The sequence below is a fragment of the Excalfactoria chinensis genome, chromosome 3, assembly GCF_039878825.1.
Source record: "Excalfactoria chinensis isolate bCotChi1 chromosome 3, bCotChi1.hap2, whole genome shotgun sequence".
NCBI lineage: Eukaryota > Metazoa > Chordata > Aves > Galliformes > Phasianidae > Excalfactoria > Excalfactoria chinensis.
The window spans coordinates 61,357,550-61,429,638 of record NC_092827.1 but is presented as its reverse complement, the minus strand read 5'-3'; the positions used below and the strand labels follow the sequence as shown (position 1 = coordinate 61,429,638).

The window sequence follows — 72,089 nt, the reverse complement described above, 5'->3', positions numbered from 1 at the left end:
AAGTCCCGCAGGGTTTCGTATAATCTTTTTGTCCACCCCTGCAGGGACTGGGAGTCTGTCTTCAGGGCAGCCTTAAGAATACCATTGTAGCGTTCAATAAGGCCTGCCCCTGTTGGATTATATGGCAGATGGAATCGCCATTCAATGTTGTTCTCTTCTGCCCAGCGCTGTATCATCGCTCCAGTAAAGTGAGTCCCTTGGTCGCTCTCGATGACTTGAGGTGTCCCATATGCAGACATCAGTTTAGTGAGTGCCTTAATTGTATATGCTTGATTTGCCTTTGGTACGGGATAGGCTTGCAGCAGTCCACTTACAGTATCAACGCAGGTCAGGGCATATCTCGCCCCCTCAGACCGAGGGAGGGGCCCAATGTAATCAACCTGCCATCTCTGAAGAGGACTATATCCTCTAGCAATGTGGGATGTTGTTTCAGGCAACGGTCTTGGTCTCATCTTCGAGCAAGCGTCACAGTCCTGACATGCTTGGACGATATCAGATAGCTGTACAGGCAGCCCCCATGCTTTAGCAGCTGCCCACATTATCTTTTGTCCAGCATGCCGTAGCTTCTGATGTAACCATCGGGCAATATTTTCGGATTGTGAATTCCCAATCCATCGAACTCGGGCCAGTGTGTCCGCTTCATCGTTTCCTGGTGACTGCAGGGGTTGATGACCAGAGACATGGTAGACACATACCGTCCTGTGTTTGACTGTATTCCAAATGTCTACCCACATGTCTTTCCCCCAGATCGGTCGGGCGTGGATAGTCCATTCCTGGGTAGCCCACTGCGTAATCCACAGAGTAAGCCCCCGGTACACGGCCCAACTATCCGTACAGATGTTCAGGATGCCATCACCAGGTTCTTTAGTTATAACCATCCACACGGCTCGTAATTCTGCCCATTGGCTGCTCTGACCATCCCCCTCATCAAACCAGATTGTCTCAGTAGAGGGATGGTATGCTATAGCTCGCCACTTGCTCGGGTTGCCTCTGCTGGACCCATCCGTATACCAGGCATCTTCAGGAATAGGATATCTTCCTTCCTGAACAGGGCTCTTCTCTGGTGGAGCGACCATTGGTTCTTTCGGCGTATCACTGCGATATGTCACTGGGCCTAGGATCTTCTGTAATTCCTCCTTGAGTGGAGACGAAGACAGGCTGCTTCTTTGACTTAGATAGGCGACCCATCGTGCTACCGTCTGTGCTTGGGCCACCCCTGTCTTAGGAAGGTGAGTTAGATCTCTTACCCACCCCTGGATCGGTAATGTAGTTTTAACTATAACCTCTGCTGTTTGCGTTATTGGCTCTACCGCTTGTAACGCTGAATAGGCAGCCAATAACTGTTTTTCAATCATGCTGTATCTTTCTTCTGCTCCGTGCCAAACCTGAGACCAGAATCCAATGGGGGTTCGAACAGAACTCTGGCGTTGCCACAGGCCCCAGCCAAAACCATCCTGGGTAACATGAACGTCTAGTTCAGCTGGGAGGGTCGGATCAAATATACCCAATGCCTGGGCTTGTTTAACTGCCAGCTTTGCCTGTTGGAAAGCATCTTGTTCTACCTTCCCCCAGTTCCACGATTGACCCTTCTTGGTAAGCTTATACAATGGCCTCAACAACTGAGCTAAGTGAGGTATAAAGGAGCGCCAATACCCCAATATACCTAAGAACTCTTGTAGCTGTTTCGATGTTGTAGGGACTGGGAACGCTTGGACTTTATCCACTACTGCACTGGGTAGTACTTTGGTTTTTCCGGACCAAATTACTCCCAGGAATTTTACAGATAGCCCCGGACCTTGCACCTTCTGTGGGTTTATAGCCCACCCTCTCTTCTGCAGATAAGCTATCAATAAATCTGCTGCTTGTCTCACCGCCTCTAATGAATCGGATGTTAACAGGAGGTCATCGATATAATGATATAAATTTACATTATGTGGCTTCTGCCACTTAGCCAGATCACGCGCCACCAAATTATGACAAAAAGTAGGTGAATGCACGTACCCTTGCGGCAGAACCTGAAAAGTCCACTGCCTGCCTTCCCATGTGAATGCAAACTGGTCTTGTGATTCTTCACTAATTGGAATACTGAAGAATGCATTCGCTAAGTCTAGGACACAGTGATACGTTTTAATTTCTCTACTTAGTGTGTCCATTAGGGAGGCAATATTGGGTACGGCTGCATGAACGGGCGGCGTGACCTTATTTAATTCCCTGTAATCCACTGTCATCCTCCATGTTCCATCCGATTTTCGCACTGGCCATATTGGGGAGTTGTACGGGCTATGTGCAGGCCTTATAATACCCACTTTTTCTAATTCCTGCACTGTTTTTGTTATTTCATCCTGCCCACCTGGGAGTCTGTACTGTTTTACATTAGTAATCCGACGTGGCTTGGGCAGACAAATAGGCTCATGTTTTGCATGGCCTCTCAATATTGTCTGAATTGCCCGGATACTAATGCATCTCTGCCGCAACCGGAACTCTCCCACTGTTGTGTGGAGAGCCAGACCCCACAAGATATCAATTCCCAATATGTACTCCGGAATTGGAGCAATAGATACCTTGTACTCTCGTGGTGGGAGGCGCCCGACCCCCAATTTTACCCAAGTTTGGGTGACTGGAACGGTCTGTCCCCCAAAGCCTCCAATCATTACTTTGTTCCCTCTGAATTTTGTTGGGTCTCCATATATTATAGATGTTTCCGCCCCAGTATCAACGAGGGCCATAACCTTCTGCACATTCTCTCGGGACCAATATATTGTTAATTCCACATAGGGCCTCCGGTCCCGTCTAGAGGCCCTAGGGTGACTGACGTCCCTCATCACGCCATAAACTGGGCCAGATTCAAGTCTTTTACCTCCGATGCCTCTGGTACTGTGGCCCGAGGCACCTGAGGTGGCCTCTTTTTCCTATTTGGCACGACAAAGTCTTCTAGATTCCAAACTGTTGTTGGTCGTCGTTCTATAAGCCTTATCCCCGGTCTTTTGGGGCGGTTTTGAAATTTTTGTTCATCCTTCAGCTGTTTCCACAACTGAAGCAGAACGTGATTGGGCTGCCCATCAATTTTGGCAAATTGAACACCTGCTCGGAGTAGATCATTAAACATTTGTTTTCGGGACACCCTAATGGGTCCCGCCCGAGGGGTTCGTGGAGCCGATCTCCTGGCTCGGGTTATTGGAAAAACTTCAGAATCTTCAATTACTCTAATATTGCGCTTGGTTCTCAGGCGTTCAGTTTCCCCCAGGTCCGCTACCAATTGGGCAGCATGCTGGACTGCTGCCTCTGCGGCCACTAAAGGATTCAATATAGAAACCAATGTTCCATACATATGTGAGGGAGCCTGCTGTAAGATTAGGTCCCTCATTCCTGCGGAAAACTTCACCATGTCCGGACTAACAGATACATCTTCATAGACAGCCTCTCGCATGCCTAGTTCCCGGATATAATTTTGTAGGTCTTCCATAGAAGACCACATTCCTGTATGTATTGGCATGTCTGTTTTATTTGACCATACCATACGGCAGGCAGCCATTATCCAATCTACGATTGAATGATTCTCTTCAGGGAACTGGGACCCTGAGTACAATCTCTGCCTCAGGGCAGGATGGACTGTTATTGTTGCTAGTTTAGATACCTCGGAGCCGCTAACTATTACACTTTCTGCTCCCGAGTCCCATAATCGTAGCAGCCAGGCTGGGACACTTTCCCTCGGTCTTTGCCTGAAGCGCTGTACTAGATCCATAAGTTCGGTGGGTGTGTATGGACGTGCTGTTACGTGTAAATAGGAGTCAGCAGGGGTCCATTGATCAGGAGGCACCCCTGCTGGTCGCTCCTGGACTTTTTTTGTTTTTTGAGTTACCATAGGACGGACTTCTAATAAGTCCGTCTTAAGTGGCTCTTCTAGGTCAGATTTAGTGACCTTAGTTTGATCCGATGTTTCAGGATCCCTACTATCATCCATTGTAATATATCTAATTTGGGGGGTGTTTGAAAAAAATGATGAATTTTTCCCCGTTAATAGATTAATTTCGCCCTCCAATTTTTCAATGCGGGCTTTTAATAATTGATTTTCATGTTCAATCTTATTTGATTTAACCTCTGCCTGATTTAAAGCATTCAATAAAGGCCAAGCAGCCATGGATGCAGCCATTTGCCTTTCCTTGGTTGTCAAAATATCCTTTTGCAACCCCTGAAAGTATTCAGTTAGATGGTAAGGGGACATATTGCCCGTTACCCGTAAGGGCCCCCATTGTTCGATAATCGTCGCTAATTGAAAATATGGGGATGCCTCAAACCCTGGTATTTGTCCAGGGAGGATTTTCCCTAAGGGGGTGATCTTCTCCCCCTTGAACCAGCTAAACACATTCCATAGGAAAGACATTTTTTTTTTTCGATATTTGCAGGCTCCTGGCTGGCTCGCCAAATGTATTGGTTTTAAATGTACAGATGGAAACAAAATGTACAGAAGGTATATAAGTGAATAAGTAAAGGGAAAACTCACCAATGGTGGTGCCTTGACTGAAGCAGCTGAGGCAGTCCTCCCTGGTGAGCGATCTCCAAGAGATACTGCTCCAGTGGGAGTCAGCCCTTAAATGAGGTCTCAGAGGGGATGGAGTCAAGCTCCACCCCTCCCGGGAGCACAGCTACATCACTCTCACCTGTGCTCCCACAGCTGACCCCATACTTGCCTCAGCTGATTAATCAGAGGTTCAGGCTGTGATTACCAATCTCCCATACACCTGGAGAGGAAAGCAAAACCTGAGGATAGTTGCACTTTCAAATGAGTATGGGAAGGGAAGAATTGGAAGTAGTCTGCTTTCTAGAAGTAATATCTCTCACACTATGTAAGTGTTTTGTGACCCAGTTTTAGGAAGCATTCCAAATCAAATGTGATAACTTGTAAATGGAAACTATTTGCAAGGAAAAGGGAAAGGGGAAACAGGATCAGGAAACTTCTCCAAAAATGATCCAATCAAATCCATACAACTTTGGTCGTATGGCCTTAGGTGAGCTGTGGAAGGAAAAGAGAACAAAAGACAAGGAGATAAATACAAAGTGGCTACAAAGGGTAATGGCTTAATTTCAGTACAAATGAGCATAGGAGGAAAAGCAGGTAGCCAGTATGTATTTTTTGTCACTTGTTCTGTCACGGGCACTCAAATATATCACAGTTGCTTCCTCTTGATATGCTTATACAGGAAAAAACTTCCTTGTCCTAAGGGATTTCTCTTTTTTTTTTTAATGTCCTGGAACCAAGTACTTCCAGCCATATCTATTTCCCTTCTTCCATCCTTTCCTACTGTTACTCTCATACTGTTCTATTTGATGATGCTTCCCGACTCTGTCAGTGATGCGTTTGTCCTATTTGTGCAAAGATCACTAATGAAAATGAACAGGGTCAGATCCTCTAGGAACCTGCCTCTACTTTATCTTTAAAAGCAGGTTATTTCCCCTGCAGTCAGTTCCTGGCTGTGCTCTGCTTCCCTCTGGTAATCCCAATAGTTCTAACCTGACTGTAATACTGAAATCTAAAATAAACAATGATCAAGACTGGTCTGGAGCCCCTAAACTCTTAGTAAAATTCATTTCCAGCCTCTGTCAGGACTTGCTGGGGGACTGGACCAGGATCCTCTCGTAACGTGTCAAGTCTGAACCATCCTATGGAGCTGTGAGACATTTAGGGGGCCCCGTCACAGCCTTGGGAGACCCAGGTGTGATGCTGTAGAGGGGCTTGAAGCTGCATAAGGAGAGCAGCAGGAGCCACATAGAAAGCAAAGCTGACCTCTGTCAGGCACCTGCTCTCTGTGTGTTGTAAAGTATCCAAGTAGAAGCTGCCCTGAGGCTATTCTGACACCTACAGTCCCCTGGCAGGTAAAAATACACAGGGAGACACATAAAATCAACTTGTATTCACTCTTGCTGCAGAAATCCTTCCATCCTGAGCACAGGAGGGGGGAAGAGCAGCAGTGCACTGGGCCTTTCCTGCCTGAAGCTGCTCTGCCTTCCCTCCTCTGGAAAGCAAGACAAGTGAATAAAGAAATCAAATAAACACAGATCTTCTGACCTCAGGGATGATGTACTGTGAAAGAATAAACCTGATTGTTGCCAAAATGCAGTTCCCTGCCCACTGTTTCCTCAGGCCTGCTGCATGACCTGAAGAGAGGGTGAAGAGGGAGCTCTGTGGTTGTCCATGCAGCTCTGCTCCAGTGAGCAGAGATGCCGGAAGCATCCCCTGACAACCCACAGGTGTACACTGTCTAGACAAATACTGAAAGAAAGCTGAAGAAATATTACAGTAAATACCAAAGGTTCAAAAAATGTATTCTGAAATAGTGAATTTTACATTCTGCCTTAGAGAAAACTTTGGTGTATGTATTCAAAGAGAGTTTTCTTGACCCCATTTGCAGCTCCAAGGCTGCAGAAGACCCAGGGCTGTGTCCAAAGAGGAAAGAAGCAGAGACAAAACCTTCCTGACTCAGAGCGCAATGGCCCCAGCTGAGTGCATGGTGCTGGCACACACCCTGCCATAGCAAGAGTTTGCTTCTCTCCCGGGGATGGACAAGGGCTCAAGTGAGACACATCAGCACAGCAGAGAAGTGTGTAACATGCTCCTTAACTGAACAGGAAAAGAGATTTAAATCCAGCTCTTTTTCCAATGAGACGAGACTTCCACAAAGTTGAAAACTTCCTTAGGAAAAATCAGATTCAGCTTTACTATGTTTTAATTTCTACCAGAAGACCTAAATTAAACAATTGATCTGAATGGCTTTGGCATTAATTTCTTTCTTTTTCATCTGTTCAGTGCTCCGTGGGTGCTGTTGCTAGGTACCTGATGTCTCCATGGTCTCTGGACGTGCTGGCAGAACTGCATACCTCGTGATGTACTAGCTGCATAGCCAGGAGGACTCATTGCTCCAGAAGAGTTCAGTTCATTTCAGAAATATCTCAATGAGAAGCATTTCTATTTCTCCTTTAAAAAAAAAAAAACAACAATACCAAAATGCTGGAATTTGCCTCCAGGTAAAAATCTGTTCTCCTATTATTTCTACCTCTATTTGAATAAACAGAAAATGAAAATGAGCTGCTAAATGCCAGTTACTTTGGTACAAAGACAGGATCAAAGGCGGGCTCATTTTCAGCTTATTTTGATTTCCCACATGAAACCAGCCCAAACCCTGGAGGTCCATTACCTAAAGGGCTTCATCACTGATCTGAGCCAGACCATACCTACAGTCCCCAGGACATCAGGGTAGTCCACGGAGGGCAGCAGCTGGTAAATATCTGAAACAGCATACCAGCTGCTTCTGTAAGAACTATCAAGTGAAAAACCAACAGACTAACAAAAAAATGGTAACAGCAGCTCAGATCTGGCCCCTATCCCTTCTAGTTAAATTGTCAATAGACATTCTCTGAGCACATGGTGGGCTGACACACCACTGTGTTTGTTTATGGCTCAGTGGCATTGGGAGTTTAGATTTCCACAAAATAAAGCAATAACAATAGATGGGACCAAAAGCACAACGCCACCCTTTTGATCAATAGCTCTACAGCTGACATCCTCAAGACCATCTTCACACTTCAGTATTTTCCAAAATTTTATCCAGGAAAGCAAATGTTGTCACTGCTAACAGACTGCAGTAATCCTCCTATGCAAGAATCAACTCGTCCACTAGGAATCTTTTCCCCTCCTCCAGCTTTGGGCTGGAATATTCTACACTGGTGCTGACATTTGCTCTTTCAGGCCTTGGCTTTGATACCCAAGCTGGATGATGCTAAAGAGGTAAAGGTCTGTAGTGTTGTCCAGCATGAGATTTGGCAATGCCAAAAGAGCAGAGTCAAAGGTTATCTCATTTTCTGGCTTGTTTGTTTTTTAAAAAATTAGAAACTGAGATCCTAGAGCACCTGCTGGCTCTGACGATGACCTGAGGATTCAAAGCATGTTCCTGGACATCGAGTTTTTCTGGACATTATTCTTTTTCACTTAGTATTTTGTCAGACATGACATTCAACAGGGAAATGATTCCTTATTACCCTTTTTTGGAAGTTACGCAGCCCAAATTATTGCACTGAATTTACGGAGTAAAGCATCATGAAACAGCTCTGTAAATCAGGAAAAAGGAAAACTCAGCTTTTAAGGTATAGAGAATGCAGCAACAGACATCCTAGAAATTCTATATTAGAATACAAAAGAGAAAACAAATGGAAATTGCAATCCATTTTACTCTGTGAATGCCAAGAATGGGTGAAATGTTAAGGCAGGGTTGTTATAGCAACAAGATAGCTACTTCAAAAAAGCCCCACAGTCTGGTTTCTGCACAGATTTCTCCCACAAGGTAAGGCTAGAGGGGTGAGATGGTGTCTTTCAGTAAAATAACTGATGCAGCGGGGAAAAAAAATATATCAAACGAGCTTTTGGATGTATCAAGCTTCTTGAAGAACAGTTTGTGCTCTTGAACGTTTGTCTCCTTTATCCAGTTATTTCAGTTGCCCTCAGAAGACCTTCACATAAAACACTTCTTACTTATGTCTTTAGTCTGTCTTGGCTACAGCTGTATTCCTATGACAGACTGCCACAATGAGATGCATAGCTGCTTTCAGAAATGCTGTGTGCAGGGACTCTGCATCTAGCTATTAAAAAGCAGCTGGACAAGAAGGACAAAATCTAGTATCAGCCTCCTGTATATAGAGTCCAGCTCAACAGAAATACAGGGACTCTCACAGTACTTTCCATGATCAAAATGTATCTGGAAAAATAAAAATAAGTAATAAAATAAAATGACCACCTACTCTATGCTTTCCCTTAGTTATTTCCCTTAAGATGTGGTGCTCTGCAGCAGCGGCTTTGGGTGGGAAAAGTGCTGTACACTGTAGAGGACAGTACTGAAGAGATAGATCATGAGGGGAAGGAAAAGTAAGACATCATGCAGGAACTAAGGATAAGATGATGACATGAAAAGAACTTAGAAAAATGTTGAAGTCCAACTGGCAAAGTGGAAGGACACTGAGTCACTGTCGGACATGGGCACAAAGTCTAGAGATGTGAACACAGGTAATGCCTCTTTCCTGAACACTGCTGTTCTACCGCTGGAAAGGGTGATACTGCTGCTTTGGAGGTAGTCACCAGATTGGGCCTGGCAAATATACGAGCTGAATTTGACCTGTTTGCCATCTGTACCACACCTATGTATACACTGTTCCACAGATTGAAACTCCAGTTATTTCAGAACCAGATTTAATTTTCAAGCCCTTCAGGATCACCATGCTTAATTCATTTTTTTCCACACAACTCTGCAGGAAAAAACTCAATGATTTTTGTTACATTTTTGTATTACCCTGCTTTAGATATTTGCTGGCCCTTATGCATAAAGGGTCTTCTGCTTGGTTGAGCAAGCACACCAGCGAGTCCCAGACCCCAGATGAATAGAGGAGGAGATGTTTGGCCACCTGTGGGTTGCAAAGGAGAGGCCAGTGTTGCTGGTGTTCCGGCAGCAATGGCAGCTGTGTGGGAGTGAGGGCTGGGAAGAGGGAGCAGCAAGAGTCAGAGCCCTACTGGCTGCTGGAATTAAATTTTCCCTGGAAAGCATTTCAAATGCCCCAGCCATTATGGACTTTGGCAGATTATCTAGCAAAGTCTGTGATAGATGGTGACTGATTAGGAATGATTTGGCTCAGAGTATAACACTGTAGATGAGAGGAGCTCTCTGAAAATCTCAGATGCATTGGAAAGGGGAAAAAATAAAAACACAGGAGAGGTTTTGTGATGAACCAGAGATTGAGGTGAGCATTTGGAGCTGAGGTTGACCTGGAATGCTACACCACACCAGTGCCCAACTGGCATGGGACACCATAAGCAGAATACACAAAGATTTGGGGTTATCAAAGCTCATTGCTGGGTCAGCTCTCCTTGCTCCACATCATGCAGAGCAGCTGTCTTGGCCTGCACACCAGCCAGGATAGGAATTTTTTAGAATCTTTCATGAACAAAATGGTAATGGGCTCATTTTCTTTCAGTGCTTTTTCTGCTTGAAAACAACAGCATTTAAGGCAATGGTACAAAGTCCGTTTAGCAGCAACATGGAAAAGATACGCATTTGTCTTTGCTGTGTCCTGAGCAAAGTACCTTTAATTTTAAAAGACACACTACTTCAATGGATGAAAACTCAGTAAATCATTTGTGCACTCTTCCTTGCCCTGCCAGTGACTTTCTGTGTGACATCTTTAGCTGGTCCAGAGTTTTCTGCACCTGCTGACCTGGGATACATATGAGCAGATTTATCTCATCTAGACTGAACTCTCAATTTTGGTACTTGATAACCTTAAATTAAAGGATGTCTCGCCTTGCACATCAGCTCTCACTTTGTAGGTGCCCCTGGATTAACTGCTACACAGAGTGGATTTAACAGTAGAAAGTGATTCTTGGTATCCATTCTGGAGACAATTGTAATGGAAGGCACTAAAATACAGCACAGCAGCCACACCAGCATCTTTTGACTTCTAAAGGGCCATGACTTGTCAACATCTCTGCAAGGGCTGTCTGTTTAGAGCACACAGAAATTCTGGTGTTAAAGAAACTCTTACCTATTTGGAGACAGCAGCTTCCTGTCCTGATGTTTACAGCAATGAAAACGCTTTCTCCAAGTACTCTGAAAAGGCTTTATGACACGGTGTAGAGCAGACAAATATAATACTGTTGATACCAGTGTAAAACTGAGTGTAACATGAGCAATTGAACCCATAATTGCCCTTCAGCCCCTAGCTTCCTTTTACCGAAGTGGTGCTTTGTACATATTAGGTACAAAAATGAAGGACTGTAGATATTCTGTTTCAATTTTATTTAGTATTAAGTATGTATTTAAGGCAAACCCTTGGGCTTTTAGAACCTCTTCAGATAGAAGTCTTTTAATAACTGAGAACAGATATATGAACAAGCCATTACATGACTGAACTAAAAAGCGAATGATTAAAAGGAAAAAGACATATTTCTAATTTTAATAAAATCACAGTGCTTTTCATGGCTGTTTTTAAGCCTGCAAAAGTAAGCCTTTGCTTCCCGACTGCTTTGTCTGTACCTCCAGACTGCAACCCCCGATTTATATTTATGTGCTGTTTATGCCTGGGCTTCTACCACAGCCGTATCATTATTCACAGTTGTTGTCTTTTATTTCACACTGAGCTTGTGCTGCTTCTGATCAGGACATGGAGCATTTCTATGGATACAGCAGACTCCAACGTGGTGTGACAAGACTTTCTAATAATTCATGGGCTCTATAAAAAACTTATATATGCTCAACTGTACAGTTCAAAGCATCCTTGCATGTATAATTGGGCATTATTCCTAACCAAAATTGAGATATGTATATATTCACATCATAGTGTTTTAAAATCATGAAAACAGAACAATTAAATTATATTTTTGTTGTTGTTGTTGTTTTTATGGTACCTGCACTTTCCATGCAAGATCTTTTCCCTCGAGGAAATGAGATTACAATTTGATTTTATTTTTAGTATGAGTTTCCTTTATCATTTTTCTTTTATTTCTACACCTTCCTGTTACTAATGTCACCTTCACATAAACAGATGCAGCAATTAGCATTACTGACTGTATGTTATACCTGAAAATAAGCAATTAACCAAGGTGTTTTTTCTTAATTAGAAAATAAAAATGATGTGTTTTAAGGTGTGATATTAGTCATCTATGTGACCTTAGAGAAGCAAGATGACAGTCTAATTCTGCATTCCTGTGAAGTCTCCCAACAAAATTAATTTCATGGAGTCCCACAGTCAAAGCTTTTCTGGAAGCATCTACCACTACAAAGATGCCAAGTTCATTCACATCTCCCCTAAAGCTCCCGTGAAAAAAATAAAAAAAAAAAAAAAGCTGACCCAACATACTTCTCTTTTGAGAGTGGATGCAAAACTGGATGGCACATTCTTGGAGTGAAAAACATTTTAGTACTTTAAGCAGCGCTAGGAGATATGACTGCCTGGCCAGCAACCCCGAGGGCAGCTAACAGCCCTGGTGATGCTGCATTACTTCATGCCTGAGGTTGGGTGCTGGTGTTGACTTTGGATGGCTGATCTCAGTCTGCAAAGGGAAATGTAAGCTTTCCTGCTTGGCACCCAGCAGTAAGATGCTGAGCCTCCGAGAGAGGGTACAGCAGCTTCAGTCTGGGCACTGAATACAGCCCAAGGTAGCTACAGGAGATGAGAGGCCTGGAAGTACCCTTCAGCCTTGAACAGCTGCACAATAAAACTGTTGAAAACAATAAAGCTCTACAGCAGCCCTGCTTTGTATTCTTCTCTTGAAGCCACCATTCATGCAATAACCCCTACCCACCTTCTCTGGCTCTTGTTCTCATTCCTTCTGTCTCTTGTTCTCATTCCTTCTGTCTCTTGCCAGTCACTTTCTTCTTGGAAGCAAGAGATCATCATTTCTGATTTGTATGCAAAACTGTTTACCTGCCTGCAGCAGACTTTTAAAAGGAAGAATCACCATATTTATTTTAACTGACTATAAGTCCCCACACTTTGATTATCTGCAGCACTATGAATTTTCACATACACAGTAAAAATGAAAACAGTAGGTCTTTGTCTCAGTTTCATCTGGAATTGAATTGCTTTCTTCAGAACATCTGGTATGATGCTGCTTTGGTTCTAGGAGAAAAACAATGATGCTGACGACACATTGATTTTTATAGATGCTGCTAAGCAGGGCTGTACAGAGCCAAGGCCATTCTCAGCAAAGGGCCCAAGGAGCTGGGAGAGAACAGAATCAAGACATCTGACTTAAACTTGCAAAAGAAATATTCTGTACTACACTGACACTATGCAAGAGGAGTTTTGAAGGAGGTGAGAGTGCAAATCACTCTCTCTTCTGCTGCTTGGGAGTTAGTTGGGCATTGGTCAAGGGATGGTGAACAATTGCTTGCACATCACTTGTTATATATGTTCATATATATATTTCTCACAACTATGACACTTTTCTCAGTCTTAGCAGATATTCATCTCAGCCTACGAGATCCACTTCCTTTCTTGCCCAATCCTCTCTCCCACCATCCCACCAGGAAGGGGCAGGAAGGGGAAAGCAAGCAAATGACCATGTGGTGCTAAGCCACCTGCCAGGCTAAGCCACAACAGTCTTTTTAAAGCCACAGAGGAGGAAAGAAGGTAAAAAAATAAACAAAAAACAACCAAACAGCACAACCAATTGATTACCTTTAGAAGGCCTCACACAGACAGGCATCTCCAGCAAGAAACCCTTGCCTCCACTGCCAACCTTTAAATGAGGTATGGGGTGTATCCTGACTCCACCCCTTCTGGTCACTCAGGGGCACTGCATGCACCTGAGCTCCCATGAGTTAGCTCTGCTTTCCCACCAGGTGCTCAATCACTGCTTCAAGCCATAACTTGGCATTGCTCCTTCAGATACCCAAGAGAATCTTACTGAAAAAGTTAGGAGAGGCTTTCCCCTTCCTTCTAGGAGATATAAGAACAGATGTATATTCAATATAGAGGTTTGTCTTCATCTTCATCCTTCTGGTCATTAGCCATCATTATTCATCAAAAAATCTGTGTCCTGAAGCCTGAGATAGATATTTCCTATTAAACATTAATACAACTGTGCAAGTCTGCAAGGAAGCAAAACTTCTCTTGTTGGTTAAGCACACTGAAGCATATGGCTCTGCCATCACTGCGACAGTACCTTTTTACACTTCTTGTTAGCAGTAGAAGATGTGTCATGGGAATGTAGTAGTTTTGGTAAGTTATTGGAATATCTTTAAAACTTTGGCTGTAAACTAAAGGATACAGATACTGAAACTTTTGCTGAAATACTTTTATTGTGGCCATAAAAAGATGAAAAAGGATTTTGAGTAAAAAGTAGGCATTGACATCCGCAAACATAACAGAAGATCTAGAGTCAGCTTAGGACACCATCTCAATCCCTGCAGTGAACTGTAGGCAGTGCTTAGGCAAAGTGTATGAGAAATAAGGCAAACAATGTGTAGGCCTCCCCTGGCAGCATTTCCAGCCTGCCTTTGCAGATCTTGCAGACACACCTTCATTTAGGACAAAGCTGGTAAAGTAAAACCCCGCAGTTTTACTGCCTTTGAGGAATCATATCCAAACAGCAGTGCAATCTGGCCTTGGAAGACCACTCTTCGCAACTCAGAGCCATTCGATATTCCTTGAAAATGTGCTCAGCTCTGCATGCACAAGCTGGAAATAAATAATGAGATGAGGAGATGAATTTGGGGACCAAGAGAGATCTCTCCTTTTTCCTTTCCCTCCCCCCCTTCACAATTTACAACAGGAGAGCAGGCTCTGAGGCTACATGATCACTGTGCTTATTCAAAGAAGTAAAGCACAGTTCTTCACTTCCTGCTTGATTTATTGCCAGTGAACAGAAGCCTATATACGGGTCTTGATACATGTGTTCAGTGGACAGTATAATATTAATTGACTATTAGAAAATGCACATTTGTTTCACAGCCAGGCTGCAACACAAAACATATTTTCAACTCCTTTATTTATGATTTTTTTCCTTTTTATTAATAAATGAAGCCTGATACTATTACTCTTGTTGAAGTCAGTGGGATCACCCAGGCAAGGGAGCTGTTGTGTATATACGAGGTTATCAAACAGCAGGCTCTGCAACCAGCCTAAATTGAGGAGTGAATGTCCTGCAGCAGCTAGAAAGCGATGCAAGATTTGTGCAATGAGAGCAGAGATGCTGCTGGGATATAGACAGAAGCAGGAAGGGCAGACCAAGTGGGTCTGACTGGAGGTCAGAGGAAACATCATGGAAAGATACAGGTAGAAATAAGTAGGGGAAAAAAAGCCCAAACACAACAGTGAAAATAACTGTGAAAAACTAATTGCTTATGAAAATATATTTTAGCATATTAGGTAGGTATACATTAGCAAATACCTGGAAATGGGGCCTTGGGTGTCTCTCCGTAGGCTTCTAGTCACTTAGGCCTTACTCATCTAATAGCTGTACTGGTTACCTTGACTTTAACTGCTTTCTCTTTGGTACTCCAGAACTAAAACTGAGGCTGTTAACCCCAACCAGTTCTAACCAGCTGACATAACAATAAATATATGATACATTCAAATATGACTGTAAGCAACCCAGAATACCATGAGAAAAATGATAACTGTGTTCAGCCCAGCACTTAAGCAGCATGCAGGGAGCAGCTGAGGGGGCACACTGGCAGAAACTTCCCTTGGAAAACAGAGTCAGGGATCACTGAAGTAAATGAGACATCAAATACAGGGAGAATGTTTTACATACCTGCATTTCTTCAGAGTACCTCTGTTATTATGCCATCGTTCCTTAATTTCATGTCAAGTTCTGGGCAAAACATACATCTCTATTCCCATGGTTTCACAAAGATGTAGAAGTGCTCTGCATGGCTCCAACTGACCTTCAGAGGAGCAGCCACACAAAGGCTTCTGGGAGGGTCTCAACATGTCAGCCCTGGGCTGTTCAGAGCTCAGGAACAAACTGTCATCCTTTGCAGGGAGCAGTTCTAGGGACAATTATGTGATCTAGCTCATCAGAACCACCAAGCACACACTTAAATCATTTTGAAATTAGAGGCACGATGAAGGCAATGAGGACCCTCTAATGGAATAATTGCATTAGCATGGGAAAGTGATGCTGCTGAGCTCTGTGGTGCTTAGACCACAGCAATGAGACCTTGATGTGCTGGTGAATCAGCAAAGCAGCAGAGGCAAAACAGCTGCTGGTCTGTGGAAATCAGGGCCATTAGAGCAGCTGAGCATCCTCACAGCAAATCACCTGCTGCTCAGTTCCTCTGAAGCTGGCAAACCAGGAGTTTTCAAACCTAATGCATTGATGTCTTGTGACCTTTTGTCTCTAAAATATTGATATGAATATTACTTTTAACTTGAAACGTAGTCTGCTCTTTTGTTGACTTCTGGGTGATGTAAATATGTGTCAGAGCAAGCACCAGGTGACACGGGTTAGCCAAAGTGCTGCTGCAGCTCTGGGATCCTGAGGCTGAGAAAAAAGAAACAGAATGGAAATGTGAAAGTGAGAACATATGTAACAAACAAGCCTGTAGCTTTTGTTTCTAAAGGAGATGGGTTTTGTTTCTGGCTGCAGCATTTTTGTGTTCTCTCCTCCTTCATCCAGTAGCAAGATGTAAGCAAAAGAAAAGAAACATAAGAACTGTTTTTGTATGTATACACATATTTATATTAAACGAGGAAATCATTCCATAATTGACAGGGAAATTAAGATACTTTTTCTCCAATCAGAGAACCAAGCTTAAAGCCTACAGGAAGTTGATTTGTGCAGAGCCTGCATGCTGTTAAATGTAATGTGAGTGTGGAAGAACAGTCAAATTTCACAGCAGGGGTCCTATCCAGGAGTTTGATTATTTGTTTGTGTTATAAATCACTATATAAGTCCCTGTAGTTGGAGTATGCAAATGCTGTAAAATTTTTTCCTAGAGTTTTAAATATCTTTCTGAATGAAAATGCGAGAAAAACAGACAACCCATAAAATTGTTAATAAAAGCCATTTCTTGGTGAAGCAGAAGAAAAATGAATACATTTAGGCAGCCCAAGAGAACTGAATGGTGAAACTGAACTCTGGAGATTTACATGGGCCCTAAGTTAGCACAGCAGGAAGAAGGAGGAAATATTGAAATTGCAAGTGGTGATTGATGTGCCTGAAGCATTGCTTTGCTGCATACTTAACTGACACAGCAGCCACTGTGGCCAGCCAGAAACAGTGAGGGATGCTGTCTTTCTCCAGCATTGCTAGGGCAAGGGGCAGGGTGGTGCTTTGTGAAGCCCTTTTCTTATTTTCTCTTGTAAAGAGCATCATCTGATCTTTTACCGCTTCTGAGAAAGGGACAGGTTCTCTCTTTCTAGGTGCTTTCTTCTGCTCCAGCCATACATTCTTACTTATGACAATTTGTAATAGTGTTTTACACTACGTAGCTTCAGTTCAGTGAAACGGTAAAGTGTTTAACTGCTTTCCCACACAGCAAAACCCTAATATGCTAATGGCCAAGCACTCGGATAGTTGTTCCCTCAGTGAACACTCTATAAGCCAAACTAACCAACCCTGAAAAGTAATTTGTGCATACTTCTGCTATAAAGCCTGTTTCACTGTGTTGTTAAAATACAGTTAAACATCAGTAGTAGAAGAATCATAACCAAATTACATTTCCTACAGTATTTCTTGACTGCTACAAATTCACAAAAATAGTTGGTGTCATGAAAGATATTTTTGTACAACAGGAGATTGTGTATTAATTTTAGAAATAGAATAGGTAGATCGCTCTGAAAGTAATGCCTCCTATTTATTTCCAAGGAAACCACAACAAAGAGCACAATAAAACTTTCTGATAGAGAGAATTCTTAGCTACAAAACACTTCTTTTCAACAGAGTCACCACCATTAGCTATGCATTTTCACCAGCCATGAACAAGAGCCTGCATGCCATGCTCATCAGAATCAGCACCAGTGGAGATGACTGACTTTCACTGTTGTTACTGCTGAAACACACCACCAGCCTCCTGACTGTGCTCATACCCACTGCTTGATCTCCACAAACGTGCAGCAAGCATCAAGGAATGTCAATGGTTGCAGTTTTTTCTGCATAGAGGAATTCAGTGACATCTTTGCTTCATCCACACTTCCATGTCAGACACCATGCTGTCTGACTGCCCCTCTGCTGCCATCTGTTGCACAGCAGCAACATGTAATGGAGTGTTGGTGGGAAGGCTCAATCTCTTCTGCCATACCACCAACATTTGCCTCTGATGTTGTGGGCCAACAATAAACAATAAAATAGGAGGCATTACTTTCAGAGCAGCTTTCATATCTTCATTCAGTTGGAGATTGCATTACATGTCTCTGTAAGGAGGAATTTCTTTTCCTGAATTCTCCTCCTTTCAATGAATTTCTGTGCCAAGTACAGCACAGACATGTAGCCCCAATTTCAGCTGGTCTACTTCAGTAAATGAAAATGGCTGTTGCACAGAACTTAACAACATCAGCTCTTCAGGCTGATTTGGGTCTTCAGACTTTGAGGATTATACAGCAAACAGAAGACTTCAGTGCTTTTATTGCACCACTGAAAATTTCCCTATACGTAATTTGGAGAATTATATCTGCATGGCACATACATAAATCTACATATATAATTTTGAAAGTATAAAAGCATCTTCATACCTGGTGAAAATATCTTTCACGCTGGACTTGAATCATGAATCACTTGAAACATGTTGGCTCTCATGGGTTCCATTGCTGTGCAGGACATGGCCACCCCACAATTCCCTCCTCCAAGAGCTCCTCAGCATGGCGCAGCCAATGGACATTCCTCTCACACTGGCACCAGCAGAGCTCCAACAGCCACCCATCAGCCAGCTCTGTGGCACCTTCTTATTCCATAAGTTTAGCCAGGAAAGTTTAGCCAGGAAGACTATCAACTTGTTTTTAGAGATGAGGTGAAAGTGATGATGATCATTTTCCTGACAGGCAATAATTTCTTCTTAGCAAAGCCATTAGAACCATCAAGCAAATCTGCAGTGCAGTACATAAAGTAATTTCAGGGATGCATCTTATTTACTCAACTGCTGTAACGAGGCTAGTTTGTTTTATCCTGTTCTGTCAGTCACTGCATTAGAAATACAGATTACACTTATTCTGAAAAATATATCCCATCCCTGTCACACTGGCTCTTTTTTGGAACACAATTTATCAGAGTAGTGTAAAATCCCCCAAATATATTGAAGTTAATGACCTAACGAGCTATGTGATACAACCAAGTGACACATTTCTTTTCAGTTACCTACACCATTTTGTTGACTTCCCAGGGAGCTTAGCAATGACATTAAATAAAGACTTACATCAGTGACATTTATCTATGCAAGCAACAACTGAAAATAATCTGGTCAACCAATCATTTTACTGAAGTCCTGAAAATAGACCTTCCATATAGCATAGCTGTCTGAATTCCAAGTGAATGAATTTATTCATAATAAGACAATCCTTTAGCAGGAGAGAGCAGCAGGGCTTATATTTCTATGATACAATAATATTTTCTGTTTCTGAGGCAGAACAAAACAGCTTAAAATAAGCATGAAGGGTCAAAACATACTTAAAACTATAGAAAGTCTCCCTTTGAACTGTAACGTATGGGCTGGCCTGAATTCTAAGGAGCCCACCAACTTTCTTTGTCACTTACTCCTTAGGAAACTTCTTCCCTGCAGGAAGTTTTATAATGATAAATTTTAACTCTGAAAAATTCAAATTGCATTAAAGTTTCCATTAAAGCTTTAGGAGATTGCCAGTGCCATCATTTCAGCTTGGAACGGCCACAATCAGTGGCTGTTTCTTATGGGTACCATGTAATTTATTTTCTTCTATTATAGAACTCCGGGCATTCTCATTTTTCTACTTTGAGAAGACTTCAATTAAAAGTCTATCTCCTTTCCTAAATATAAAAATAAAACATTTAATAGCACAGAGGAAATGCAGCCCTGAGCCCTCTTGCTCAAAGACAAGGTATATAGTTTGTCTTTTCTAGAACTCTCAGCATGAATTAGCTGGAATCATTAAAGCTGTGGACTGGAGAAATACTGCTATCTGCCTGGTGCTGGGGACATTTAGCATGTAGAAATTAGAAGCTGGAAGACATTCAGAATAGAAAGAGAGAAAAGGAAACCAAACAAATCCACAGTTCCACATTTTAAACTCACAACCCTACACAGAAAGAAAAACGCCCACAGGCAAATCACACTGAAAATTCACATTATCTTGGTTATATTCCATGATACAGAGCAATTCACTCAGTTCTTCTATGCCTCCTGTGCTCGTGCTGTTTGTTTTCTAAGTTGTCCCTTCTGCAGTTGATATTTCTCAGTAAGTGCCCCCCAGATCTTCCTTCACAAAATACAAGTAGCTCAAAATGAAATGCTAAACCAAATACTGCTTGATAAATGTTGTGCTACACAGGAATTCTTTGAGTTGGAAGGGACCCTAAAGGTCATCTAGTCCAATTCCCATGCAATAACCGCCTGTGCCCTGTAGTGGCGATGCACAAGAAGCATCCCACTGGAGCAAAATAGTTGTCATGGAAGAAGCCACAGTCTTAGAGCATACCCTCTTGTCCCGCTCTTGCTGCTCATCAGCTGGTGATGACCCCTCATTTCTCTGCACACCTGTGAAGAGCAGTATCAGTCTAAAGGCTCACCTGTGAGCTCCTAGTGTCTGCTTTATAAGAGTTGCAGAAGTGTTGGCCATTCTTGCTTGATCTACTAGGATGCAAGAATTAAAGTAGCTTGATTTTTAAAGGGCTCAAGAGTGTATGCTCTCCCTGCTTCCGGTTTCTGAGCAGAGTAGCTGAATTCTGCTCACTTGTAGCAAAAAGTCAAGTTCTTTCCATAGTTCTTTATCTTGCTTTAAAGCCAATTGTTTGCTTCTGCCAGCTCGTAATTGCACAGAAAGGTGGATGTCTGCAAGTGCGAAGGGAGGTTTTCTATCATTATGCCTAATGGCTGTTCCGCTCTGCTGGTGATTATTCATCTGCTTCTGATGTTTCCTGCTCTTGCCAGAAGACTTGCAGCAGGTCAGATTTTTGCCTTATATGTCTTTCACAGAATCGCTTGTTTTCTCTTCCAGGAAAACATCAACATCTTAATGCAATTTATTCATCTGATTAATGAGAGAAGTAAATCCACCCATTTTTTTCCTGATTTACTCAATAAGATGCAGATGCAGATGTTCATGAAATCCCCGTGTGGAAAAGAAAGCATTTTTACCTGATTAGTCTCACTTTTTCCTATTACTTGCTACAGGAAACGAAGGCATTTGGGGAAATGCACTTTGCAAGAATCAAATACATTTGACAAAGTGATATTTAGTCTCTGTGCTTTGCTGAAACCCACCAGGAGGTAGCTGGCTTTTGACTGCCACAGACAGGAGGTCTGGCATTGTGGAATGCAAAGGATGACCACCTCTTTTTGAGCCCAGAAAACCACCATCCACTTCAGAAGCCAAAATCCATAATCCATTAGTCCATTTTGAAAGACTGCTCCAGTAGTCTTTTCTTATAAACACTGTATGACTAAATGACTTATTACTAATCATGACACAGGCCAAAATGTGCCCTGATATTTATGGGAGCAGTGCCATGGAAATAGGTGGAGAGAGACTAATTTATAGAATATATATTTGATCCTAACCATACTGGCAAAAAGTATGAGACTGCATTTTAGCTGACTTCTTGGCATCCTAAATACATGAAGCAGACCCTTCAGCTGTACGGGGCACTCCCCTCACACTCTCTGGTTTTAGCAGACAGTTTTACACTTAAAAGGAGTTTAATTTCTTTGAGCCTTAAAGATAAAGCTTCTTGCCTGAATTTTTAGCAGGAAGAACTTAACTGTCTCTCAGTGAATAAGTAATGACCCAATACATCTTAATCAGAGCATATGTCCTTCAGAGACCGAAGGTCTTGTGAAATGTCACCTACAGCCCATTTGTAATGCCTGTTTGACAAAGTTTAGCACTTGTTTGGTACAATCAAAAATGCAGACTCATTTCATCATTTTTTCCCTTATGCTTTCTCTGAAGGACGGAAAGTTACCAGCCCAGACCTCTTGTCTGGTTTAAACGCAAATGCAGGATTTCTCACAAGAGATACACTAACCACTTGCTACCTCTTTTCGTCTATGGTTCATATCCCTGTCCCTGCTGATCAAGAATGCTTTTGTACTGTCATCCTATAAAACTTACATTAAGCTTGGTATCTTTGTTTCCAGTTTTGCATGACAACAGAAATACTCGAATACTTGTTCAAGTGCAAACTTTACTGCAAAGTTTTTGTTGAATAACTTAATTTTCATCATTTAGCATGTTTCACCTAATGAACTTCATTTTGCTTCTCCAAGGACACATCTGTTAATTAGTTCACCTGCTCATTCTCATTCAATGAAAACAATGAATCTTCCAAAAGAATTACATCATGACATTCTATGAGATCCTCCCCACTGTTATATTTCACTGAGAGGGTGATGAGATGCTGGTGCAGGCTGCATAGAGCTCTGGATGCCCCATTGGTGGAGGTTCTCAAGGCTAGGTTGGATGGGGTCCTGGGCAGCCTGATCTGGTGAGTGAAAAACTTGGTGATCTTTAAGGACCCTTCCAACCCAAGCCATTCTTTGATTCTATGATTCTATGCTGGTGTGTTTAGCTGAAGTGCAGTATTTGGCAGAAGACATGCTGTGATCACCAGCAACTTCAGAAAACAGACTTCTGCAGCAGGAATTGAGAGCTCAGCAACAACAACAAAAACACAACACCTTCTCTGGACGAAAAAATAGCTATTTATGTGCAGCAAATGCAAATCCAGAAACTTCAGCAAGGAAGCTTAGCAGATTTGCTTCTGGATAACTTCATCATCCTGTAAAACTTTCCTCAGGACTGTGGGTATGAGCATGAGGCTCAACAAGATACATTTTGCCATGCAAATGGACGATCTGTCACTCACCCCCCTCAGATTTACTGCAGACTGTTGGTCTCACTTGGGTTTTGCTGGAATGAGATACAATGTTCTGGTAACTCTGAGTGGGTTTTTTTAAAGGCTGAAAAATTTCATGCAATAATTAACCACCTCTTGCTGCTTGGTTTGCTGAAATAATAAGGGTAATTGAATAACACGCTTATGGGTGTAAGCTGAGTGCCTGCAGGGCTCTGGAAGGATGTATCTTCCCTGTACACCACACAACATAATTGGATGGGTAATAGCTATTATGGGAGCCTTCCACCCTTCTCAAGAATATCAGTACAGAAGGCACAATGTCAAGTTAGATGAGCAAATGATTTAATCTGGTATGGCAAATCCTCTGCCCCTGCAGTGCCGTAGTGAGCAACCAGCTAGACTGCAGGATATGTGCCTGCCTTTGTGTAATGAGGTCCTGGATAACCTGGGTCATTATTTTTAATCTGAAATGCCAGCAAAAGCCCCAAACTTCTCAGAATGCTCATCTCTATGGCAACCTCCATGCAAACTATTGTTCAGTTCTGTATTAATATGTATTTATGCTTAAGTGAGAACCAGGAGTGACTATTCCTGGTTTTACAAGCACACCATCTCCTGAATCCCTTTAATCTTCTCTGTGTGCTGTTGAATGTCAGGTAATGGAGAGGCACAGTGTGAGCTCAATTAGTTTAAAATCTTATCAGTGTAATTGGGCAGGATGAGCTGTATTAGCTTGCCAAATAGGACTCAACACTTTGAAGTTATTTACTCAATTTTATATTCTTCCAAAAGCAATTAATTGCATAACCATTAGCAACTAATATTAATTAATTAATGGGGTTTCCAACATAATCGTGTATGATAGACATCACCAAATGAGTCCACTGAGATGGCTGGGAGGTAGGGGATTGCCACCATGAATACCAAATCTCCTCAGCAGATTGACAGCAGACTCATTCATAAACCATGTTGAGGAATGATTAGAAAAAGGCCAATGCTAAAGACGGCTCAGAGCACACACTGCTCCACGCGTGGCCGTAGCATGGTGGTGCTAGGTGTTGTTAAGTCAGGATAGCCTTGCTGAAAACAGGACTGTCAAGTGTCTCTATCTGCAAGAACAACCTAAGTAAATGCTTTCCTCTACACTAAACAGCATTTCACTTCCTGTGGCAGATTTCTTCTTTTCTTCAGTCAGTTTTCTTCCCTATCATTTCAGGTAACTGAGGCTGAAATCCTTCAGTGTAATAAGCAGTTTACTGTAGGCTTACTTGCTAAGAGCCCTGCTCATACCTGCCAGCACACCTCCACTCTATTTCTTCCTATTCACCATTTACATCAGCTGCTGCCCAAGGAAATGGAACTCGCCAGAGGTATGTTGTGGGCTGCTGTGCTCACCGCCCGACAAGAGTGCAGCAGCCACATGCAGTCACAGCACTGAACTTCAATGATTGTCCAGGATCAAGCATTCATTTGACAATTATGAGTTGGGCTCTGGAGGTAGCCTGGCATTCAGTGGGGTGAGTATGTGAGCTGGGCATTACTGGGTACTGATCAAAACACTCATTCTGGGGTACAATAGGTAGACAGGATACAATCATTATGATAATCATAATAAACACAGGTAGGGAAAGAGATGAAGTAAGCCGTATTATTTTCAGATAATGTTATTAGTTGGAGACCCATTTTTAGCTGCACTTCTATCTAAAGGTCCCCTACTGTTTCTGTTGCATCCTGCCTTGCTTCTGTCCCTCACTGTGGGACTGTGTTGTTATACACAATTAAACACATTTCCAATTTGTGCTCCTGAGACCGTAGCGGCTGTACTTCAATAGAGGGTGAAGGCAGACCAGATGGAGAGAAGGTGAAGTGCTGTCAGTCCATTGAGATGGAAGATGCTACAGAAATGCAAACAGAACCTATAAGTTTATAAGGGAAAATGATGTCCTGACAACCTGATGAAAGACTAACTCAGAAACCCCCTAGTCCTTCCAAAATTAAGTTCTGAGAAGATTGATATGGGTGCACTGTCAGATGCTTCATCATTTTTATCCTTCTATAGCTTTCTGTGTGTGTGTGCATGAGAAACTGTTCCAATCTAATCTGAATGAGGAAAGTCACCTTCTTTGGTGCTCAGTTTCATTTTTCTCGAGTAATAGAAGTGAAAATGAAAATCCCACTTTAAAAACATGAAAAAGGAACATTCTCTCTAAGGTAGAAAGAAGTCTTCAACAGCCCCACATGGAAAACTCCTTAAAACTGTCATATATATCCTTAAAAACTCAGGCTGCTTAAAACCATATGCGCCTGTTCTGCATTTTTTTTTCTCAAAGACCGATAGAAACTGCAGTGCCTCAAAGATCCAATAAATGCATAGCAAGGGAACACTTGAGAAGAGAAGGAGGGAGGGGAGACAGAGCAGAAATCAAGTTAATTTGGGAGGCACTTTAAGAGAAACACACTGGAAGTGTATGAAAGCTGTTAGAACAGTTCTTCTGTTCTCACAGTTCTGCACATTAGTTGGTAATGAAAGAAGGTGCAGATGTATAGATCAGCATCTAAATCCACAATCGTTTTGGCAAAGCATGCTACTCACTGCATCTTCTCTCTTTTTATACTGTAGCTGTTTCACATGCATGTGTTCATATTTCTTACAGAACAGATGCTGCACATCTGAAGCAGTGCCAAGTCCCAGGACATCAATGAAACTTTCAGCCCACTGTACAAATTGGGGTCTGATCCTGTTTCCATCTGTTAATCTTTGCAATCATCCTTTCCCTAGCAAAGCAACAATTTGCAGCAGGCTGTGAGCCCCCTCATCCCAGTGGAACACTGCACTTTGCTTGGTCACATCAAAACCAATGAAGGAGGTGAATATCTACTCCCCTCTGGGGGGGTCACAGCTCTGCCCTTTGTGCACAGATTGCAGCAAAACTTCCAGTCAACTGGCTTGACATCCTTCTATTTGACTGTGAAATTATGCAGATCAAGGGCGGTTTGCCCAGGAATGTCCAACTCAAGCGTGGCGAATATTGGCTGTAGCAGTACTCTGGATTATGAGGGCTTGCCTGGATTTTCCATAAGCACCTGAAACATACTTAGTGTTTGCATTCCCAACATCCCGCCTGCTTCACAGACACAACATCCAGCTGCAGCAGCCAAAGGAGCTTTTTGCATTGGCTGCTCTATAAACAGAGAACTTGAAAATATTTCCCTTGCCAAAAACCATACATAGAAATCCAGGTTTCCACAGGTACACATTTTTTACCCATTTTTGGAGAGATAAAAGGCGCAAAGAAAATAAATCTCATGTTTCTGAGGTCAGTGTCCTGAAATCTGTAGGGACAGAAGATGAGCCAGGACAGAGGAAACCCAGTCCCACATCACGAGGTGCCCTGGGGGCAGGAAGCCCTAGCCCAGCTCTGTCCCACCAGGCAAGGTCAAGGCAAAGACCCTTCTGGGTGGGTCGTCTGGGATCCTGCCCGATCCACAGCAAAGGGTTTTCCCTGCAAAATGCTACCTGATCTCCCTCAGCTCCCTTGTCAAAATCTCCCATGTGGGAATCAGTCACAGAAAGCAGGTGAGATACAGGGAAAACCACAGGGGAGACTCATCCTTCCTTCTGTTTTGTATTGAATTACAGATGTTATAATGTGAAATATTGTGATACGGGTATGCATTATTCCCTTATGAGTATCTCAGGGGAGGAATTCAAAGAGAAGAGGAACAGAGCGGAACTGCTAGTTCCAAAATGAGTATTTGTGGGGCTGCTCTTAGCCAAATGCAAAAGCATTATCATATATTTTAGAACACCAAGCCTATGGAATAAGCAGGCTATAACTAGCATAAAACTTAATACTAAGCATAAAATTGTCTTCAGTGGATTTCTGTATTTCCTCTGCATCATGCATATGTATTTTTTTTTTCAGTCAGCATGACACAATACATTAAAGATGTTAAGAAACAGATTTCTTGTCTTTAGAACTGAACACACACAGCAGACTTTGGTGCACATGCAAGCAACAGATATTTATTAGATGCTGCAAACACAAAGATCTGGAAAGCCACAGCCTTTTATTTCTACCTCCTTGCTGATTGTGGGAACGCTGTGGCAGTGTTGCCAACCCACACACAGGGCAGTTTGCATATTTTCATAGACTGTCCTCCTTTGCCTTTCTGTCTCTTGTTACATTTTCAAGCTGGTTTCTTTGTTTTCACAAATCTAAATGGCAGGTTTAATTGCAATATCCCAAACGTGTTCTATGACAACTCTTAAAAGCTTGGAGGCTCACGCAATATTTTTAAGCCCTAATTAGCCTCAATTTTTGTGCTAGGCTGTAACAGCTGACATTTCGTAGAATCACAGAATGGCTTGGGTTGGGGACCTGAGAGCCCATCCAGCCCCAATGCACTGCCATGGCGGGGCTGCCCCCTACCAGATTTAGGCTGCTCAGGGCTTTACCATACCCGGCCTTGAGTGGCTCTAGGAATGAGGCATCCACGGCTTCCCTGGGTGGCCTGTTCCAGTGCCTCACCACTCTCTGACTAAAAAATTTCTTCCTAACACCTAACCTAAATCTCCCCTCTTTAAGGTTATTCCTGCTTGTCCTCTTACTATCAGACCATGTAAAAACTCCACCACCCTCCTCATTGTAATAACCTTTCAAGCACTGGAAATCTGCAGTGAGGTGTCCCCAGAATCTTCTCCAAGCTAAACAAACCCAACTCCCTCAACCTTTCTTCATAGAAGATGTGCTCCAGCCCTCTGATCATCCTCCTGGCCATCCTCAGGACCGGCTCCAAGAGCTCTGCATCCTGTGCTGGTGGCCCCAAGCCTGGAGGGGATCACTCCAGATGGGGCCTCACAAGGGCAGAGTAGAGGAGGACAATCACCTCCCTTTTCCTCCTGGCCACTCCTCTGTTGATGCCACCCAGGATGCAGTTAGCTACTGGGCTGCAAAAGCACACTGCTGGCCCATGTCCAGCTTTTTGTCCATCAGGATGCCACAGCACTGCTCTCAATCAGTTCTTCTCCCATTCCGTATCTGTGATTGCTTTGACCCAAGTGCAACACCTTGAACCTTATTTCGTTTTCAAGCAGGTATGAATGTGGATGTTTAGGCAGCTTTGTTGGTGCACACTGCACAGTGTTCGGATCTTGTGTTACAAAGTGAGAGAGGTTCCAACACCTATTATCACCCATTCCCTTGACAAATAAAGTGATTTCACTCTGCCAACCCACACAGCCTGCTTGAATCACAACATCACACAGCAAACCAGTTTCCTTACCCTCTTCTAAGGGCTGATGACTCATAGAAAGTTGCAGCAGGCCACCAATTTAGAACTCATCATTAACTCAGGTGGGGAATGCAGCAAGGCACTTGGAAACCAAGTATAGAGCCTTCAACTTGAATTCCCCAGTACTGTCCTTGCACTCAGATTTCCATAAGTGGCAAGTGCTTTGTTATATCACATTCTATCTGAAGGAAGTACTCCTTGAGTGCAGCCTTTAAGTCTGTGGAAGGAGAATCTTTTTTCCTCCTGCCTTGCCCTCAGGAAAGCAGATTAATGGCAGGATAAACCGATACTGATTTTCCCACTGATGCTCATTTTAAAAGGTTGTTTTTGTTTTTCATATAATTTTTAACACCATGAACCTTGAATATTTACAGTAGCACAAAAACACGATGTTTTTAGCAGTGGTTCCAAACCCAGCTATTTTTTGGGTTATTTTCTATGCTACCCAAGCATATGTTTTAGCTTGAAATACAGGACAGCGGTGAAGTAAGAAAGAAGATAATTGTATGTTCTAATTTCAGCAATGCTGTAGTAAACACGGATGATGATAATTAGAAGCACAGAAATTATCTTAGATCTGTATAATTTTTACCAGTTTTTTGTGTGTTTCTTGGAGGGTTTTTTTTTTTCTTCTTTTTAAATCTCAGCGCAACTGAAAGGCATCCTGAAATTATCGCTATTAAAGAAAGCAAAGTAAGAATTACATACACAGTTAAAATAAAGTTATTGATTTCATTTCCATAAGCACGAATGCTCAACACGAATGGCTCAACTCAGCATTTTCCAAAGTGTTCTCAAGTCGTGTTCCCAGCAATCAAGAGAGACTTAATCAAATTTTTTCTTCTCAGAAATAATGATCGTGGCAGATTTTGTTGAATAGCTTTCAAGGTTTTGCTGCTTCAGTGTATATCACTGAGCTTTCGTTGGGTGCTGAGATGTATTTGTGTCTCGCTGCCGCATTTCAACAGATTGATGCTTTCTTTAGGTCACGTATTTTCCACTCCTCCTTGAGCATCTTTCTCTGGTGTGCAGGCCCAGAACATACCTAGTTCTCACCTTGGGAAACTTCTTGTCCTTTGCATGAAACTTGCAGCAGAGTAACACATGTATTTTACAACTAAGAAAGGGTGGAAGATGTCAAAACCGATGTCTTCCATTTTGGTTGTCCACAGAGGTAAAAATACAAGCAACCCCCACAACCACTGTGGGTGCATGTACTGAAAATAGCAGTTGTTGTATTCAGTTACTGACAGTAAACTGAGGTTAAGAACTCTTCACGCCACTGCAAGACCCAAAATGTTGATCACGTTTTCAAGTGAGTTGTGGTGTTTGTTATCCCACTTCAATATGTTTTTCATTGACATTAGCCACAGTTATACTGCGTATTTATGTATTTTGCCTTTCTGCAAATACAATCCTTATATTCCTTTCCTAACCTCTGTGTTTTTATGTATTTTACTGATTTTTTGGAAATTAGATTTCTTTTCAGTGTTTGGTTTGTTGCAGTGACTTTGGGCTGGCTGCCCAACTTAAATATGGTTGCAACTCTTGGATGATGGCCTGGCTGTTAATTATTTCCCTTCTGAAACTGTTAGCACAAAACAAATTTTGTTATAATGACATTAAATAATGACCACAGAAACCTGCCCGGTGTTAGAATTTTTTATCTTGGCAGCTGTTTTATGCTTTTTTCTCACATCACATAAATTAAGAATGAGGTTTCGTTTAATATTTTACCAGCTCATGAATAAACAGGCCTTCTATTTTCCTTGATGCAAATCTAACAACATCAGTATGAGAATAATTACCAAATAATAGACATTATCTTGCAATTTTTATAAATTAAGTCTTTTGAATAAGACAACACATTTAAGCACACACACAATAAAAAGCTGAACTATATTGAGCCAGGGCTCATGATATCACCATCCTTATTTTACACGATATAGCTGTTATTATTTCCTCATCCAAAGGCAAGCTTTGATATGTATAAAAGGGCTTAAAATACTTCTTATCTTTACAAATATGGCAATTTTTAGTCAAGAACCCTTTCCAACTAGTCAAGACTGGGATGGAGCATCTTGATGTGAAAGGGTAGAATAAGAAAAAGAATCTAATTGAGAATTAATATCCTATAGGTTCAATGTTAACATAATGGAAGGTTCAAAAACATGTTTTGGTTGCTTATATCGCAACTATGCAATTATGCTAACATATGGCAATGGCACTGCCCTTGAAAAATTTGCTTTCCTTTGTTAATTTAAGAAGATCAGTTATGAATTCATATGATTTGGTCTTGCTGGTGATGTCACTGCTGTGTCACAGAGCAAAGGAAGAATGATTAATTCTTTAACTTCCACTGTTCAAAAAGCTGCTCCCTTAGAGCTGCTCCTTTAACTTTAAGCTATAAACATGTATAAAATAAACCATAATTCTTTCCAGCAGAATATTTTAAAGAAGCAACTGCAGAGGTGTTGATTTAACACATGGAATGTAAACAGCTAGAGTTGGAGAAAGTCATCTATATCCTGTCCTCCGCTACATTAATCCAATTCCATTTTAGCTAAAGGCTGTCTGCTGTTCATTATTCTACAAGAAGTTAGGGCTTGCTTGCCAAATATATACTTTTGTGGTAGTTATTATGCTTCTAAATATTTATTCACAGCTTCCCACTGCACAGTCTCAGTGCATTTTTTTAATGAATTAAGATTTTTGTTTTAACTCTACTATTGATACGAAACCTCTCACTGCAATTTAATGAGGAAAAATAAAAGAGGCGGGGTAATAAAGTTAAGGTAAATTTTTTGATGATTTTCCATCATTTTTTTTAATTTTTTTTTTTTCTCATTAGGAGATCAGTAAGGTCCATGTGTTATCCTATAAATTAGAAGCCAAAAAGTAGGTCTGTTTTAGCTAGAGAGTCTCCTTATGTCAATGTACATGGTCTCCAGGAATCTTCTGGTGTGTTGCATGTTTTTGTTATAAATGGGCAGTTCATTCCCCGCCCCAGCACAACCTACAGCCTAACCTCCATCACATTTCCTCAGGAAAGCATGGCTGGGAGCCTCAAATCCTACTTCCACCCTGTCCTGTTGGGACACCCCAGAGCAGAGACAGTAACGCTGTTTTGTAATAAGCTTTTGTGCCGTGCATACAACTCAGTTGCCCACTGTAAGACTTTCCAGCTACTCTAGAGCACAACCTGGTACAAAACCACAAAACCGACAGTCCAAGCCACATCCAGAACTATGCTGTGCTCAGTGCAGGACAACCAGACAGGGAAGGCTCAGAGATTCCAACCTAAGCACCTGAGCAGGCAAGTACCTCAGGGGCCAAAGTTCAAGGTGCGCACAGGAGCCAGGGAGGGTATATGGAAACCCTGCCAGCAAGCCCAGCGTCCTTCATTGAACTGCATCTCTGACTAAAATCTCATGCAGAAGGTCCACATTAACTGCTTTCTGATATCAAAAGGCAAAATATTCATGAAACCAAACCACTCAGAGCTCAACCCATTCATCAAGGGCTGTGTTTGTTATAACACTACCTGTAAGAGCTAGCTGTGCTTAGATCCTTCAGGTACACAGCCCTGGGAAAGAACATGCACTATTGCTGGGCCTTTTAATGACACTGAAGTATTCTAAGTATCCTGAATCACAAATGGCTCCATCCCATGTAACATGTTCTGCTTTCTTCTTCCGTCTTGCAAAGGTGAAAACTGCTAGAAGAGGATAAAGAACACTAACGCTCTTACAAGCAGATAACCATTTTCCTTAACTGATGCTTTTCAATAACAATTTATAACAATATTTCTACCTGGTTCCTGTTACTGTCTTTTTAGCTTATTGGGTGCACTGTAAAATAAGCATTATTGTTTATCTGTGTGTTATTCTTCCAATGGGAGTTGCCCTTCTCTAAGTTTCACAGCACGTTTATGACTAAGCTGGTAAACTATACATGGATGTAAACAACAGAGCTGTCCTCATCCTGGCATCCAAACTGCATAAGGAATCTAGTACAAGGAAACAGCTAATCAGCAGAAGAACATACTGCAAATTGCAATTCTAATAAATAAGCAGTAGATGCAGCCCTATCATGTAATTATACATTCTATTTTCATATTATTGCTTTTTCTATTACTGTAGCCTGTTCCGATAACCTCTTCAGCATTTAAATTCCCAGTGGCTTTCAACAGACAGAACTTATAATGGATGCTACTTGACGGAGTGGCCTCCAATGAAGAAGGCAAAGAGGTAGCAATGAGAAAAAAGAGTGACAAGTCAGCACAAAGGAATTACAAGTCACAAGAACCCATTGCACTTGTTAAAATGATACTGACAAGCTATTTTCATGTATTTCATCAGCTAATGCAATCTGTATATGATACACCTCACTACCAGTTTAACAGACAAGGAAACTGAAATGGCAATAAACGATGAATTAACAACCCCTTGCTCAGGCTTCCTTCAATATATGGCTTCTATATCATTTGAACTCCTGCACTTTAAGGGATGAAGTCTGCTACAACTGCCATGGAAATGGGCATTAAGGAATAACCAATGCAGCATGGTTATATCTTAGCTGTATACTCACTCATGTGCACCATATTATGCACTGCTCAGCCCCCAAGAACTCTAAACAAGAAATATAATCAGCTATGAAACTAATTAAATGTTAAGAACAAAACCACAAGTGTTGGTCACAACAGACAAGTTGCATCAAATCAAAAGGAGACACAGTTTAAGCTTCGGGTTTCAACTGTGTCCCAAAAGAACTGTAAGACTTCAGAAAGCTCCAGTTTCTGCTCCTTCTGGCCTCCCCCTCCTCTCAGTGCTTGACTGGGAAGGGCAGAGAGCAGACCCTCAGAACTGGCATTGTGTAGCAGACAAGCAACAGATCATCATCATCATCAAAGTGGCTGGTCTCTCCCCCATACAGAGGTCAGTCATCACCCTTCCTGCTACATATGAAATTGAGAGTCAAATACATAGGACAAAATGGACTACTGCAATCACCATGGTGTTATTTAATTAGTGAACTTTTCTCATCCAGTTTTTAAACAGGCACTGTTATTCCAAAGCAAAACCAAAACCAAACAAGCAAACAAAAAATGTAAAAAAAAAAATAAAATAACCAACAAAACAAATCAGTCAAAACCACTCAAATAGAATAACTTAAACACTTTTTTTCCTTTTGAAGACAACTGAAATAGAAGATAAATAATACATACTGTATAATGCTGGGCATTCTTCATTAACAGTTCGTATCCAAATGGGCAGTATTACTTCAAAGCAAAAACAAAGAAACAGTCCAGAAACGGAGTTGTGATCAAAACAACACATTCTGAATAACTTAAATTGCCGTTTTTCTTCTGAAGATAATTAAAGTAGAAGATAAATAAAACATTATAGTGCGTTATGCTGGACTTTCTCCATAACAGTTCATACCCGTTTCTATATTAAATATTCAGATAAACTAAACTTATCAGTTATATTACTCTGGCACTGACTGGGTCTTTAGAGGGACAAGTCAGTTTGCTGGGAAAAAAAAAAACTCACAAGATTTCACTGAAGAACAAATGTACAGAAATTAGTTTCTTAATGTTTATGGATCCTTAATCCTCTGTTCCCTAGAGAATGCTTTTCCTCCCTTGGTCCATCCTGGAGCTATCCTACAGCAAACTGGTTTTGCCCAAGCAGGACTGGGAGCTCTCAAAATATTTAACATTAACAAGAAAAAAGTAAATAAATTAGTTGACTGTATTTGATATTAGTTTTTTGCTCAAGAAACTCAGATAAACAGTCAGTTTCTGGTCTTTCGCATTAAGACCATTTTTCTACAAAATTACTAGAAAACACTTCAATAATGGACACTCTAAAACAACTGAGCAGCTTTGACTAACCTCAGCTCCATCCAAATCTGAACCGTAACTCAGTCAACCTCGCACCTGTTTTTCTGAGACCATCTTCCCCTTCTTGTCACTAAAATACTGCCAACAGTAATTATTTTATTTCAAGACTCGCCGTATTATGTCTACCTTAATGCTCAGTTCCTGTAGGCAAATAGTTAAAATAGAATCTTAAGTCTCCTTTTGCAGACCTTTGTCTCGTACTTGCAGCAAAAGGCTTAAAAACATGAATCATATCAGCTTCAAGAACGCAAATGAAAAACACTCAAAGGCACTTCTTAACAAAATTCTCAGGGCTGTTATGACAAGTGTGCAATCTGATGAGGAGAGGCACAAGTCTGATTCATGATTTCTTAATCTCTAGAATTCACGTGTAAGCATTGCTCTTCACCTTCCTTTTTCTCTTCTGCTTTTCTACTCTTCCACTATACATGAGGAACGAAGAGGTCCGAATTTCTGGAAGAAATCATCTTCAGCACGAATCAGAGCTTCCTCATCTATGTAGACAGCCGGCCTCCTGGAAGCCAAGAAGTACTGCACCTTCCGCAGGCTCCATCCCATCACATACTTCAGCCAGCCACTGACAGCAGCCGTAGACCTGCCAACACCAGCATTGCAATGAACGTAGACAGTGTGTCCATTCTGCAGCAGCCCATGCAGGAGGCAGACAGCCTGTGGCAACATCTGTATTCTTCCTAAAGATAAAAACAGGGTAGGGTCACGAGCATTTGAAAAAGTTATGTTCATGGCAGAGATTCTGTTTGCACAGCCTGTAAATCACAAGGGCAAAATGCTATATATTTTTCTGTTTTCTCTCTTCTTTTTCCCCCAAAATGACCTTCTACTCTAACCTTCATTTCTTCTTGCAATGTAGATCCACATCATACAAAACCTGTAAAATGCCCACAGTCCTCTCTAAATATACATTCTGATTAACACTGAACGTGCATGGCATATTCATTTTTCTGAGATAAGGCAGGAAATTACATCAAGCAGCACATCTTTTATAGCATTCAAGTCAGCAATCAAAAAAATGATTTTTTTAAAGTTTTTTTTTATTTCTTTTCCAAAACCTTGTAATGAAGACACTAATGTCAATTTTAAGGGAGGGAGGGAGAACAGAAGAGCGTTTTCCTGTGCAACTTAACACTCTGATAATCTAATTGTGTACTAAGCATATGGTTAAATAGTCTGTGAATGATTAAGAACAGTCTGTCTCACTCCCACAGGGATGTATATACTGTATTTCTTGATACCTCCCCTTGCTACGCTGGGAATTGAAGCTGCAGACATCAGTGTAACTTTTCCTCGTGGCATAGATAAGCACTGACATTAAGCCCTTTCAAATCCCTGTCTTAAGGTCTCCTGTCCTTCCTGATGTCCCATTCCTCGTGTGACAGCTCCCTGTTCATGGAAGTGAACTACACTGTTTGAATGAGTAGCCTACCAGCCAAACACACAGTTCCTACCTGCAGGCTAAAAGCAAGATTCTGAAATGAGCATTCCAACAGAAGAATTAAAAATATTAATTTATGTTATGATGCAATGCACTATGAGTATTCTAAATCAATTGCAAATAATTATAGGAATGACTCCCACGGAGATTCATCAGACTGGGATACTATAGATAAAGAAAAATAATTTGCTTGGAGAAGGGAGCGACTGCACCAGTGACTGCACCTGCAGCTAAAACTCTCTGTTTTTAACCAGCAAGGATGGCAAGCTGTCCTGCTGTGCAAGCTTGCAGTCTTCCACCTACACAGCATGTTTTTGTTATACAAGCTGAATGCATGCTGAAAGCACAAGCAGTCAAGCAGCTATCAGTGTCTGATGGCTTCAACCTCAAATACACATACACTGTCAGACACAAGGTAGTTTACATGGCCTCTCCACCTACTAGAAAATTTAAGTAAAACAAAAACAATCCTTGTGCTCTAGCTGTATTTTCACACAAAAATTATGCAAGGACAAAATAAATAAATAAATAGATAGATAGATAGATAGATAGATAAAAAGGCAGCCATGACAGCAACAGCTTAGTAACTCAAAGGTTTTACTGCTACTAATTTAGCTGCAAGACTGGTCTGAGCATTACCTTCTGTGCTCATGTCTGGGGTTGGCATCCAGACATAGGCAAGACCTTCCTCTTTGTACAGTTTCATGAGGACTTCAGGGCTCATGGGTTCTGGGTGGCGATTGCAGCCCCAGGAGTTCTGAACAATGTCCCACTCGGTCTGGAAGTTCATCACTGCTGTGATACCCAGCTCGTGCTTTAGCTTGACCGTTACATGCTCCAGCTGCCGAGGGCAACTTCCCAGCCAGATGTTTGGCAGAATTCTAGCACGGAGAAGAAATTGCAGTAGGTTTGATTAAAATAGCTGAATGTAAAAACTGCCAAATTAAGTGGTGTTCTAGCTCAAAACCTGCTTAGCGTCATCACATGAATACTCTTAAGAGCAACCTTTCATTTCATGCAATAAGAAGCTTCCTCATTCATTACAGTTTAGTTGGTAAGGGTTGATGCGGGGGATCAAGCTCCTAAACTACTATGAAAACAGTCAGAAAAAATTCTGAGCAGTTACTAGCACAGGCCCCCAAGGAATGCATCATTCAGTCTGCAGTGGAAACTTAGCAACATCACAAATTAGAATAAGAGAAGTCTTTAGATTCATGCAATTTACAGGGAAGAAAGAGACCTAAGAGACTCACATGATCCAAATCTGAATAATAAGACAAATCACAGAACTCTTCCAGCTTTGTAGCTACCACCATAATGAGAACGGTAGACAGAGGGGGAATAAAAAGAAGAAAAAAGCCAAGGAAATGAAAACCAACAACCCTTAAACTTCTCTTCTGTGAGAAAACTCAAAAAGGAATTTAATTAGTAATTTTCTTCTCATTTTTTTTCTTTACTAGCAGAGTCCAAGGAGAACCAAGTGCAGAATTATAAGCCTGGTTTCCCTTAAGGTTTAAAGAACCAGATATTTTCACATGAAAACTCAAGAGATACAGTTGGAATAGATAAACATCCACATTTCCAGTATTTCTTCAAATCAAACTTCAAGACTGCTATCATTCTCCCACTAATAATTATCATTAAAATATCCTACGTACGTCCCAACAAATTTTTACATAAACAGATATAGATGAGCCCTGTTTCTAAATGAGAATGTTTAATCTGCACATACAGTTATATTTATGTTATCTAAAATGAATTATTTACATGCATAAATTATTAGCGATTTATTTTTTCTGTATGCATAAACATCAATTTTAAATATGTAATTCACAAACTACAGTAAATATACTTAACAGTTGGGCGAAATTTATTAACAGCAACAAAAACTGAATGTGAGCTACATCAAAAACAAGATCTGCATAAATAAAACATCTGCCATAAATTTCTTAAGGGTTTGGTTTTTTTTTTAGGTTCCTCAATTTTAATCTCAGGGACAAATGGGAAAACTTATTTTTATTGAGGAACAGTTACTCATATAAACAGCCCTTAAGTCATCAGGCAGTTATTTCCATTTGATAAGACTATGACAGAAATAAGTGTTAACTAGGACTTAATTAAGCCCTGCAATTGGCAATGATTAAATCCTGCTACATTACTACGGAAAGTCAAACATAATAATGCACTCTAGAAAGCACGTTTTATTGTTATTGTTTCCTGTGTTTCAGCTGCATCTACAGTGAGAAGCATACAGCTACACAAACGCAGCCAACAGCCCCACCAGCCCCTACATCAGTGAGGCAAGGACCCCAATCTCAAGGTACAGTACCTGAGTATGATAACTGTTAAGTCATGGCCTGAACCACTGATTGAGCACCTGGGGAACGGACCCGGTCAGCCCTTGGAGCACAGGTGAAGACAATTCTGCTGTGTGAACAGAAGGGGTGGAGGCTGGCTGCACTCTCAGACCTCATTTAAGGGCTGGCTGCCACTGGGAAGGGTCTTTTTCTAGAGATCACGCCTTGGTGGAGCTTCCCCTGTTAACCTGGAATCTTCTGATATGGGTAAGCAATCTTCTTCCCTTGTAGCACTTTTCTATCGTGTCAATGTGAAACACCTTTTCCCATCACATTGATTTGTCCAATTGCTACAATTTGAGTCTCAGCTTTCTGGCTTACAGACAGTGAGTGAAAACCAGATAGTTTGGGTGACTATATTACATAGCCAATAATCATTTTAATCTGTTGTTTGAAAGAAAAAATGAAAATATTGCTAATGCTTTGTGACTATATGAGGATATTCTTTCAAGAACTTTACTGTCCTTCCTTCAAATGCTTTCCTGGAGTTATACACGTCATCTTCTTGATATTTTTAGAATTATCCAATACAGTAAGTTACTTGACAGGACAGCAAAGTGTGTTTTCTAGCATTTGATTAAATCAGGAGTGATGAATTCCTGAAATAAATAAGATTTGGGGTAATATTCCTGCTTACAAGTAAAGCAATGCCTAACAACTTTCTCCCCAATGATTATTTAGTTGGAGAACATCATAGCTGCATTATCCACAAGACCACAGAGATACATACCACCTATTTATTCTATGTTTTTTTTTCCAGTTTAAAAGCCTGGTTTGTGACAAGACCTTCTGTATTTATCAATAACAATCATATTTACAAAGTTTTTCTCACACTATTTCTCTGTAGTTAACAAGACCAGTGTTGGCATTCAGAATGACCAGAACAACTTCAATATCCATGTATTTAATACAAGTATCTCTTGTGTACTGGTTTTCTGAATAGATAGAGTTTTGCCTTTGACGACATCAGGGCCAAGCTTGATATTCAAGCCTCTTATTTATCCAGTTCCAATGACTGTGAACTCTTGGCTTTGCTGGATATGGCTCAGCTGCTCTTTTTCTTGAAAAACAGTTCCCCCCACAGAACAGAAAGGCAGAGCTCTCCTATCAGACCCACTGATATTAAAGTCCTGGGATAATTCCACAGTACCCATATTTCCATTTGGCTTTAGCTGGTTCAAACCTTAATTTAGCCTTTTATCAGAAGGAAAGGATCGGCACAAATACAAGTGTGGCAACTGATTAAGAGTTTAGCAGCTGTGCTTTATATAGAGATAACTGACAGCCCTACTGAGAGCTTGATTTCAATTTTACATTTCTTACATTAGTAATAAGAAATTCTAGTTTCTTTTTCCAAAGTGCCCTTTCTTCTTTATGCCACCATTGTACTTCAATAGCAGCTAACTAGATTGTAGCAATGGAGCCCTTGGCATGAGGAAGAGATCTCTTATTTTCTCCCCTCAACTGTCATGCAAACTACTGAGAGTTGCTCTACAGCTGCTGCTTTCCAGCTCACAGGTGGTTGTTTTCCAGCAGTAGATTAACTGATCCTTACATGCAGTCAAAAAAAACCCCACAGCATTTAGGGATTATGTGTGATTGGTAAACCTATACTCTTCTCAGTCACTAACCCTTTTCATGTTCCCCAAATATTACAATAAGATCATGTTTAAACAAGATTTTACTTACAATTCTGTTTTAATATTAAAATAGCACTTTGTCACTGTACATGTAAATGTACATGTGTACATGTCACAGTTTAGCAATAAAGAAATTACCTACAGCAACATCAAAACATTCAGCTAACCTGGCAGGCTAACACCTATGGATTTTCTAAAAGCTGTTTCCTTAAATCTGCTTTCTGCAAAGTTTATTTCATCCTGCCTTACACCTCAGTTCCCCATTGTGAATAGGAACATGATATTTACCTACCTCAAGAGGACTCTGGGGGGGAAAGTGATGATCTGCAGTAAAAGCAACAAAATGTGAGACAGGTTATCTACTCAATTTACTTGACTTACAGATCCCAGACTGAAGGCTGACATCTTAAAAAAATATATATGTATATAAAATACTTCATTTTGACTTATAAACTGAGAAACCCAATAACAATTTATCATTACTGAGGAATAAATATGGATCACCCTGAAATTACTTGTATGATTATTTTCCAGCTGTGATCACATTTGAATTATTTTTAATGATGCAGATATACATTGTTCTTTCTTGCTTCCCCCAGGATCCTGAAAAGTCCAGATTAAATTTAAACTACTCACTAAGAATGCATCTGGAACAATAAATGCATCCCCTTTAACCAATGCATATACAAATGGTCTTTCCATCCATAAGGGCAAAATGAGTCTGAGGTGATAAAAGAATTAGCATTCTGATACTTTCATTTTAATGGTGCAGATTGCCATTTTCAGGCTAGAAGAAATGTACCCAAGAAATGATGCAGTGTGCCTTTCAATCCTAGACCTCCACAGGCAGCACGAAAGCAGTTCAGCAGCTGTGGGGATCTGGTTCACAGCACAGGTGACCTGCCACAGGGGAAGGTACTGAGTAACTGCATCCAGCTGCTCCTTCACATACTGTTGTTTATACTACTTCTGAAGAAGCTCTTGTATTATTGCCATCATTTGCAGTTCAAAGTAAACAGACTTGAATTTGAGTTTTCCTTAAAATGCTGAGCTATAAACTAGGATGACTTGGATACTGCTTCCAGGTCCATTGAGTCATTAGTGCATTAGGAGCAATCATGTTATAAAGTCTCTTAAGTTCAGTCAGCCCTTCTTGGGAGTCATGGCTCTTACATAAAAGTGTAGGATTTAATCCTTTGGGGAACACATTTCATTGGAACACTTATCAGGAACAATACTGCAGATGTCCATTTAGCTGTATAGTTTCCAGATTTAATCAAGAAAGAGGACTTCATCAAACTAGAGGTTTTTTTTCCCACTAATTATTGGCAACAGAGAGTGATCCATTAGCCACTTCATTTGTTTATATTGATAACATTTTTTGATCAAGATCCAGCATGTTATTTTAAATGAAAAGTGATGGATTCATCCCTTAGTGCCAGCTCAAGATGTAGCCCAGTGTTAAAGCTTGCAGTTCACTTTAGTTGTCTGCAATACAGTCTTTTCTTATATCCCATTAAGAATTTGGTGACAAGCAGGGACATGATTTAGCAGAGGGTTGTTAGGGTAGTATTGTTAGGATGAGGTTGGACTTAATGATCTTGAAGGTTTTTTCCAATCTGAGCAATTATATGATTCTATGAGTATTAATATACACACAGGGCAGAGCAGCTCAGTTGAAACTAAGAAAAAAAATTGATTAAATTGGCTGTGTTCTCTCTAAAGGCTTTGATTTCTTAAAGGTGTAATATGCAACTCTGGCTACACGCAACTTGCAGCAAAACTTATTTTGCATTCCCATAGGAACAACATATACAATTAAGTCAATTTGCCCCCCGCATTTTGTGGTGCTCCTATGCAATATGGTTTTGTACTGATGTGATGCTGTTACCCTGATACCAGTACAAGCAAGTGGTCCAAGGGGAACTTGGCCCTGAAGTGCAACTCAGATGTATTTGCAGCTCAGTAACTACTGGAAACTGCTTCAAATTACAGTGCATCTGCTCTGGAGACAGAATTTTTTAATAAGGTGGATTTTCAATGAAATATATCTGTCTGAATCAAAAGACTACACTGAAACTTTTTAGTTTTAGACAAGTTTAAACTAGTTTAATGACTAAATGTCTGATAAGAAATAAAGGAAGAGCGAGGAATATAAGAAAAAATTCCTACCTCCTTTCCTCTCTCTCACTTGACAGATAAGAGATTTCCAAAAGTACTGCTTTGGGCATATTCAAAATGAGAATATAGGAAATCTTAGCAGCTGTAGCTGAGATGCTCTTTCATCTTTCCTCTACACTCTGCCTTGTGACAAGACACACATTAAACAGTAATACCACCAGATCGTGATGATTCATGGCTATTATGTTGTATGTGCTCACTGTTCTGCCACTAGCATTTCTTTAATACCACACTGCAGCTTATTTTTAAATACACGTGCATCTTCCCCAAAGCACCAAATTAGCTATCTCTTTCCTGGGCCTTACTTGCTCTTGTCTCCTGATGATTTGCTAGAATTCAAACAGGGTTCCTGTTACTTAGATTCCTAGCTGAAGTCCTGATGACCACACTGTGACCCCCAATGGATGACTTGAACACTTTCAATATGGCTTGATATGTAAAAATATACTGACTATCCTTGACTCCAGAAATATTCTCCTAATGTCCAATGTGAATAGTTTAGTCACAGGTTACAGACAATTGCTGTCTCTACAACGGACATGCAGAACAGATTATTCTCTTCCACTCTTTAAAAATCTTACATATCTGGGAATTACTAACACACACCCACACAGCTGTGCCTTCTTAACACTAAAATAAAGTTAAAAATAATAATAATTATCTTTCCTTACTTGTTATATATTTAAAGTATTCAGTGATTCTTGTTTGCCTTTGGACTCTCCAGCTGATGGACATCTTTCTTAAGATGCTATTCCCAGTACTGGAAAGAAGCCCTACTAGTTCAGAGCAGAACCAAAGGTTAGTTATCTTTCATTCCCCTATGTGTAGTTCTGTCTTTTTACAGCGTGATACTGTTGATCTACGTTCAACAAGAAATTCTGTTTTCAAGTTAAGATCTCTCACAAGAGATGAGTACTCAAGAATGGAGCAAAATCTCCCTGAAACAGAATTATTTAAGATCCTATTAGTTACAACTGCCACCATAAAATAAAACTAAATGAACATGCAACAAAAGAGCAGATGAGATTCGCAATTGATGGATGCACCACAGGAATACATATTGGAATAATCTCAGCCACTCATACACATCACTTGGGTTTAAGTTAACTATAATCAATTCCAAAAGGAAACAGCACATCCTAGAAGTTATGCTTAGTATAAGTGTTGCTTCAAAGTGGTAACGTTAGCTTGTACAAAGAAGGGAACTGAAATATAAGATTTATAATAACCTTTTCAAATCAATGATCTCAGTTCTGTGCACTAGAAGTTTGAAGCAAAATAATTCCATATGAAGACAGACTAGAAATGCAGAATGTTTAAGAGAAAATTAAATTAGAGTTTATGGATAAAATAAATTGGAGAGATAAATCAAGTGGCCCTATCTACATAAACAAGGTAAAGATTCTCAGCTTCCATACAGCTTCACCTACACAGCCACTGCTAAGAGATAAGAAAAACAGGCAGGTGTTTCATTTTTTGGGGGTGGTTTGTTTGTTTATTTTCTTGCTACTTCCCCAAAATACTGAGAATATATGTGGATGTCAAAGCAAATGAATCCCTGGTTTGGTCTTGTACAGCAATTCTGACTTCACTCCAATCTCTTTAAATAAAGGACACCTCTCACCAAAATGAATCCTTGCCACTGAAATATGACATAATAATGCAGATCTGAGGGGTTATGACACTGACAATTCATTGCATATCACACAGGGCACATGGGTAAATTATTCTGGTCTTAATCCCTTCTCCTGCTGACTTACTGATGAAGTCTCCTTGCAGAAGAAAAGCTGATGGAGGCTTTGTGATGAGAGGCTTGACTTAAGTAGGATTGAATGAACACAATTTGATGCACTCAGTGACCCAGCATGCAGGCAAACACTAATGACCACAGTAAGAGAGCAAGGTTTGATGACATTAAGGTTTAACTCACAAAACACCAACCTCTAATTGCCAGGCTTAATACCATCACTCTTCTTAATAAAGATGGGTTAAATGGCTGTAACATCAGCAGAATCTTCACAGAAAAGCACTGATTAATGATAAAACTATATCCTGCTGAAATGACACAGCTGTACATCTTGTGATAACCAATATTTTTGAACAAAAAATTACTTTTACCTAAATGGCAAACACAGAATAAGTCATTGTACAAATTGCTCTGCACTGTAGCTGAAAGTGAGCAGCTTATTTTGATGTCAAGAATTCTACCACAGGACTTTAAAAGAGGCGAATTAAACAGACATAATGAGACATATGATTATACAGTATATATTCAGTGTGGTTTGGTTCGGGTTTTGTTTTGTTTTCTTCTACTTATGATTTGGCACTGTGATAAAAAGTAATTAAGCTCGGGCAAATGTTCTTCTTAGACGTAATTTGGTCTACTTATGTAGCCACTCACATGGGAGCATACTTGGCAACAAAAAAGAAACAGCTGCTTTTATCACCTTAGAACAACACTTTGTCAGCTTAGCAATATGCAAAGTTTCTCGAGCACTTAAGTCCGAGTGCTGTGCTTAATAATATTGTATTTATTCCATGCTCACAAATGTATAAATGTAGCATTAAACAACCCTATTTACTGATATGCAGAGCAAACGAGGCACTAAGAACTGAAATTAAGCTGACAACGTGCTAAAATGAAAACAGCTAATAAAAATACCAGAGTGATACCTGAAATACAACGTTACACATTCAGACACAAAGCAGTTCCAGCAGTACAGTGACTTAGAAGATTTCTGCAATACAGGGTTGATGGAACAATAGGGCTGTAGTTTTCACCCAGCAACCTGCATTTCAAGGCCACAAAAATGAACAAAAGGCTGGAGCTCATCTCCTGTTGACAGGTTGAAAGAACTGGGCTTGTTCAAACTGGAGAAGAGAAAGCTCTGGGAAGATCTCGTTGCAACCTTCCAGTACTTACAGAGGGCTAATACAAAAGACGGAGATCGACTTTTTACACAGGCAGATAGTGATAGGGCAAGGGAGGACCTGTTTAGAACTACAAGAAGAGAGATTTAAATTAGATTTTAGGAGGAAATTCTTTACTCAAGAGGGTAGTGAGGTGTTGGGAACATGCTGTCCAGAGAAGTTGTGGATGCCCCATTCGTGCAAGTGTTTGAGACCAGGCTAGATGTGGCCTTGGGCAGCCTGATCTAGGTAACCCTGTGGTGGTAACCCTGCCCATGGTAGGGACACTGAAACTGGATCATCTTTAGGGTCCCTTCCACCCCAAGCCATTCCATGATTCTGTGATTTACAGCTGGTGGTATGATGACTGCAAGACAAAATACAACTGTGCTAATGTCTAAGCATAGCTTTCTACATCATTCATAATCTTCTGGTGGATTCTAACTGTGGCAGAAGTCTGTTGGCCATGCCTGTTCTATGGATTGTTCTAGCTCTGAATGCATTAGGAACATAGGATAAAGTAGAATCCACCGGAGCAAAATTCAAGTCATTCCAATACCTTCTAATGGATGCCTAAACAAAACTGCAGTTGGCACCAGCGTCACTCAGAAGTGACATAAAATGGGAGCAGAACTAAAGTTTCACACATGTAATCAGGGAAACACAAAGTCAGTATTTCCCATGCTAGAAAGCTGGATTAATTTGAAGCCTTCTGGCACCACATGTGATAGAGGTATGAGGAGACTCGCTCCTATTCCACTGAATTATTTCTTGATGTACACACAACCTTGAAGTTTTTGTTTCTCTGACTTGAGCATAAATGCTCTCCAGACCACAGACTGAACCTGCGCAGCTTAACACCAAAACATGGAAGCACAGAAAGTTAACCAACTACAAAATTTTATCTCCACACTGTACAACTGCTCTTAGTCTCGGATACTTCAGAATAAGTCAGTAGCACTCAAGGAGCCAAATCAAATAGGCATAAAACTTTCTCATCGCTTTATTCACATAAATTATAGGACAGGGGATTACCTACCTAAAGATGCTATAAAATGTAATGTGCTAAATGTAATCAGTGAATACTTACAAAGCATCCTTACAAATCTTTTACCAGGAAACAACAGCAGTCTTATAAGGAGTCTGAGGTTCTAACAATAATCTGAAGAAAGCTGAGAAACTTTCCACAAAAACATCAAGTACTTTGGAATAGCAAAAAGAAATAGAGAACTGACAAGAGCAATCAACTGCACAAAGACAAAAAGGGAGCCATCTGCTTAGCTAACAGACCTAACAAAAAAGTAGATTTACTGTTAATAATAAACCAAAATATACTGAGATTTTTCCAACTCATCTGTTACGTGATTCAGTGAAAAAGGATAGTGGTTTCCAAGCATGAAAGAGCAGGATATTAATTTGTGCTCCGTGTCTGACGTGGAGAGGACTAAAAATAAGCTTTAATGGCAAGCTCGGGAGACTTTAGTTAACATTAGGAAAGCATTTTAATGGCAAAAATAGTGAGTTAATTGCATGAAAGAATGGGCTGTAGAATCTCATAACTGAGATGAGATCATATGTAAGACCATGCAGGATAAACTTGGAATTATTTAAATATAATCGAGGCTAAGTCAGAGCGAGAAAATGGACTGGATGTTTTTTTAGGTCTATTTGAGCCTATGATCTATGACACTACAATCCTCTTAATCTCTCTCTCTCTCTGGGATCACTACTTATATTTACTTATCAACCTCCATCTTTAAATAATTTAGGTTCCTTGTAATCCTTGCCCTATTTGAAAGGTCATGCCAGAATTCAGCTACTATTCCTTTGATGTCAGAAATATCATTCTAGTTTACAATCTAAATTCAGAACCAATTAATATCCATTTGATGTAATACAAAATTCTTCCTTCCTTGTACTAACTCTCAAATGCTTTTCACAAAATAGCAATACATTTTCTCTCTATCTTAATTTAACAATGCCATCTATTTTAGGGTAACCTAGCACAGACACTCGAGGTAGACAAGCTATGGAAGTACAAAGTTCTTTACAAGCAAATTTACTTCACTACAAGTTCAGTGACATGACAGCTACGTAGCCTCTGGAAGATCCTTCATTTATTCCAAGCTCAGGTATCTGTGCTTTCCACTGCAGTTTGTGTTGAAGGCATATCCTATGTCAGGGAACCCAAAACCAAAAGTAATGTTCCGTATTTAAATATATTTGCAAATCCAAATCCTGTCATTCCCACTGAACCGATGATACAAAGAAGATGTAAAGTTCTTACAATCAGAAGTCTGAGGGATTTTTTTTATTATTATTTTCCAGGGGTATCTGAGGACCATGAAGTTTATCTGAAGACAACAGAGATGAGGAAGTGTATCCCCATTAACAGAGGTTACATCATTACTTCAAAGGTTAATTATTGAGAGAACTGAAAAAACAGCCTGATGCAGCTGACCTCTTCCATGGAAGGACTAGAACACGACCCAAATTCATCCCCCTTGAGAAACTGAGTGCAAAAGGAACTGTAAGCTATCTTTGCTCTTCTGTCACAATAATAGATAAATGAAACTTAATTCTGCCTCAGGGATAAATGGGCATGCTCCAGTGAATTCAGTGGAATTGTTCTCATTAAGCTCACAGTATACTGCTATCTATACAGGGAAATAAACTTTTCTATCTTCTCATTCACCTCACTCCATTAAGAAGCTTGAAGCCAATGAATTTATATCTCATGCATTTTTAATAATCTATTTTATCTCAGTTCTAGAAATGATCTAAAATAACTTGGTCATACAAGACTTTACACACATGACCAAATTTAAATTATGGAAGATAAAATTTTATCATCCCTGTGTTCAAAGTGAAATATTTTATGTCATAATTCACTGTGTTCTTCTATCATGAAGATAAGACACTGTGAAAATAAGAACAAAATCTTATCTTGCACACTGATGCCTTGTAAGACGTCTGCATCTAGCCTTATAGGATACAGTCAGCATTTGTTTCTGCTGATTCGTAGGAGCATACTTCATGCAGCAGAAGGCAGTATTTGCCTTTGCAGAGAATGACTTCTCATGACTTCCTTTGTATAAATACTATCTGAAAAAAACAAAGTGGCAATTGCAAAAATACAGCCTGAGAAGAGAAAAAAGTTCCAAAGCTTGCACTGAACAATCTCAGGACCTCATTCTGGAAATGACTGCTCATTTGGCTTGTGGGGATTCATATTTAAATGCTCCAGTTTTAGAATCTTGTTTCATAACTGGCTGCCAATGGTTACTTCCTACATATGTCTCCATCAGGTTGCCAACATTCCCATTTGTTTTGAATTAGAACAAATACTTAGAAACGCAAGAACAACCGGCTGCTAAACTAAGCCAGATAGTAATGAGCCATGAATCCCTTGGCAAAAGGAATGAGTATTTCTAACATTAAAGCTTAGTAACAGGAATGGTGCCACTGCTGGCATCTGTATGTTATGGCATCTTAACAAAGTTGACTTAAGCCCCTATGGATGAACTTCAAGTTAGTACCTGAGAAGTGTTAGTAAGAATATCTTTCACATTTTTTCAGTGTTTTGTGATCCAAATGGTAATGTGTACACACACACAGTGTACTGGAATGTCCTTAGAGCTAGGACAAAGACAGAGGAAAAAACACACCCATTTCTCCTGGTACCATCCAGACACAACAGTCCTGATGGACATTGCATCTGTGTTCATCCCAGTTAAATAATTTATCCAGAATTTCCAAAATTTCAACAGTTCATTTATATTTGTTTAGAAGAGGGAGAGGTGCATTCTGGAGTACCACAGACTGGGGAAAACCATTTTACAAATACTGAGGAAAAACTGAATCAATTCATCATTACAATCAGACACAAATATCTAAAAGAGTAATCCTCCACTGAAAAATGCCTAGTCAAAGGGACAAAGGCTATCTGGTAATATCATACTAAATTGCCAGCAAACAATTTTACATGAAATACCTGGATACTGAATCATTAACCTGAGATTAATAACCCTGGCGAATGAATTGCCAACCTATACCAGAACTCTATTATAACAATCTCTTTTCCCTTTATTTTTTCCTGATTCCGTGTGTATGTGCAAGCTTTTCAGCCTAATTAGCTAATTAGCTTTCTCCAGGTCCTAGAAAATTAACAGAAATAATAATAATTAAAAAAAAAAAAATAACTTTGTCTGCACTCTTCACCCTGACATAAACAACATCTCTAGTACCTAGAAGTCAAGCATTATTAGTAATCTCAACTCTCGGGTTTGCAAACAGGGTCTGAATAATAGAGATGGAGAGGCAAATGTGGGGAGGGAGCTGCAGAAAGCATCTTTGCAGAGCATGCGTGGAGTGCTGCACAGATTAGAAAAGAGAAGCTCAGTTAGCACAGTACAGCTGCAGAACACTTCAGCAGACAGCTATGCTGCTTCAGGACTCAAGCTACAAGCTAACTCATCTACTGGCACAATTCACGAAAGATGAGTCTAGCTCTGTATTTTCTCTCCTGGCTCCTGGAGGAGCTGAAGAAGGGGGGGGGGGGAAAACACATTTTACTTGTCATTTTATAAATTAACTATTCTACAGTTTTTATAGGAACCAACAGATTAAGAACAAATACTGCAGCTTGTCTAATCATAGAATCACCAAGGTTGGAAAAGAACTATAAGATCATCCAGTCCAACCATTCAGCTATTACCAGTAGCTCCCACTAAACCATGTCCCTCAACACAACATCCAAACATTCCTTGAACACCCCCAGGGTCGGTGACTCCACCACCTCCCTTGGCAGTCCATTCCAGTGCATGACCACCCTCTCTGAGATGTAATATTTCCTGATGTCCAGCCTGAATTTCCCCTGCTGCAGCTTGAAACCATTCCCTCTAGTCCTATCACTAATGAGAGAAGAGACCAACCCCCAGCTCACTACATCCTCCCTTCAGGAAGTTATAGAGAGCAATAAGGTCTCTCCTGAGCCTCCTCTTCTCCAGGCTGAACATTCCCAGCTCCTTCAGCCTCTCCTCATATGGCCTGTGCTCCAGACCCCTCACCAGCTTTGTTGCCCTCCTTAGAACACGTTCCAGGGCCTCAGTGTCTTTCTTGCAGTGAGGGACCCAAAACTGGACACAGTACTCGAGATGCGGCCTCACCAGTGCTGAGCACAGGGGGACAATCACCTCTCTGCTCCTGCTGGCAACACTGTTTCTGATGCAAAGTTTTTAAACCAATATTTTTCCAGCTTTATTTCTTTTCCTTGCAGTATCATTTTTGAGATTGAAGTATCATTACAGTATCATTGGAGAATTTAATTGCAGATGCTTGAATAAACCTATTAAAGTCAGCTACTGTTACTAAAGTTCTTGCAAATGTGTTTGTGTTGTCAGCTGAAGCATAACTTCGTAAAACATTACTCAGTACTGCATAGTCTTCTACCATCAATATTTATGAGAAGGTTTTTCCCCTTTTATTTTATCAGATTGAAGCAACTCAGTGTGAGAGGAAGCCCAGCAATTCAGTCTTTGGCAGTGAAAGCAATAGTTAATGTCATGTTTAGGAATGGCCTGCACAAGGCCGACCCTTCTAGCTGGCAGCCTGGCACCAGAAAGAAGAATGCTAAGGAAACTATGAAAGAAATAGTGTTCTCATCAGACTTCCATCTTGAGACAACAAAGGCACAGGTTATAAGTGTCCTGCAGAGTTTTGAAAAGACAACCCCGGAGGAGCTAGATAAACTAAATTAAAAGACTCTAAGAAACCCACAAACTTCAATACCAGCACATCCTGCCTCTAAACTGAAAGACAGAACCACTGAGAGTCTTGTCCCTGTCCCATTGGTGATCAGTGCATTTTGTACATGAATGCTGCCATCCTGCTTCTGCTGCTACTTGCCCTGGTTTCAGCTGGGACAGCTGTGATTCTACCTTCCAGCAAGATGGGGCTGAGCGGGCATGAGGAGCTGGGAGGTGACAGAACCAGGACAGCTAACCTAAACTGGCTAAAGGGATATTCCATGCTGTATGACATCATAAATACAAACTAACAACAACAACAAAAAACAACAACAACAACAAAACACCACCCTTGAAAAATGGTGGGGAGTTGGCTGGGTGTTGGTCAGTGAGTGGTGAGCAATTGCTTGTGTATCACTTGTTTTGTGTATTTATATATATATAAAAGTATCATTACTGTTCTCTTTTTCCTCTTCCTTTTCCATCACAGTGAACAGTTTGTATCTCAACTCATGAGTTCTACTTTGTGTTTCTTTTCCTCTATTTTCATCCCCATCCCACTGGGAAGGAGGAATAGTGAGCTAACAACTGCATGGTGCTCAACTATCTGCCAGGTTAAACCACAACACTACTCTTCACTCAGCTACTTTAAACTACAGGTAGGTAGGCAGGTAGACAGGTAAGTAGGTAGGAAGGTAAACAGATCGATAAAGTAGACATTCTACTTCACTGATGATCTAAGTTAGATTCTATGTTCTTGTCTCTGTATTAAATCTGAAATGCATATTTCCACTTTTCCCTCTTCTTGCATGCTTAAAATCATCTTTTTCTATTAGCAGGTTTTTCACATCAAAGTGAAAGACATCTCATTTAAGCTCACCAACCACTGTATCTTTTGAGCCAAGAAAGAAGAAATCCATATTTCTTATGACTTGGTAACCTTTATGACACCTGACTCAATTTTTTATCTCAGTTCACAAGAGGACACACATTAAACTCATGAACAGTGTCATGGATTATGTACCTGACTCCCTGAAATTAAATTTCCTAAAGTAGAAGCATAAAAGGAGGGAACAAGAGAATTTTTCAGTACAGCCTCTTAATATGCTTCCTAGGAACACAAACATCATTCGTTTCTTTGGGTTTGATTTTTTTCTTGCAGACAGTAAATTATACACAGGAAAATACAGCAGCAATTTGATAAAGTTTACTTGCTCCTGGGAAATAAAATAGTTAAGCTTTCTGAGACAAACTTCTAACAGACTAGAGCCACATACAAGTTTTCCTTCCTAATAATTCATTTTTTATTCTTTAAGTAGAATTCCCTGTATTTTTGTATAGAGGACCTTTTTTAAAAAGCATCTAGAACATTCCAGCACAAAACCTTGTCTTTAAGTCTATCGTCACTTACAGAAATGAAAGACAGGGGTAGAATTTGTAATTTCATACCTTCAGGTTGCTACTCCTTTAAAGTGAATTATCTTTTACACTTTTCCCATTTCATTCATATTGAAACAGGAAAGCAGTGTTTTTGTTTGTTTGTTTTCAGATATTGTGACTTTGAGGTTGCTGGTTTCAGAATTACAGTATATACTCAGCAAGTAAATACCAAGCAACGTGGTGGAAATAAACTAAGTAGGTTGCTCCAAAAGTAATACGTTCTATCTACTGGAAAGTACAACAGATACAAGAACAGGATATCGCTATTTGATATAGCAAACATTCAGCTACAAAACACTGTTTTTCAACAGTCACCACCATTAGCTATGTGTTTTTGCCAGCAATAAACAAGAGCCTGCATGCCATGCTTGTCAAAATACGTATATGGCAATCCAGAATGCAGCTTGCTTTTCACATTGCTGTCACCACTGTTACAACACAGCACTCAGTGCCTCACTGTGCTCACATCCACTGGTTTGTCCGCACCAATGTTCAACAAGAATCAATAAATGTCAACGGGTTCAACTTTTTCTTGAACAGAAAACCACACCTTTGCTTCATCTGCACTTCCATAACAGATGCCATTGTGTTCCCCACTGCTTCCACCTGAAACACAGCAACAACAGTAATAGAATACTGGCAGGAAGGTTCAACCTCTAATGCCATACTACCAACATCTGCCTGTGATGTTGTGGGCTAACATAAAAAATAGGAGGAATTACTTTTGGAGCATTCCTTATATCTGGTGGTGTCACCTTCCCCATTTGGAGACTGGGACACCTTTAGATTCTTCTCTAAGAGAGTCAGCAGAAGGCCTGCTGGGCTAGATTGGCCCAGGAACAGTGCCTGTGAAGACCACAGAAAAGCGATGTAGGGACAGTCTACATTGCAAATACCAAGTCCCTGGTTCAACTGTTCCTCTGGTTGTAAATTTTTAGGGTATTTTTAAATGATATTCTTTCAATAACAACAACAACAAAAATTCTGAGTATCTCAATTCCCACCTTCCTGGTAAATAATAATAAATAAAAGCAAGAAAACTGAGTGTTCAGTCTCTCATTTTGAAAAAGAGCTTCTGCTATCTTGAGATAAACTACATTAAGAAACACCAGAGATTACAGTGGACCTGACAAATGCATGTAGAAGATAATGAGAAATAAATACCTGCGAGACCTCTGGAACATCCTCTTTGGTGAAAGCACTGTGCTGCCTCCCTCCCTGCCCGCAGCCCAACTGTGAGCTAAATGGAGCAGGATTTCACCATCTCAAGCAATTTCATTCACAGCCAGCACCACCAGCAAATTGCATCCCAATAAAGGCAGAGCTTTACTCTCTCACTGACCGCCTGAATGCTAAAGACTAAAGAAGCAAGAGAAAGGGCTGAAGATGCTCAGAAGAAATACAGGCAAGGGACAGGAAGGCTCAGTAAAACAGAAAAATAATCTAGAAGCAGAAATAGGTTTTGCTCCCTAGCAGTGATCCCCACATAAAATTCATACTCGCTAGACTATCAACATTTGTCTGTTCTATCCCACAGAGGAAAACAGAACAAATAAGTACGTTTACTCCTCAGGTTTTCTTCATGCAGAGTTCCTGGGTTTTGCTCCTGGGTTTTAAGTTTTTCTTACAAGAGAAGGAAATTATTTTGTGCAGCGACACAGCTAGGAAAAGATCCATTTAAAAAGGCAACAGTGGCTTTAAGAAAATATTACCCATTATCAGACAGTTGAAAAACATTCAACTTGCCAGAAACAGTCAGGCTCTGTTTGCAGCCATTTTATTAACAAAATACTCATTTTGTGAACAATCACTTCCTCCAAAGAAAGAATTCTCAGTCAAGTGTCAGTTCCAAATACCACGTATGAACAGCAGAATGGAAAAAAACAAGCAAACAAACAAAAAACAGACAAAACTCACAAGACTATCAGAGCAGTCACTAAGCTCCCCCTTAGGTCTTGCTGCCCACATCCTATTTGGAATTTATGTAGTTAAATTACCATGGTTCGTTTTTCTAAAGCACCCTGCAAGTCACAGGCTCTCACTACACAAAGGAAACTTACTTCCATAAAACAGTAGCTGGTCTTTGTTTGCAGCTTCCTCTGCCCCTGCCATGTCACAGCACTCGGTTTAGCTCAGCTAGAGACTTCCTACCAGGAACATCTGCGCACAGCATATAATGCTTATCATTTAATATTATCAATGTAATTCTTAATCCTGATGATAAATAATTTCGAAAATTTGCCAACTTCACCTAGCTGCTTAGAAGCGCACAGGGCCATGCTCAACTCATGTATATACACATGATCTGACTTCCAGAACTCACTCTAACAGCTGCTGCCCTTCTGAGCTTTGTTCTGATGCGGATCCTTCTAGTGATCCCATTCGTTTTGTTTTTGCCATTCCCAGGTTGACAGTCCAGAAGTGGCACTACATAGACCTCAAAGTTTGTGCCATCCCTCTGACAGACAAAATTACATATATATGTTTTTTAATAGTTAACAAATGCAGGAAAAAAACAAGCGTGTTCACTACCTCTCCAGAGCATCTTTCCAACCCCTACGAACCTGTGACTCCAATACAGGGACACATTCAAATAAATACAATCAGACAAGGACTATAAAAATTGGTAAAGTACTGATCTTACAACACGATTCCCTTCTTGCTCCTCTTCCTTCAGACAAACTCACTATACAAGTTCTGCATTTTCAAGAACTTGAATAGAAAACTACTAAAAAAAAATCACTTCTTACACTGATTTGAAACATTTTCTTCCCATCCAGAGACTAGTAAAATCATTTCATAGCTCCGGTTTGAGGGTGATAATGAAAAACCTGAAAATATACATGGGACAAAAACACAAAACTATTTTTAAACCACTCTGTAAAATATTATTCTCACTGGCAAGTAAACTGTGGACCTAATTTAGACTAGTTTATAGCTAGGTATAATGAAAGCAAATTTAAACAAGCAATCAGATGTCCTAATTCATGGGATATGCATAACACAAAATGTGGCTTACAATATTTTAATAAATTAATGTAAAAAAGGCCAGATAATTCCACAATTAGAGCCAGTATTGAAATCAAAGCATAAACTCATATTATGTTAAGTATTTTTAATCAGGATTGCTTTGCTAGAATACAATGGAAAACTTTTGATCTGTAGCTCATTTCTTTCTTATTCTTTTCTCTAATATTGTTACCACAAGTCTCTTCTCCAGGCACAGGGGACCGCTAGCTCTCAGCTTTTAATGTTAATTGCTGTAATCTCAGTAGACATCATCACCTCTTAGTTCATAACGTAGGCAAAAAGTATCAGTGCAGCTTTCTACTACAATAGCATAGTTCACTGCACTGTAGTTTTGGGTTTTTTTTGTTTTGTTTTTATAACAACTTCTTCTTTAAAGCTTCTTTTTTTTCTTTTTTTGTTTTAATAATTCAGTAATAAAAGAATTACTTTAGAATGACACAATATAGAAGGGTATTTTGTTCTTTGAATGAATTAAAAACAGTTAAGTCAGAAGAGAAACTCACCCCAAATTAAAAAGCAAATAAAAGCACTCTCTCTTGTATTTTTCTAGCTGTACAATTTAAAGGTAATTGTGGCCCCATACTGAATTGAAATGAGCATTATTCATTACTGCAGGCTAGGGAAAGATAAGGCTCTTAGACCTAAGGTGTCCTCTGCCATAGGAGTGCTCAATGCATTGTTTATACTCAGCCTTCCTAACATCCCAGATGTCCTGTAGCAACTGGAACATCTGTATGGCACTCACAGATGTGACCAAAGAGCTATAAAAAACTATGTTCCTGCAGTGCACCAGCTGGAGGCCTGACAGTGTACTCTAGACCATCTGCAATGACCGCAGACATTCAATTTCAAGCAACAAGACACAATATAACTGGGTGTTTAAAGCATCACTATAGACCATAGCATTAGCATAATCGATGTCGTTTGGAGGCCATTTCAGTTCTTCAATTCACTGCTAAGCAGACACCTAGTCACTGCTCTATATAGACATCCAGAGTCGGTACTTAGCCTTAAACTGAGTCCTACCACAGATGTCTTTAAGAATACCTTGAATTCATCAGTCCCAGCACTTGCAACATTCAAACAGCAGTAAATGCATCTCAACTAGTTAAATGAAGTTATATTATATCCTTCTCTCCAGTGATTCTCAGACTAAACATACCCAACAAGATTGTTTTCCACCCAGACTAAAGATGCATGTTAATCAAGTAGGTGCACATTATCTTCACAGGAGAACTATAAAGCTTTAGTTTAGCTATATCTGACAAGATTCACTCTCATCACTCAAATTTGCTATTAAATTGTTCACTCTTAGACTCCTCTACAACATAAAGAACAGTGTGATAAGTAGGAATGATTAAGAAAAGTTACATAAAATGTGCACCCCTAAAATCTCATGTAGATATGCAAGTAGATGTGGAATAAACCAGCTTCTTGTTTAGCTTTTTGAGGCATTAAAGCTATGTTTTGTTTATAATTGCTAACCTTTCTTTTGTAACAATTATCAGAGGTAGGAGAATAATGAGTAACAATTTTGGGACATAAAACCATTCTAATAATAGAAAACTGTAACTGGGTGTCCCTCCCTCTCAATGATACACCTTCCTGTATTACCAAATTCTGTCATCAGGAATCATCATCTCCAACATATTATTTAAGGATTTTAAAATTTCAGGTGTCTCCTTCTCCCATCTCACACGAAGCCATTCCTCTGCAAATTGCAGAGTCAGTTTCCTTTTAAATATTAAGACATACAACACCTTCAGATTAGGAAGTTCCATCTTTTACAAATGGAAATTGAAACAGTGCTGAAGTGGCCCATTTTTAGAGATCTTCTGAAGCCGCCTTCTCCTCCCCCAAAAAAATGACAATAACTCTTATTTGGAAAATGGCCGTGTCCTAAATAATATCCACTGCCCTTATTGCATTAATACCTAACATGAAGGAGAAAGGGACTTTTATTTTTTCTGAATCAGATTTAAGTGATGCATGTCATTACACTTCCAAAACAAGTGAACACCAACACTACAGAGGTATTGGTCACAACTCTATAACCATGGGTGAACTCAATTTCACACTTAAAAAGAACTCAAATCCTAATAGGCTTAAAAATAAAAAGTGCACCATATACTCACCAACCTGAGTGACCAACACAAACTGAGTTCTTAAAGTGTAAATTTAAATATAAGTTCACTCACTTATGAGTGAATGCATATGTATCGTTAAGATAAATATGATTCCTCAAAGCTGTCAGCCTCAGCATTATTCAGAATGACTTCTGACAACATCTCATACTGCTGCACCTCATTTAAAATTTAAGCACGTGGTTTTTTAAGAAACAAAGTGGTAGTGAAGCTAAGAACAACCACTTTTAATCACTGTGATTAGACAGATGATGAGCAGAATCACTTAAGCAGCTCACGCAGGACATCATTCGGATGGACATAAACTTTCCACCTAATTCGCACGTGGCAGTCCTATTTAGCGTAACAGTACCAATGTAGTGACTCATGTCAAAAGTCTTCCCTATTAACTAACTTCTTTCCAGCTACCACTTCTATGAAAAGACCTTTCAGCTCCTAAATTCATGCTCCTATAGATCCCCATAGTACTAGTACCTTATAACATTAGAAAATCTCAGATTGAGCTAAGACCAGACCATACAGTGAGCTTTCAGCTGTAAACACAGAAGGACTCATTCTTTGGTTCCATTTGCATGTGTTGTTTTTTTCCTGTTTTCTTGATGCTAATATCCAGACTAACCACTGTAAAAAATATATATGAATTTTTATCAGCTCACTTTAGCTCAAACTAAAAACAAAATTAACTAGCCAGTACCATCGGGCTACTTTGTTATAACAACTGGGCATGTGAATCTGTCCCCAGCTATTAATAACTAAAAAGTAATTTAAGGCTGCGTATCTTCAAAGTATTATTACGCAACAGCACTGTTATGGGATATGTTCACTTAATAAAGCTTAAAGATAAGAGATAAGAATTACTTACTGAAGTTCTATATATAATACAGTCTTGCAGTGGAGATATGTGCATGTGAGAGGCAAAGAGAGGAGATCCTCTTTGGGAAATGACTACCTAACACAGAAAATTTTCTCAAAATACTCTTTAGTGTAACCTGTCGGTTTTTACTTCATTTGGGAAACATACAGGCATGCAGATAACACAGTATTAAATGGATCACTGCTGCCTCTGGAAAGGAAGATAAGTTAGCCTTTGGTGCTTAAGTATTCTCTTTCTGACAGCTGTTCCTCTTTCTCACAAACTTCCTCTGCCAAGAGAAGATTATTCGGGATTGACAAGTTTCTGTTTTGGAGGAAACAAGATCATTTTTCTGACAGGATGCTGGAAATGGATGCTTAAGATACAGATAACACTCTGTCAGGAGTATTACATAGCTTGAGGGAGTCTCCAGGAAACAGTACCAAGTCAAATGCATACCTGCATATGCCTAAGAGTGTTTATGAATCTGTAATATTCCAAAAGATCCTAAGAGGGAAAAAAAATAAGAAATCTTTCCCTTGTTCTCTGCAAGTCTCATGAGTAAAAAGTTCTGCTTCCTCCATTCTGTCACAGTTCAAACAGAACAGCTGAAGGAGGACACAAGACAGTAAAGACAGAATAGCCAAAAGGGTAAACCAGAGAAATTCACACAAAGGAATGCCAAGACCCAGTGAAAGTACAGACTTTGACTTCTTCAAACAATAGATAACCCCTTAGGACCATCAACTGCTCTATAGCCAACATTAGCACCACCTGCCATATCAGGGTTGCCAGTGATACATCCATTGTTAATCAATATCTCTTGCCTCACCCAGAACTGGAGACAGGGACAAAATTACAAATGGCCCCCAAGTCCTTGGTGCATACTGCCAGCCACCAGTGCTAAGGCTGCTGCTCTACATACAACCTCTGCTTTATGCACAGCCCCAAAGGGTGCATACTATCTTCAGTTTAAGCATTGCTGGCTCCTAATTCAGGCCACGGGTTTCACTGGTGAGTCAGCAGTGAGGCACGACACTATTTTTAAGTGCATGCTTCAGAGGTATTTGTATCCTCTCATTCTGCTTTCCCTCACATAGCAGCAGTGGCTCTAGCAGCACTTCTTGAACCCAGTACTTCAAAGATGAGCTACAATTGCAGGAACCCAAGCTTACATGGGTCTTCTAGACACAAAAAGCTGTGGGAATCAGTTGGACTCTACAGAACTCCAGGGAAGAACATAAATTTTAAGACATCCTTAAATTTTAGCTTTTCTTTTTTTAAGAAAAGAGTTTGCATACACTATGTTTAAGATGCATACACATAAGAGCTGTCACTAATTGCTATTGCTTTCACACATAAGAAATAATATGATGTTTTTTTTCTCCAAATGATGTATTTCAGCAAAATAACCCCCAATACAAACACACTAGGTATGTGTTATATAGATGCATATTTACAAACACTAAATTACTGACAAACATTTTCTTTTCTGACTCAACAAACAGTTCCTCATAGACTTCGGGTGTCCCTGAGCACAGAATCTCTTCTTTTAATTGCAAAAACATGATACTTAATTGCAAAGAGGTGTTTAATCTTTCTTCAGATTTCCTGAGGAACTGCTGCACACATATTGCCATTCATTGCTTCTAATGCAAAAGTTTTCTGATGTCACGTTGATTCCCTGTTTCAAAACTTGACACCAGACAAATCTCAGACCTCTCTTTTACCTTGAGTAATGAATAGCTTGATGTCCTGCAATATTAAAATAGAAGTCAGTTGTATGTTTCATCTCATCAGTATGTCCAGAGACTTCAATCCAGTGTGCTATTGGGAGGCAGTAAACTCCATCAACTATGTTGCTCTGGTTGTAAACACAACTTCGATCATGATGGGGCCCATTACCTACAACAGAAGAAAGGACAATCGTAGGCTGCATATCCAGAAAATTTTCCAAAAGATCTGCAGGGGATGTAAACTGGATATTTAAGGCAAGAAGTGGTGTTTGCTACCTGTTTAGACTGCATTTCTAAAACATGTGATTAACACCTGAAATAGCTAGAACACAATAATGTCCTCAGAACAAATGTTCAACATTACAATCAATTGTTCTAAATGAATTAAAGACAGCATTAGGACACTGTCAGGTTCCCAAACAGTGAACTGTGACACTCAGAATTTCAGGAATAATTAATTTCATTTAAGTTCCTCATCTGATGTTTTGACAGTACTTGACCTCAGCATGTAACATTTCTGCTGTGTGATCTCTCTCTCAGGGGTTCAGCTTTCTGTGATTCAATGTCTAGCATTGATACAGCACAGCCTCATAACCCTGCCTCAGACTTCTAAGGAAATTGCTAAGCTACGAGACAGACCTTGGAGAAAATACACAGCACAGCCATGCAAGATAAGAAAGGTACAAGTGCAAAAGAAGGTAGGGCTGTCAAGGCTGGATTGTTACCAGACAAGGATTCGAGAGAAAAAAACAATGGCATAGAATAGTATAAAATCTCACAGAAAGAAAAAGTAAGCAGGAGGAAGACAGCAACTCAGAAGCACTGAAGACCTGCCTGGCCAGCAAAGACTCTGCAACTATCCTCCTGGGGATCACAAGCATGCTAATACATAGCCTAGAAGCCCATTACATGCTACTTGTCTTTTACATTTGCGAACCAATAAATGACTGCTTTCTACTCTTTGGAGTCTCACTGTATACAGGAAAAGTTCCCCAAGGTGATCCAGAGAGAGACTGCTATAACAAGTGAGCACTATTACCTTAAATGATCTAGACTAAAGTAAGAATTTTTTATTACAGTTATCCACTATCTACTATCCATTACCCCTCTGACTTATCTTACATCAAGTCTAAGCTTTATTACAGGCAACCAATTTTTAATACCATGCCACAGTAAGCTATCTAAAATGAATAGGCTCATGTCAGTAGTGAAAAGGTTAGCCAGCCTCCAAAAATCTAGTACTTGTACATTCTTCCCCCTCTATTTTTACAGGCTTTTATAATACTGACTGCCATGTAGGAGTTATTGCACCGATTAAAAATGACCCAGTCTAAGGCTTGCTTTTAACATAAACCTGTTACACTTGTACCTTATTAATAATGTTAGAACATTTTGAGGTAAAACTATGCCTGCAGGAATGCCTTCAATACCATGTAAATGCTTCCAAGCATCATCCATAAGAAATTTCCTAAAGAGCATTTTAAGAGATGTATTAATACAATGATTAGAGTAAAAGATAAACATCTAATAATAAAGCTGAAAAAAACTCTTTATTTCCAGATATAATACAGTATCATATTATCATATTATAAAATACTATTACTTACCAACAACAAAAACAAAAAAATACTAGGCAGAGGACCATTTTCCCTTTCTATACTTGTAATGCTATAATGAGACAGTAATCGCAGGGTGGCAAAGTCTTTAGCTACAGCAAACGAGAATGTGGCCAAATGCAGCCATGGATGCAGAAATGAAGGAAAAGAGCTGCTTACCTTTGGAAGGCTGCAGGTAGGCAGGGATCTCTGGCAAGAGATGCCCTCACCTCCACTGCCAACCCTTAAATGAGGAAGGGGTGGATCCTGGCAATCAAAGCACATTCTTTCTCTCTCTCTTAATTTCTCCTCTCTAAGATGCTGGTAAGCCCCAGAAGACATGGAAATCTTCTCACTCTTCAAATTTGTGACCACAACTGCATCACTAGATGCATAAGAGTTGCCCATTTCCAGTTGCTTCTGCACGAGGTTCATGTGCTACCATTTGCCAGATCCACAGTCCATCCTCCTCCTTCAGCTACTATTCTCGGCTCTTTTCCTCCTTTCTTCTCTATCATCTGCTCTCTTAAATGGCAGTAGGCTCCATGCCTTGCAATCTTTTCACCTTCACCATGATTCATTTTCTTATCTAGCCTACAATCACGCACAGCAAAGCCAGGAGTAAACTCCTGCTATAGACATCTGCCTCATTTGTTCCCTAAACAGAGTTTGTCAACTCTCACTCTTGAAAGCTCCCTCCTCTAACTGCTATTAATCACTGTTGATTTTTCTGCACCACTCAACATCACCTTCCTGCTGTGGCCTACATTCAAACAAGAATCTCTGCATTTCTGTTTTCATTTTAATACTTGAGTACGCAATAACAACTTGCATTCATAGCACTTTTCATGGGAATTGCATAGCTCTTTATTTCTCTTAACATTACATGCTGATCTATGAATTAACACCTCTCTGACTGAAAGATGATGGCTGTGAAGCAAAATGAATACAAAAACAAAAACAGCAAGATGATTTCAAACAGGAAGGGAAGAGGATAACCACATATAGAAGAAGAATATTACTATGGGGAAGGAAACAAACAAAAAAACATAGTGAATTGCTTAGAACACTAAATGCTAAATTCCTCTTCCAAGAGCTATGAAAGAATGCAATTCTTGGTACAAGCGACCAAGATCTCACTACCCTGGTAACATCCAAAGATCCTACTTCCCACACAAACTCTTCCTGCCACCACTTGCTTCAGAAGATGCTGTTAAGAATCAAGTTCTTAGAAAAGCGAAGGCTGTTTCATCAGTTAACACGCATCTGCTAGCAGAGTTTGCCGTAGGAAAACTTATTTTTCTGGTTGCTGTGAAACAACACAAGGAATGTGTTTTTTTTTAATGTACAGCCACGCTACAGATTTAGAAGGAAAACACAGAATGATAATTTAAAGCTCCTATAAAAGGGATAAAGATTGAATTCTCCTAACTTTTATCTCACAGAGTCATTTAATATAAAAATAAGAGTCAGACAATTAAACCAACTTTTATTCAAGTTAACTGATCATAAACAGTTCTTTAAATAGAAAACAATTAGGACCACTTACATTTTCTTGTTACACATTCTATTATACATCTGCAGAACACATACAGCTATGCAAACAGGCACAGTTTGGGGGATGAGCAGAGAATCTTAACTACACAACCTTCAGTTCTTCCTTCTCCAGCCCTGTTTCTATAAACTTTTTTTCACGAATATCCTCTGTTTGAAGCAAAGTGCTTCAACCTCATGGCACGCTCAGGCAAAGCATGTCTTAGCTTACCTTCTAATAGAGCTAGCTCCTCCCATCTCATTTATGAGAAAGTTAATAAACTCTTATCAATCTAAGCCCAGCTCAAGGCCTCTCAGAACCACAGGAAGAGTTCATGCAAAGAATAAAATAGCTACCAGAGGCAGGATAAAACTTTGGTACAGTATGTGAAATGCTTACTGTGATCTCTCTTGCCACTACAGGCCAAACAGATTATTTTCTGGATTTGACTAATTGCAGCATAAGGCTTCCCCAAACTACAAGTAAAAGAACCAGGAGACCATCACTGCCTCACTCTGGCCCACTGTTGTTTGTTTGAACAGTATGGTTGGTTAGGAGCTTTTGGTTTGGTGGGAAACAAACCGTGATGAAGGCAATGGTATTGAGCTTAATGGAATTTGAATCTTAGTGCAATGAGAATGTGTTGCTGCCCTTTTTAATTTCTTACCCTCTGTGTAAGCACCAGAGAGAAAAGTGGCCAGGGCAGAAAGAAGTGCCATGAGACTACTCACGCACAGAGTCTAGACATGAGCTCATGACTGAAGCTCCTCATATCCACATCAACATCCTATTCTACTTAACCCTTCTATTTGCCCTACCCCACATGTCCCAATTGTCTGAAATCCCAGCTCACATTAGATCTTCTAAGTGACTTCACTAAGCCAGTCAGCAGCATACCAAACAGAAATGGTACATTCAGCACAAAGTATTATTTACTCAGTTCCCAAAGCATTTCATAATTGCACACAGACTGTATCACCATTTGGAAGAGACACAATGGCTAAATCATCGGCTTGATCTTTAAAGACAATGAGAAAAATCTAAGACAACAAAATTTCTCAACAGTGTCCTGAAGAAAAACACGTGAATGAATGAAGAAAACATAGGATTAACTTTTCCACTGCCTCTGCAGACAGTGGCTTTACAGCAAAGCTGCTTCACATATTGTCTAGCCACAGCCCTGCCAGCTCCCAGCTTGTTGTGCTGCTACTACTTAGAAGTTTTAATTTTTATCTTTTATGATGTGAATGAAGTGGTTATGTAGAAACTACACAGCACAGAGTGGCTGTGGAAGCGCTATGAATCTTATTCTTGCCTTAGACAGATCCTAAACCACATGACTTCCTTTTCCAAACATCCAAGTCCAAAAATGTCGGTGTACTTCTCAGTTCAGAGCTAGCTTTGAAAAACCACAAGGCTATTTAGACGACTTCAGATACACACATTAGCTTCAATGGCAACAAACAAATCCAAAAAGAAAGTAGTCGGGTAACTTTCAGATCACTTACTTTCAAGTCAGTGAGAGCAAAAACTTACCCTTTCAATCTTTGTCATAACTTCTGCATGAACCAGCAGGCTTACACACACTGACTCAATTTTTTAACTACGCTTAAATACAACAAATAATTACACTTGAAAGATTAAACTAGCTCTCCTTTAACATGGTAAATGAATACCTCAGGTTCAAGTTTAGAAGTTACACTGGAAGAGCTTAATAATATCATAAGCACTACAAACATTCTTGGAGTAGGGAAATAGAGAGGTATTACAGAAATGAAGTTTGGGTGTTGTTTTTTTTTTTTTTGTTTATTTGTTTTTAATAATAAAGCAATGGGAAATAAAGGAAACACTGAAAAACTTCTGAAATGAAGGATTTAAAAGTCTAATTATTTGCTACCTTCTATACCTTTCGTATCTATATGACAGCGGAGAAAATCCTCTCTTTTGGACAAGATTCTTACAATTACATGAATATGCTGCTGTGCAATGTCATTATCAGACGTTATTGCAACTGGACTTCCACCCCTACACTTGCAATATTCAGACTTACTTATCCTTTACATCAGAATCTGCCGTGGAAGTCCCCCTACTGCCTGTTAGAAAGGCATTCAACCTTTCATGTCTGGAAATATGACCTGTCTCAATCCCATCAAGTCTGAATTGCTATTGATTGCTAAAAACCAGAGATATGGGAAGCTGAATTTCCCTCACTGGAAGGATATTTCAGGTCAGATATTCTAGCAGTCTGAGTCTGCCACAGACCCTTAGATAAAAGTCCCACCTTTCAAGAATCTAAGCAAAGTCCCTGCATGGCTGGCCTTTATTTTAACATGTCAGACAAATACTTCCAAATAACACATTTGAATTCTGTGTGTCACGTACTAATCCTTAATTGCATGCTCTGCTTCTTAATGCCTTTTCTGTTGTCACTATCCTGTCTTCCCCTTAGATGCAGAAAACAGTAGGCATATCTCTATTTCTTGTACTGCTGCAATAGGTAATAATGCTCAAGAGAAAATTGTTAATTTGCCATACTAGCTCACTAACTCCTTGTTCACACCTGGTTTGGTTTCCAGAAACGTTTCCTTGCATGCGCTAATCCCCTAGAAGTATCCAAAAAGCAGAAGACCATTTCATGGCGAGTTTATTTTCTATGAAACTAATAGTGATGATTCAGTTTCTCATTTTGTGGACTAATATACATTACCAATGGGATAAGTTTTAAATCTTATCAAAATCCAGATTTAATTCAATATTTTTTAGCCTATTATCCTACCCCTAAAAACATTCTTTTTATAGATTCTAATTACACTAACATTACAAATAAGTGGCCTACAAGAAATCCCTCTTCAGCACTTAATGCTGTTTATCAACAAGAACTTTTGTTTTTTTTTAAATGAGAAAATAAAGATTTTCTAAGGCAACTTTCAAAAACATCTGTTCTATTTCTCTAAGACTGTTTAAGCACAGGTGTTTCACAGTGGGAGCTGCTGCTATACTAAGGACTTATAGCCAAATGTCCAAACTGATGATATAGACTAAGCCACAGAAATGCAACCCGAAGGGAATTCAGATCATGAAATGAATGTGCTTTTCATATGGTGGAAATAAGAACTAAACAAATGCAAAGATAAAATAATGGATGGTAATAAAAAAATACATAATGTAGAAGTCTTACCAACTGCTCTGAAACTCTGTATGGTTTTGTACTGTATATTACTGTTTGTTACTTAATAACAAACCAGAAAAGATCACTAAATTACAGTCAGGAAACAAACTATATCAAGACTGTAACCATGGCAAAATCTTAAGCAAAAGATTATCCCAGTTACCTATCTTCTACTGCTCAATGCTTTTCAACACTGAAAATAAATTACTGACCCATACTAAATGCTGCTGTCCCTTAGAAGTGAGGACAAGGAGTGGACAGCAATAAGTGAGGCATCTGCATAAACAATACATTTATTTTAATTTTGTCATTATAACCACAAATGTTTAACAGCCTTTCACAGCAGCCAGAGTTGTCCTGCGATTGCCACTGTGGGTAGGGAATGACACATACCTGTGCAATTTATGTGTATGGATTTGGCAAATACCACTGTACATGCTTATTTTCACTCTTCTAATTTTGCAGATTCTTGGGCAACACTCCATTGCTTTATACATCTCCAGTAGACTGCTCAGCTTAAGTTGCTTAACACTGACATACAGACAGAAAGGAAGAAAAACCTTGTTACTAATCACGTCATTATATGTACTGAGAGAGCTGAAGAACAGAAGACCAGGAGCTAATGTACTTGGTAAACAAAAGTTTCTCTCCATTCATTATGCTGTATTAAGAAGCAGGTTTCAAAATTATTCAGTTTTGCTCATAACAAAGTTTCCTCGCAGCTGAAATGATGCTCGAGCACCTAGCATCACACAGGATGCAACGCACACAATTATTCAGCTATCAACATCCTACTGCACTTTTTGTTCCTTCCTAGACATTATCTTCTTTAGAACAAGACTAGAGTGGAGGAAGGAAATAAAACCCCGTGTTATTTTCAAAAGTGGAACAGATGATGCTGGACTAAATACCGACGAGATTTGCAAGCAGTTGCAAGAAGAGAAGCAGCCCCTGGCTGTACACAGCTATACACAGGTAAAATGGCGACACCCAGTGGGAGCAACGCTGCATAAAGGGCTGAAAAAACGTTAACCAAGAAGACAGGCTCACGTTGAATTACAAGAATTATACTTAAAAATAACTCGCTTGTTTTTGTAAGCAGTTGGTTTGAGCTGTAAGAACAGCAGCTGTGAAGAGTTCTGCTATTTCCAAGGAAGTCCCTGCAGGCCCCAACTTCTGCTCTGCGCTGCAGGCCTTGCCCCAGGACAGCCAACACAGCACCAAGCTGAGCAGGCAGATCCAGCAAACTAAGAAGGCATCTTATAAAAATCACTAGCAGAAATAAGAGGAAAAAAAGTGTAAAAAAAAATAAAATAAGGTGATATGTGCAAAGAGAGAGAAAAGTTTGTAACATGGGTAGGCTCTAACATAAACATATATCAAAGTGCATTTCCTTAAGCCTTAAGTAACCTTAGTTACTTAATTCTTAGAATAAAAAAAGCTTACCCAACAAATTGCGCTTTCCACTTTATCTAGGAAATGAGTGGCCAAAGCCAAAATAAAGAGAAGCTACACAGCCACTGAGCCACAATCCCCCACAGCAGACCATACCAAGGTCAACATACATAGCCAGAGGCTGCCTCTAAACTGAACCACAGACTCCCAAGAAACCACAGAGAACCATCTGCCCCCCAAAGTAATGTTTGTTTTTCTTGTTTTTTTTTTAATGTTTTTGAGATTATTTTTTTTAAACAAATAATGCCTTGTTCAGGTACATAAGTTGCTAGAAACCAGATTTATTATGTTCCTAAGCCATAACCGGTATTACTGTATCACTTGCCAAGTGTCAAGCAAGCACTCACTACATCAAACTAATGGTTACGTGAACATGGATCAACATTTACTTTCCCCTTCTCAAAAGCTAAGGTACCAAGAGACTATATTGCATCATCTCAGAACAGTTTGGGGCATACCTTTAATATCTCCTCTGTTGTTCATTTATCTTGCATAGTACCTACAGTTTATTTGGACCACAGGAAAAAGAGGAGGAAGCATTAACTCACATGAATAAGTGAAAAAATGCCACCATAAGCTCCATCTTGTATTTCTTTTGGATTTGACATTAGGCACAATATACTTCTACTTTCCAGACTGAAAGAGACGTATAAAACCAATTCTAAAGAATCTACACCAAAAACAGATTATGGAAATACAAAAAGGATGTTGCTAAAAAGAAGATAGTATAGATATTCCTTTATTTTTCTATTGGGTAAAACTCTTCCAGACTCTGAAGCTCAACATCATCAACTGGTTTTTGATACATACTGTAACACACACTCAATCTTCCTGAATTTCAGGCCTTTCAGCTGAACTCACAGCAGGTAAGCAAAGTACCATTACCAAAGAAACATTATTTGGACCACAGCACATGCAGGAATCACAATTTGAGCCAAAAGGGCCCAATGGCTTTAAGGCACAGGCCCCAGGTGAGCACCAGCATCAGTATCATCACCTCGGGTCACTGTAAGCATCTGACCCTTTGGGGAAACAACAGCCTCCTCAAGATGCAGGACACAAGCCACCAACCTGTCACTCCCTGTGACAGAATCATAGTATCATTTGAGTTGGAAGAAATCCTTAAAGACCACCTGGTCCAACTGCTCTGCAGTGAACAGGAACACCTACAGCTTGAGTAGGTTGCTCAGAGCCCGTCCAGCCTGACCTTGAGTGCTTCCAAGGACTGGGCTCCCACCACCTCTCTGGGCAACCTGAGAATGGCTGCTTAAATACGCACCCCCAAAAAGGATGAGGAGTAACTGCTCTATAACATGCTATTCTCTACAGGGATGACAAAAACGGATAAAAACGTGGTGAATTCTTTAATCACCCATCTTCTATTCACCAAGTCTGATCTTTTCCTCAGTGACAAGAGGTTAATTTACAGCTTCATACTTTTTTATCTATAAGAACAGCTCGTAGAAACTGACTAGCACTCAAGGGCAGCACCGTGCTGGTCCGGACAGCCCGCAGCCGGCGGGGCCGAGACAGCAAGGCCAAGCGCTCCCGCTACCCTGCCTGGCCCGGCCCGCCCGCCGCGTCAGCTGCCAGCCCCACCCCGCTCTGCCCAAGCCCCGCCCTTACCTTCCCAGAGAAGCTGGCCGCCCTCTCGCCGCAGGAACTTGTACCAGAAGGGGCTGGCGGCGTCCTCGTCCGGCAGCAGCACCTCCCCCAGCCACAGAACCGGTTCCTGGGCCGCCAGCGCTGCGGTCGGCCGAGCTGGCTGCATAGGCACGGCGCGCTGCGGGTCCCACTCGCCCAGCTCTGGCCGCGAGCCGGCCACAAGCAGCGCGCCACCGCCCTCTGCTATGCGGGCCGGCAGCACCACGCCGAAGCGGAACAGCATGGCGAGCTGTACCGGGCCAAAGGCAGGGGGCAACGGGGTGGGGGAATGAAGCCGTGCCGCCGCCAGGGGCCGCCCCGCACCCTCACTTCCGGCGGGGGGGACCGGCGCGGGCGGGGCGCTCCGGCTGGGACTGGGCGGGGGGGCCTCGCCGCTGCCTGCCAGCTGAGGGCTTGTTTCGCTCACAGAGCTCGGGTATAACGTGTCCAAGCGCTCGAGCTGGGTCGTAGCGAGGTGGTTGGTCGGTGCTCAAGAGATGTTAGGATAATTACCTCGTTAATGGGCTTTAATCTTTGGTTAGTGCTAAAGCGGTCGGGCAGAAAGCCCTTTCCGCTGAACTGCTCTGCCCGACCCTACCCAATTTATCCCGTCCCCCCCCCGAAGGAACGGCATGGAGCTGTGACGGGAGGGGCAGCTGGGGTTAGGGAAAGGTTCTGCCCCGCAGAGCAGTGGGCGTGGAACGGGCTGCTCAGGACAGTGGGCACGGCATCAAATGTCAGAGTTCAAGGAGTGTTTGGACACTGCTCTCATAGGGTTTGATTTGGGGAGGCGCTGTATGGAGCCAGGGGTTGGACTCGATGATTCTTGTGGTTTCCTTCCCACTCGGGGTATTCGATGCATCTGTGACTGTTATCTCAGCGGGTAAATAACAAACTGAGATTGCAAAAGGTTGCACGTTACATGTATTGACTTTAGCGAGCGTTACTGCTTTGTTAAATGGAGCTGCTGCAATTAGTCCAGAGAGACTTAATTTAGTGCAGCAAACACCTCATTAAATCACTGCTATACCTGCGGTGTTACAAACAGTCGCAAGGTTTGGTCCCAAATAACGTGCTTAGTGCTCAGGATAGTTATACCTCCTCTGTAGGCAGGGAGATGCCAGCCATGGTGAGACCAGAAATGTGAGGGACTGGTGGGGGCAGCAGGTGGTAGACAGCTCTTCAACAGTTCTGCTCTCAATTGCCTGCATTCGAGCTTGCCCTTCTGGCTGTAATTCGGCAGCTCCTACATGTAGCAATATTCAGGGCTTGCAAAGACTGAAGGAAAGGATGCGGTCCAACCATTTACAGGACAGTCATTGTCTGAATACACCCATTTCAGAAGCGTTTAAAGACAGAGAAGTAGTAACTTTATTTAGGTCAAGTTCTGGGAACAGGATGAAGGCCTTTCAGCGAGTCAAAAGAAATCCTGCTTCAAAAGGTGGCTGCTTGTTTCCTGTGTTGGGTGGCGATGACACACTGAAGAATATGTACTGCCAAATTTATTTTTAAGAATGCTTGAGCTCATTTTCACTGATCCTGACTCAACTTTTGTATGTGATATGCCACCCCTGTTCCAGACATAACCAAAGTGAAGGGGATTCTGGCAGTCCTCCATGTATTTCTGTTGGCACCAGCCCTCCTCCTAGCCCTGTTGCTTTTGTGGAACAAAGCAACACATTCTAATCCTTGTTTTTGCTCGACCTTACAGTCAAGTTACCTGCAACCTGTCTCATAATTATCTTTCAAATATCTACCCTTGTAGCATACACTTTCATTTTAGTATTAAGGGCAATACAGAGAGTGATGGTAAACTTAGATTTTCTACCTCAAGTGTGGCAGTAGCCCTAAAAGCATCTTGTGTCTACATAAAACCCCAAAGAAGTGGTGGAGTCACCGTCCCTGGAGGTGTTCAAGAAAAGGGTGGATGTGGCAGTGAAGGATGGGGGCTAGTGGGATGATGGTAGCAGTTGATGGCTGGACTGAATGATTTAGAGGTCTTCTCCCACCATAATAATTCTGTGATAAGCAACTGGTTTATTCCAGGCACCGTTCGAGCTAAGAAGCTGCAGGATCCAGCAGTGCATCTGATAATTTACCTCCTGGCTGTTGTCTAAACCTTAATGTAAAAAGACCTGCAACATATATGTACCTTTAAAAAAAAGCTTAATTTCTTTATGTGCCAAACCCTCATCACAGACCTGCAGTAAAGTTCTGGGGTTCTATGGGTTAGCAGCAGCAAGGTAGAAGAAGTTTTTATTGATGAATACTACCAAACTGTGAAGTGTTGACAGGGTGAGGTTTGTAGACAGGATGATATGGGTTTTCATTAGATCTAAGATTATGTAAGTAAGACTACGTAAGTACCATAAGGTTTGGCTCCAAGCTCAGAAGTAAATGGTTTGCTGCCAGCTTTGCGTAGTCTATGGAATTCTCATCTCTAAACTGGTGTTTTATCAAAGAGTCAAAGGTTGAAGGGGCAATAGAGAGCTTACATGTGCTGCTATGTAGTTGGATATTGCAGGAACTGAAGAAATACTTTCGCTTCTGGGCCATTGCTTTAAGCCTAAATTCCTAAGGAATTAATGATAAACCAATTTCCTTTGCAAAAATGCCTTATCCTCATACCGCATGACCAGCACTCTGTCCCTGCAGTCCTCAACGCTGTTCTTAAACCTAAAAGCCTTTTCTGTAAGCCAGTCATCTTCAACAGCCACAAATGTAATCAGGAGCATTTCCTGGTTTTGCTATATTAAGTCCCGTTCCAACTAAGCATGCCTTTCAGGACCCATCAAAAAGCTTTGGCATAAAGATGCCCAAACCCTAATAATTAAATTGCTTTTAGCTGTCCCAGAGGCTGTTGTTTCCATTCATGTGGGAATAAACTACCATCTGAGAGCACCGTGGCCCGTCTGATTCTGGTAATTGATACTGTGCCTTTGTGTCCTTGATGGCACTGTAGGCTGTAGAATTATACTCAGAGCTGCAGCTCTGCGTGCCTCAGCCTTCCTCAGATCTAACAGTCAATAGCGATGCAGTGATGTTTGTGTTTTCCTTATGCTACAGAAATCCCTTTGATTTCTTTCTTTTACCATCTCTTCCTGACATAAAATTGTCCCAGTGCTTTCATGAACTCACACACCCTCAAAACTTTTATTACATTCATGAAAGTTGGAAAGTCAGTTCCTTACTTACAGAGAGAGAATTGCTGGCTGAAATTATAATAAAGACGCTAACCAAGAAGTTTGACAGTCCACAATTCAGCTTCCTAAGTTGAATCTTCACCACGGTTTTCTTATTTGAAATGCATCTACTAAATATAGAAATAGAACATGGCAACGGACGCTACTGAAGAGGCAGATGTAATCCATGGTGTAAGGCAGCCTCTGTCTGTAGCATGCGTGTTCCTTAGTGATTGTAAACTTTTACACCCTGGGCCTGTTTGCTGCCTGGCACAGCTCTATCTGCTG

At 40.5% G+C, this 72,089-nt stretch overlaps 1 protein-coding gene across 4 annotated transcripts; it reads right to left on the bottom strand.

Annotated features, from left to right (window-relative positions):
* Positions 1–32,823: 32,823 nt before the first annotated feature.
* Positions 32,824–68,963, bottom strand: EPM2A (EPM2A glucan phosphatase, laforin). Of its 4 annotated transcripts, XM_072333605.1 has the most exons (5): positions 68,602–68,730; positions 65,914–66,051; positions 59,217–59,391; positions 35,824–36,065; positions 32,824–34,423 (listed from the first exon to the last, which is right to left on the bottom strand). In XM_072333605.1, the coding sequence occupies exons 3-5, from the start codon at positions 59,276–59,278 to the stop codon at positions 34,143–34,145; spliced, it is 585 nt and encodes a 194-aa protein (XP_072189706.1). In that variant the 5' UTR covers positions 59,279–59,391; positions 65,914–66,051; positions 68,602–68,730; the 3' UTR covers positions 32,824–34,142. The 4 variants fall into 4 exon arrangements, with proteins under 4 accessions (XP_072189706.1, XP_072189704.1, XP_072189705.1 ...); XM_072333603.1 differs by lacking the exon at positions 65,914–66,051 and having other exon boundaries at positions 68,602–68,961; XM_072333604.1 differs by lacking the exons at positions 35,824–36,065; positions 65,914–66,051 and having other exon boundaries at positions 68,602–68,963.
* Positions 68,964–72,089: the final 3,126 nt, after the last annotated feature.

What these genes read in the sequence shown, in the direction of transcription:
- EPM2A (XM_072333603.1), bottom strand. Translation starts at nt 68,863, where the DNA reads ATGCTGTTCCGCTTCGGCGTGGTGCTGCCGGCCCGCATAGCAGAGGGC. An exon ending in CGGCCAGCTTCTCTGGGAAG is followed by an intron (nt 59,392 to 68,601) that starts GTAAGGGCGGGG and finishes CTTCTGTTGTAG; the next exon opens with GTAATGGGCCCCATCATGAT. An exon ending in CAAGCTATTCATTACTCAAG is followed by an intron (nt 36,066 to 59,216) that starts GTAAAAGAGAGG and finishes TCTCCGTGCTAG; the next exon opens with AATTCTGCCAAACATCTGGC.